We start from the raw sequence: 72,089 nt of genomic DNA, 5'->3' as shown, positions 1-72,089 counted from the left end.
GCCGGGATGTAATCCCAGAATCTAGTAAGATTCTTGGATGGATGAAAGATTAATGCTTATTGGAAGCTTGATAAAATCCAGGAGACTCAGTAGTCTAAGGAAAACAAAATAAGATGAATAAATATAGTCAGATGAGATAAATTAAAGGAATGATGTAAATGCACTTAGAGGGCTGGGTGTCACTGACTGTGCTATTCACCTACTAAATATGTTGGGAAAACCTATTACGATGAATACTTACATAGTGAATTACAAAGTACCTACAACTCCATATTGCATTTCCATATTTTTTGTCCTTCAGTTCTAGCGGATTAGAAGACGTCTTTCTCCCTGTTATGTGTGTGTCCAAATGAGTGTGAACTAATTGGAAAAATGGACATTTTTTTCAGAACATCGAATACAAATACTAATAGTAGGAATAATTGGTAGTGCTGCTTCTGAGGTCCTCTTGGAAAATCTGCTTTTAAAACAAATCCAAGACCAAATTTAAAGCGTTTTCCACCACGTTTTACTGAAAGAATAGTATTAGTTTAAAAGATGGCTGAAAATAAGGGCAGCTTGGAAGGTATAGTGCTAGGACACATAAGAACCAAAACTATCTGATTTTAATATTTCCAGCTCTTTATTACTAATAATATTTGGGGAGGCAAATGAAGAAAAATGACTGTGGTGAAAGGGAAGCAGAAACTTTTTTGTGTAAATAACTAATATTAAAGCTAAGACTTATGCTCAGAAATCTAAGAATAACTCTGGCCCTATATTATGTAGGACATCATTCAGAGAAACTTTTCTTATCCAATCCCTGCTGAGATTCATAAGAATTTAACTCCTTACATCAGAATTAGAGAAAAAGACAGTTTTATCAGAACCTGGCTTGTTTGGAAATAAATATTTCAAATCAGGACTTTCATTAAATACACGTTAGCCTATTAAGGCACAGTTTGGCTGTAGGTATGTTATTTTATTGATAGGTCAGCTGGGCACTGCTGTCATGTTTCTTCTCCATTACTTGTACCACTACTTATAGTAAACTGGAATATAAACCTGCTCATGAAAGTTAAGAGTTTCTGTGTGTTCAGCACTGTCATCATCGTCCACATTCATTCCCATGCTCTAACAGAGACATACCAGGTGCTGGAAATGTCACATGCTGTGTTTGCCCCAGACCCTAATATAATAATTTGAAATACAGAAACAAAGGTTGGCATAGGGAGTTGGCGGTCTAGGAATTAGACATCAAAGGAGAAGAGGTGACAGAAATTATTACAGGGCTAGAGAGATGAGATTTTATTTCCATTTACTAACCCTAAATGTGTGATTGCATAAAAGAGTGAGACTAGGCCCTTTCGAAATTAAAAAAAAAAAAAAAACTTGCTTGTATGAAAGTGTAAAATCAAATGGGTTTATTGTTTAGGACTTGATCTCACCAAACATGGGCACTGAAAGACTTCATGGAAATTAGAATTTGACTCATTTCATAGTCTAACCTGCCTGTTACACTATAAATACATTCTTGACAGGTTTATTCCTTCAGCTGTTTTGAGTTTAATTGGGGTCTTCTGTATAAACCATGGACAGCTTTGGGAAATGTGGCTGTTATTTATAGAACACCACAAGCCTACACTGTACTTTCAATAGAAACTTAAATTGGACTGAATCTCTAATGCTATCAGCTTGGGTTCTTTTCACCAAAAGGAAAAAAAACTCACTGCATTTTCCCCTTGTGTTTGGAATATTAGAAAATGAAAAGAAGCTCTAAAATGCTTTTTGATTTAATGAAAGGGGTGGGGAAAAGAAAGGAAACAAAGTAGAATAATGGATTTTTGAGCTTTTTCTAAGAAAATGTAGTATGTTTAAATTACACAGAATAAAATTGCTATGACAGACTCCTGTGGAGATGTTCACAGGGAAAACCGAAGATTAGAGAACAGCTAGACACCCAGTTAGAAGAGTGTTACCTTTTAGAGAGTCTAGAAGGCCAGGGAAAAAGAGTGAGTTATGGAAATGTAAGATTTATTTGTGGGGGTAGAGTATGGGAGGGCTATGAAGAATAAGTACACAGCATTAGGCGGTGAGAATGTCAGGAAATAAGACACAGCAGAGTCACAAATGAGCAAAGAGAAAAAGAAGTGTAAAAAGGAAAGTACCAAGGGAAGAGTAGGGTGGAGAGGAGGAGGTAACGATGAAGCTTACCTACAGAGTACATTTGTGAATATAAAAACATTTTAATGATTTGTACAGGGGAACATTCTCTGTGGGGTCAGAGATAAGATACTATTCTTCACTAATGCAAGTAGGCCTTTGATCGGAACAGGTCTCTAACTGGAAGATTCTAATTGAATATCTTTCTGTACACCTGGATGGGACTCTCCAGGCTGGGCTGGCGTAAACTGAAGAGAGTAGGGGGACTAAAACCACAAGGCCTAAAACCTCAGCCCTGTCAGGACAAAGACTTTCCTTGATCTCCATTACTAAAATTTTTACAAAACTCTATTTCCAAGAACATCTGGGAAGTGCTAATACATCTGATAAAAGTTTCCAGAGAAACCTCAACAAATATCTATTTGGCAGAGAATGAAGATTAAAACCTATTTTCAGGGTTTTAATTATATGTCAATTTTATGAATTCTGGGTTTTAAATATGAAACCACTGGACTTGTAATAACTGACTTGGGAAAAAGCAAGCAGAATGATTATCATTACCCCATTCCTTCATCCAAGTAGGAATGCTTGTTATATACAGGTTTGTATGTGAACAAACTTTCAGACCAGGTTTTGGAGGAGGAAATTTCATAAGCTTGACCCATACTTTATTACTAAAAAAGGGGTCTGGAGTTTATCATAATTAGTTCACTTTCTCTCCCTTTTATCCTTTCTCTCCTTCATCCCTTGCTTCCTCCCTTTCTTCCTTTTTGGACCCCAATTTCCAGACCAACAAAATTAGAATCTCTTAGGGGTGCATTCTAGGGATTTGGATTTTGTTAACAACCTCATGATTCTAGTGTGGTTAGATCAGTCCTGGTCTTGGGAACATTCTTAGAGTATATGAACAACCTCATTCTCATAGAAATTCCAGAAATTTCTAAACAGGTCTTACCTTTTGTGTTGGTGGCTGAATAATCATAGGTGATTTCAAGGACAGTAGGAAGAGGACTCTGCCTTCAAATATCACTGATATTCTTGGGTTGATTTTTAAAATGTGTTTGGCATTGCACAAGACTTTTCAATTTACATCAAGGAAAGTGATTTCTTTTTTTTTAAGTATAGTACATCTTAGGTGCAAATGATTCACACAAGATGATATAGTAAGGAACAGGTGAGTAGGGAAAGAGTAAGAACTTGCCTGATCTACCATGATGGAGACAAGGGGCATCATAACCAAGAAAGAATGGGCAAATCTCATTCCATTCCTCACAATTCCTACAAGGGTTGAGCTTACTTAAAAGCCAAAAGTTTATCTATTTTTAAATAGAAAAAGGATGTTAGAATAAGCCTAAAAGACACACACTTGGGAAAAGGTAATGCTAAGCACACTTCGCTGTTACATGAAATAAGTCCAGCAATTTTACAGGACTTTAACAGAAAGCCAGGAAAGCAAATGGCGAAACATATAAATTTTTAAGATGTCCCTTTCCAAAATGACTATCTTGGACATGGCACAAAATGCCCAGTACACAGCCATAAGATGAATAAAAGATGAATTCTTGAATTCTTTGCAAAACGCTTAAAGATGGATAGATGGTATTTACATAATGATGTAAATTTGTACATAATGATGGAGAATGGTTCTTTTTGTGAAATCTGATAATGCCCTCACTTATGAAATAGTTTTATGTTAATTTTGAATTCTTCAAATTTGAACTTTTTTTTCAAAGGAAAAAGGCACATTTTCTACTCTTAGAATGATGATGGATTTAGACAGCAATCACATTTCTTCTCCCAGCCCCAGAATCTGGGTGCTTTTCATCATTGCCAAACCCTAAAATTAAAAATTCCATAAGATGAATTTTAATATTTTACTGAAAATTGCTATGCCATAGATGAGTTCCAATTAGCCTTCATTTTCTACCTTATAATTAGGAAGTAGAGTTGTGGGGGACATAATATAAATCTGGGTGGAGGCCAGGGGAAAAAAGTGCAAAAAATTACATTCAGTGCAGATTTACATAGTTTTACCATCTGTCTTTGATGATTAGATCTATCCTTGCTTCAAGAAAGGGAACTAAATCAGATAACTCTCAGAAGTCATTTTCTTTTCTTTTCTTTCTTTCATTTTTTTTTTTTTCTATAAGAGGAAAGGCTTTTTTTACTGGCCAGGAGCTTACAGCATAGAAAAATCTGAAATGACCATGCTCCCCAATTGGCTTGGTCTTTCCCTTTTATCTCCAGGCAAAAAGTTCCAACCCATAGCTATCTTTTTCATTGGCCAGTTTGAATCAAGCGGGAGATACCGTTCCAGCCCCCACAGAACTACAGGATTTCACAGAATTGGAAATTTCCAAGTTCCAGGAAGTTAAGTATACAAATTTCCAAGAGCTGAGTCACCATGGAGAGGACCCTGCAGGTGTACCCTTGTGCTCTCCTTGAGCAGACCTGTTCTCCTAGACCTCACCCTTCTCGGATATCCTCTCTCATTCTCCCCTTTGAGACTCCACATTAAAATAGCTAGACCTCACATTACCAACCCCACTGGTTATTCCTTCCCTAGGCTCTGACTCCTGGACTCCTTCCCTTGCTGTGTTGTACAAGGCAGTTGAATGGGTGCCTCCCCACCAACCATTTCCCAACAAGATGAGGTTAAATTGGCCTCCAGAGACACAAAAACTTCCTAGAATCCACATCCGCGTCTTACCTCTGCTCACCTTACCCTACATCCTTTCTTTCTGGCCCAGCCACCTACCTATCCACTGCTCCTTCTCTGTCCCTGCCCCTTCATGGTGGTCAACTCTCAACCTGAGAATTCAGAAGTCATTTTCATAGTTTTTGGTATCCTCTTAAATCAGATGCTCAAACATTTAAATATTGAAACACAATTAAACATTGAAAATACTGCAATTTCTCTCCTCAGACATGCAAAAGTGGAAAAGGACATACCCTTACAGTAGCTCTAGAGGACTGAGCTACAATGAAGTTTCACAAAAGAGTAGCTCTATCTAATATAAGTAAGAACTAGCTCATACCTAGCACTGTCCTTAGTTGATAGAGGTTGTTATGCTAATACTCAGCACTATCTTCCTGGAATTGTATAAGCTGAGCATGATGGTTGTCTGTCAATGATGTTGTGGAAAACTACAGTGGATGGGAGATTGAACGGGTGACCTTTCAGATTACTTCTGAACAAAGGCTGAAAGGGAAGGTGAAGGAATGTGGTATTATCTTAGGCTGGGTTACAACAGAAATGTGCTCCCAGGCAAGGATTTAAATGCAAGTGATTTATTGGGAAGGTGATCCTGGAAAGTATACAGTAGGAGGGTGGGGGTGTGAGTCTTGTTGGAGACCTCTGGAACACACCTCAGAATTTTCCTACCCAAGGAGTAAGGAATTAGAGGTATCTGGTCTGTGTTTTCATCTCTCAATGTCTGTGGAAAGAGAGCTGTGACATTAAACCCCCAGCATTCCTGGCCTGCCCGTGCAGGTGGAGAATCATGGGTGATTGCAGTAGAATTCTACTGGCGTGCATGGAATAGTTGGTAAGTGCTAAAAGGATATGCCTGGGGGCATGACAGTGTCTGTCATTGTTGTGGAGTACTGGCTGTGAAGTTAGGTTGATCTGGATTTGGCACTTACTTGTCCCACTATAAGTATTCTATGACTTCAGACAACTTAAGTAGCCTCTCTGGTCTGTTTCCTTATCTGTAAGTCAGAGATGACATAGATAACTTACATGGTGGTTGCTGAAATTAAAGAAGATAATAAATTTAAAGCACCTAACATGTAAGAGGACCTAAAAAAAGGTAGCTTTTATAATTATAATTATAAAAATAAACCTGGCTTTTCAGATCTAAAATGAACCCAATCTAAAAATAATAAGACATTAAACTTTTAAATGTTGATAAAAGTCTTTACAGGTAATACATATTCTAAGGGGAAAAATGTAAGCTGCCAGAGAATTTAGGCAAAAGTTATTTTTCATTTTTCATATAGCAATTAATATATTGAATATTTATTACCTATACTAAATGTCTGGCACTACTAAATTTACAGTAAATATAAATGCTTGTTTTTCTTCCTTTCTTTCTTTCTTTTTTTTTTTTTTGAGACAGTCTCACTTTATCGCCCTCGGTTGAGTGCTGTAGTATCATAGCTCACAGCAACCTGGGCTTAGGAGATTTTCTTAATGAATTTTTTTTTCTTTTTCTTTTTTTTATTGTTGGGGATTCATTGAGGGTACAATAAGCCAGGTTACACTGATTGCAATTGTTAGGTAAAGTCCCTCTTGCAATCATGTCTTGCCCCCATAAAGTGTGACACACACCAAGGCCCCACCCCCCTCCCTCCGTCCCTCTTTCTGCTTCCCCACCATAACCTTAATTGTCATTAATTGTCCTCATATCAAAATTGAGTACATAGGATTCAAGCTTCTCCATTCTTGTGATGCTTTACTAAGAATAATGTCTTCCACTTCCATCCAGGTTAATACAAAGTATGTAAAGTCTCCATTTTTTTTAATAGCTGAATAGTATTCCATGGTATACATATACCACAGCTTGTTAATCCATTCCTGGGTTGGTGGGCATTTAGGCTGTTTCCACATTTTGACGATTGTAAATTGAGCTGCAATAAACCATCTAGTACAAGTGTCCTTATGATAAAAGGATTTTTTTCCTTCTGGGTAGATGCCCAGTAATGGGATTGCAGGATCAAATGGGAGGTCTAGCTTGAGTGCTTTGAGGTTTCTCCATATTTCCTTCCAGAAAGGTTGTACTAGTTTGCAGTCCCACCAGCAGTGTAAAAGTGTTCCCTTCTCTCCACATCCATGCCAGCATCTGCAGTTTTGAGATTTTCTTGCCTCAGCCTCCTGAGTAGCTGGGACTACAGGTGCCCCCCACAACACCTGGCTATTTTTTATTGCAGTTTGGCCATGGCTGGGTTAGAACCCACCACCCTCAGTATATGGGGCCTGTGCCCTACCTACTGAGCCACAGACACCACCCTAATGCTTATTTTTTTCAAGACTTGGTTCAAGAAATATTTTTTTCTAGGATACTAGCTTTGTATCTGTTTATGATAGAATTAATTTACAACTATATTGGCACATACCTCTGCTTGTGTACAGAGTTGCCTGGATGTCTGACACTGACTCTTGACTAAAGGCAGCGGGATAACTAATGAAATATAACATGAGGTTTAAAGTTTGAATTTTCCCCGATGGCACCAAGGGCTAGTGTATTGATACCTTACATCTATTATATACAGGCAATCTGGCTCTGTAACATAATAAGAAAGTCGTGGAAGGCTCTGAAGGAAACTTATAGGGAGCTCTTCCAAAACCAAGATACACTGCACAAATTTTGTGCATCCTTGAGTGAATAAGAATGACCTTGGAAAAGATGGTTGACTAGAGGCATCTGAAAGTCACCTCCTCCACAAGAAGGAGCAAAATAGCAAGTGATCAAGTAGATAATTAAATATCAAATATAGAGTATCCAATAGAGACCACTAGAATCCAGCAGGAAAGTGACAAGGAAGCTCTGGGGTTGAGAAGAAAAAACAGAAGCAGAGATTGGCTTGGAGCCAAGAGAAACTCCCTAGTGTGAGGAAAAGGTAAACAAGAAATCTTCAGTGGTCCACATTCCAACTGTGAACTCCACAATACAAGCCATGGAAAAGCCCCTCAGCCCTAGTGGACCCAGAGACTAGTCTTGGGAGCTGCCGAGAGTCCACATGTTGGCATTATTTCGTAAAAGGAGTTCACACTGAGTCCTAGATACCACTGGAGATCCAAGAGGCTGTACCATTTTGAGAGCACAGCCCCTGTCAGACTGAAGCCTTTCCTGGGACCCAAAAGACCCTGAATTTCCCCATCCCAGGAGCCCAACTGACATCTCTTTTATGTCTACCCAGAGGGCTGTATGCTTCAATGTTAGGTGTACCCATCAGCACATTGGATCCCTAGCACTCTATCCCATGCCGTGTCCCACATGCTGGGCAACAGACAGTATAGCACACTAGAGAGGCTGTTCCTGGGACAAAGGTAATCAAAATGTGAGTTCCCCAGATCCTGAGAGCCACCTGCCTGTGGCTGTTGTCACTTTAGCAACCCAACTCCTGCCAGAAGCAGGGTCACTTGATACTGGTACATACTTTCAGGGGGCCTGGGAATTGGACTACTCAGGTGCTACCCTAAGGCCTGAGGACAGTCCTGCCCTATCCATTGCTAGTCCCCAAGTGTGCTCTCTGGGAACCTGGGGATCAGACTTCCCTACCTGCCATAGCTGTCACTTTTCTGCACCATTGAGAGGCCTGAGAAAAGGCCGCCTTTGTCTGACACCACACCCACCAGCGCCTGTATGAATCATATGGGGACCTGGTAATTGACCTTCTCTGCTTCCTGTCACTGACATTTACGCACATCACCAAGAGATCTAACAATAGGCCTTGTCTACCTGCTACTGGCACCTGAGCATGCCATCTGGGGGCCTAAGGATTGACCTGCACCATCCACCACTGCCAGTGTTCATGCACTATTCTGGAGGCCTTATAATGGACCTGTCAAGTCTTCCAGTGCCCACGTACATCATCCAGGGCCTAGGGATCATCTCACACCATTCATCACTGCCAGCATCTATGATCTCCTCTTGGGGGCCAATGGACAGATATCCTAACCCTACCACTACTGCTGCTGTTGGCAACCCTCTGTACGTACCAGCTAAGGTCTTGGAACTGGCTTGTCTGTTCTACTACCAACACCTCTGATGCCTGTATGTGCTGATTGGAGACACAAGTGTTGGCCTGTTACTACTACTGGAGTAACTGTTGTTACATATGTCACCCAGAGGCCCTAGGTTAATTCCCTGTTCAGCCTACTGCTGCCACTATCCACATCTGAGGAAGCCACCTGGAGATCCAGTGATCAATCTGCATTGAACTATTACCTTCAGTGCCCACATATGCCGCCTAGGGGTTCCAAGGACCAGCACACTACACCTGCTGCCACCACTGCAGCCCAAGGACAAGTCCACTGGTGCCCCTGTCCCCAGCAAAGCCTCCACTAACAACTTTAGACTAAAGCCACTAAGGACCCTACAACCACCATTAATGCTGATTATAGACAACAAATTATATGAAAACTACACTACTGTACATAACCAGAATTAAAACAAAAACAGACCCAAGAGGTTGCTGTGAGCTGTGACGCCACAGCACTCTACCAAGGGCAACATAGTGAGACTCTGTCTCAAACAAACAAAAAAAAAGTAGAACTACCTCACAATCTGGCAATCTCACTCTGGGGTATTCACCCAAAAGCAAAGAAATTGGTATTATCAAAAGGGTTACTTGCACTATATGTTAATGGTAGCACTATTCACAATATCCAAGCTATGGAATTAAATTAAGTGTTCATTTCAGATGAAGGCATAAAGCAAGTATGTTATATATACACAGTGGAATACTATTCAAGCATACAAAATAACGAAGTCCTTTCCTGTGCAGTAACATGAATGGAACTGGAAGTCATTATGTTAAGTGAAATGTCAGGAAAAGAATAATAAATATCACTTGTTCTTACTCATATTTGGGAACTAAAAAAATTGATCTTAGTAGTAGAAAGAAAAATGATATTGAGGTCTGTGAAGGGTGAGTGTGGAGTATGAAGAGAGGTTGGTTAATGGGTACAAACATGTAGTTAGATGGAAGGAATAAGTTTTATTGGTCAATAGTTATATCTTTCAAAACAACCAGAAGAGAAGATCTGAAATATTCGTATCACAAAGAAATTACAAATGTTTGATGCGATGGATATCTTAAATATCCTGATTTGATTATTACACATTTATACATGTAACACAGTATCATATGTATCCCATAATTATGCGTAAACATATATATTTTTGTTGTTGTTGAGACAGGGTCCCACCCTATGCCCCTGAGCAGAGTGCAGTAGCTCACCACAACCTCAGACTCGGGCTGCGGGCACCCCGCTGCCTCAGCCTCCAGAAGCCGCTGGGATTACAGGCGCTCGCCGCAGCACCCAGCTGGGTTTTTCCATTTTTTTCATGAGTCGGGGTCTCACTGTGGCTCAGGCGAGTCTCGAACTCCTGAGCTCAAGTGATTCTCCCTCCTCAGCCTCCCACAGCGCTGGGATTACAGGCGTGAGCCACCGTGCCCAGCATTATGTGTAAATATTTTATATAAATACAATTTTTTCAAAAAGAAAAATAAATGCAATGTAGCATCTGAACTTTAAAAAATGTTATTACCTATAGGGTAGAAAAATGTCAATTTAACTTGTAAGATTATTGGGAGAATTCAAAGAGGTAATGTATGAGAAAGCCATTTAGCTAAATGTATAGTGCAATACAAAATAAGTCGTTATCATGAAGGTGGTATGAGAAGGCTTCATAAAGGAAACATAACTTGAACTAGTCCTGGAAGGGTAGGGAATAACATTTATTGAGGTCCTACAGTGTTCCCGTCTCAGTTTATGTTCCCATCTCAAACATAGTAAATGTCTGAAAATATTATCTGCATTAAATTGTGCTGGGAAAATTTGATAGCCATATGCAGGAGAATGAAACAAGACCTTTATCTCTCACCATATAAAAAAATTAATTCAAGACTTCACTGTAAGGCATAAATCTATAAAAATTCTAGAAGAAAATGTAGGGCAAACTCTTCTAGATATTGGCCTAGGCAAATAATTTATGAGTAAGACTCAAAAGGCAAATACATGAGTAAGAAAAATAAGTAAATGGGACTTAAGTAAATTAAGTCCTGCAGAACAAAGGAAATAATAGAGTAAATAGAAGAATGAGAATATATTTGAAAACTGTACATCTGACAAAGGGCTAATATTCAGAATCTACAAAGAACTCAAAAATATCAGGAAGAAAAAAATAAACAATCTCATTAGAAAATGGGCAAAAGACATGAAAAAAATGCACATCATCATTAATCATCAGGGAAATGCAAATTAACCCTCCATCAGAATAATGGCCCCTTTCGGAATGACCATTAAAAAGTCAAAAAGAGGGTGGCGCCTGTGGCTCAAGGAGTAGGGCACCAGTCCCATATGCCAGAGGTGGCAGGTTCACACCCAGCCCTGGCCAAAAACCACAAAAAAAAAAAAAAAAAAAGTCAATAAGAAAACAAAAAACAATAGATTCTGGCATGAATACAGAGAAAAATGAATGCATGTACAGTGTGAGTGGGACTACAAATTAGTACAACTTCTGTGGAAAACAGTATGGACTTTCCTCAAAGAACTAAAAGTAGACCTACCATTTGATCCTGCAGTGCCATTACTAGGCATCTACCCAGAAGAAAAAACATCCTTTTATCATGAGGACATTTGCACTAGACTGTTTATCGCAGCTCAATTTACAATCGCCAAAATGTGGAAACAGCCTAAATGCCCACCAACCCTGGAATGGATTAACAAGCTGTGGTATATATATACATCACAGAGTACTATTCAGCCACTAAAAACGATGGAGACTTTACATCTTTTGTATTAACCTGGATGGAGGTGCAACACGTCCTTCTTAGTAAAGCACCACAAGAATGGAGAAGCAAGAATGCAGTGTATTCAATTCTGATATGAAGGCAGCAGATGAACTAATACAAGGTTGGGTAGGGGAATGAGCCATTGGGGAGAGGGGAGGAGGGAAGGTTATGGGAGGGTCACGTTGTGTGGCACACCTCTTGGCGATGGGACACAATTATAAGAAGGACTTTATCTAACAAATGCAATCAGTGGAACTTAATTCTTTTTACCCTTAATGAATCCCAAACAATAAAAAAAAAATTTATAGGAACTAATGAATTCATCCGTCATCTTACCACTCCTCCTTTTGCTTCACCTCTCTTCCTTTCATGTATTTATTTTACATAAGAGTTCATACATTCTTCTGTGTGAGTATTCATAATATAAATATGGACTATTAAGGTAAAACTTAATACATTTCCTATTGTGGTTTCTTTTATTTAAAAACATGTCTGTTTTCTAAGCAAGACCTTTGAAAAGTCAATTAGTATTGGACAAGGTTATTGACATGATACAGTGTTATCTGAATATATGAGTACTTATTAAGCATTTGTTGCAAATGAAGGTAATTTAATGACCAAAAAGATAATATAAAATTATTCCTTTCAATGAATCAGAAGCACAGAAGTTCTGTAAAAGGACCAGTTACAGCTTCATTTTTATAATAGTTACTATTCTTCTCTCACATATATTTTTTATCCTTTTTTCTAAACTACTCTATAAAATCCTCTTAAAGATAATTTTATTTAAGCCCTGAAATAATTATATTTACATTCAATTTATGAGTCCCTTAAAATTCATATGTTTTATGAATAGTTTAGTTATAAGTAAAGTGAAATCATTTCGGCCATATTCGACCTTGAAATAATCATTTTTATACTTTCTAAAACTGGTTGTGCTTGTTAAGAGAAAATATGGGTAAATATTCACTTACTCTCTGAATTGGGACAGAGTATAAGAATAAAAGCAATGTGAAAATAAATTAGAAAGGAAAGGTAGATAAATTTGACTCCAAAAAAATTCTAAATTTTTATACCATGATAATAAAAATCCACCATAGATCGAAATAAACAGCAATATAAAAGGCGACAAACTATAACAAGGAACTACTTTATTTTAATTTATAAAGATTCTAGGGAGTGGAGAGACAAGATGGCGGACTGAAGCCAGCTTTCAACAAAGGCTCCCGTCCAGAAGGAGAGTTAAGGGACAGGAATTTAGTAAGTATCCTGGTGGACTTGAGCCTCACCAAGAGAGAAGGCTGAAGAACGCACATCAACACCGCTGAGGCAAGTTGTGATCACAAGGACGCAAACAAAAGGTACAAAATCCACCACCAAGCGGACGGGAGTCCCCCTCCCCCATGAGACCGGCTCTGTAGCCCCACAATTGAACAAGTGGGCAGAAATTAAAGCCCCTCCCACTACACTCCACGGGAGAGACCTTCTAAAAACTGGACCTACCTCCCCTACTGGGGTGCCGTGGCGTTCTCCTGCCGGACATAGGGCTGAATAAAACTTTGGGAATCCTTTGCCGGCAACCCTGAATCCCCGGCGCTCCCCTCCCGCCCACTGAGGTCTGGAGGCCTGTCCCCCAGGACTTCGGATCCTTGGGTGATTTCTCAAGGGGAGTGGACAGTCCCCGAGTTGCGTCTGGTCAGCATTGACTCTGAGGCGCGCCGAGTGAGGAGAGGGCACCGGGCTGAGGGGGAGTCACGCCTCGCGGCACTTCCCTGCGGTGCAGTGCACCAACCCTCCCCGGGCATACGGGGCCCAAGACTGAATCAGACTCTGGCCTCCCCGCTGAGAGCTGAGAACCCCTACTCTCACTCGGGGTCTGAGGGCCTATCCCCCAGGAGTTCGGCTCCTTGGGTGATTTCTCGAGGGGAGTGCACAGTGCCTGAGCTGCGTCAGGTCAGCGCTGACTCTGGGACACGTGAGCGAGGAGAGGGCACTCCGCTGAGGGGAAATCAAGCCTTGGCGGCACTTCCCTGCGGTGCAGTGCACCAACCCTCCCCGGGCATACGGGGCCCAAGACTGAATCAGACTCTGGCCTCCCCGCTGAGAGCTGAGAACCCCTACTCTCACTCGGGGTCTGAGGGCCTATCCCCCAGGAGTTCGGCTCCTTGGGTGATTTCTCGAGGGGAGTGCACAGTGCCTGAGCTGCGTCAGGTCAGCGCTGACTCTGGGATACGTGAGCGAGGAGAGGGCACTCCGCTGAGGGGAAATCAAGCCTTGGCGGCACTTCCCTGCAGTGCAGTGCAGGAGCCCTCCCCGGGCACAAGACTGAATAAGACTCTGGCCTCCCCGCTGAGAGCTGAGAGCCCCTACTCTCACTCGGGGTCTGAGGGCCTATCCCTCCGGAGTTCGGCTCCTTGGGTGATTTCTCGAGGGGAGTGCACAGTGCCGGAGCTGCGTCAGGTCAGCGCTGACTCTGGGATACGTGAGCGAGGAGAGGGCACTCCGCTGAGGGGAAATCAAGCCTTGGCGGCACTTCCCTGCGGTGCAGTGCAGGAGCCCTCCCCGGACCGTAGTATTGCGTGAAACTGAATGAAACTCTAGCTTCCCCCCGCCCCACTCCCAATCCGGGTCTGGGCGCCCATCCCCCAAGAGTTCTGATTCTTGGGGGATCTCTTAAGGGGTGTGGACCCAGCACAAACTGCGGCCGCTCAGTGCTGACTCTGGGGCGCGGGACAGAGGAGAAAAGGGTTGCCTGAGTGCCCACACCAGAGCAGCAGTTCCCTGGAGGTAGATCAACAGCCGTTTTTTCTTTAACGGCAGAACGCTCACTTCTGGATATTCTGAGGCCACACCCCCTGTCTCCCTGGGCAACCAGAGGAGGCCACCTGTGTCACGACTCACAAACCCAGAAGCCTCCAGGGCGGGGCCGACCCAGAGAGGTGTTCAGACGCAATTCTCCAGCAGCAAAGACGTTTGAACTCAAAACAGCCCGTCTCCTGTAGGCGACGACAGGAACAGAGACAGAACCTCACAAAGTTGTCTGTTCTGTTCTGTTCTGTTAGCAGCATCCATCAGGGACGGGGCTAAGCCTGAGTGAACACCTCCTTCCCATCACCTGCATCAAACACTCAAAGATGTCAGGCCCCATCTCCTCCTGCTAGATAGCGGCAGTCTGCGGGGGCCTGGCAGACTTCCTCGCGATTCAGGCAGGTGCAAACCCCTGGAGTGTCTGTTCACTGCAGGCAACTGGGTTAGCCATCTGCAGAGATACCAGTGACTGGGTCCGACGGAGGGGCAAAGTGGGGAAGGAGACGTTAACCTTCCCAGACTGCTCTGTTTGCGGGGTGGCTCCTCCTGACTCCACGCTGCACTGGAGTGAGCTGTCTCAGAGGAGTCACCAGGCCCCTGTGATCCAGTTCCCAGAGACCTCTTGAACCCTTCCACCTGAGACAAGTGCCGATTGAGACAGTTGATTCGGACCTTTTGAACTGGGCTAATAGACTGAGGACTTTTCAGGTGGTGCCCTGGGTGTGCGATTGTAGGAAGGTTTGATTCTCCTTTTCCAACTGGGGCCAGAGGTGGGCAGGCGGGGTGACTTAATTGCTGATTTTTCCACACAGCTGAGACTTCAAGCCAGAGTAGAAGTTGCAATAGGATCGAACAGAAACCAGCTGAAAACAAGACTGAACTACTTTGCTCCACCACACCAGACAGGGCCCCAGTTTCTCAGGCCACAACACTGTACGGGCCCTCGATAAAACCCCAGGGGAAAAACCAAAGGGAGTAAACCATGGGGCGGAATCAGCGGAAAAACTCTGGTAACATGAATAACCAGAATAGATCAACCCCCCCAAGAAAAGATACGGCAGATGTGATTGAAGATCCCATTCATAAACAACTGGCTGAGATGTCAGAAGTCGAATTCAGAATTTGGTTTGCAGACAAGATTAATAAAATGGAATTAGGAATTCGTGGAGAAATTCAAAAACTGTCTCAAGAATTTAACGAATTTAAAGACAAAACCACCAAAGACTTAGACACACTGAAACAAGAACTTACAGCCCTCAAAGATATGAAAAATACAGTAGAATCCCTCAGTAACAGAATGGAGCAAGCAGAAGAAAGGATTTCTGACATTGAAGATAAAGTCTTCGAACGCTCCCAATCTCTCAAAGAGGAAGAGAAATGGAGAGCAAAAACGGATCACTCACTCAGAGAGCTCTCAGATAATTCGAAAAAACATAACATAAGGGTTATAGGAATTTCGGAGGCTGATGACGTGGCAGCCAAGGGCACAGAGGCCCTTCTACATGAAATTATGAAAGAAAATTTTCCAGACATGCCTAGAGAATCTGAAATTCAGATAGCAGACAGCTTCAGAACCCCAGCACGATTCAACCCCAAAAAGCCATCTCCCAGACATATCATAATTAGCTTCACTAAAGTTAACATGAAAGAGAAGATTCTCAAAGCAGCCCGGCGAAAGAAAACTATAACGTACAAAGGTAAGAATATTAGAATAACTGCAGATCTCTCTGCTGAAACTTTTCAAGCAAGAAGAGGCTGGTCATCAACTTTTAATCTCCTAAAGCAAAAAAACTTTCAACCCAGGATCTTGTATCCAGCTAAACTGAGTTTCATCTATGATGGAGAAATTAAATACTTCAATGACATTCATATGTTGAAAAAATTTGCCATAAGTAAACCAGCTCTTCAGGATGTTCTCAGACCTATCCTCCACAATGACCAACCCAATCCTATACCACAAAAGTAAACTCACTCAGAAACTTCGGATCAAACTCCAACTTCCACACTGGCGAAAGGATTAAAAATGTCCATTGGACCTTTGAAAAACTCGATACCCAAAATTCCACCAGACTTATCCTTACTCTCCATCAATGTGAATGGCTTAAACTGTCCTCTAAAGAGGCATAGGTTAGCTGACTGGATACAAAAACTTAAGCCAGATATTTGTTGCATACAAGAGTCACATCTCAACTTAAAAGACAAATACAGACTCAGGGTGAAAGGATGGTCATCCATATTTCAGGCAAATGGTAATCAGAAAAAAGCAGGTGTTGCAATTTTATTTGCAGATACAGTAGGCTTTAAACCATCAAAAGTAAGGAAGGACAAGAATGGTCACTTCATATTTGTTAAGGGTAATACTCAATATGACGAGATCTCAATTATTAATATCTATGCACCCAACCAGAATGCACCTCAATTTATAAGAGAAACTCTAACAGACATGAGTAACTTGATTTCCTCCAGCTCCATAATCGTTGGAGATTTCAACACTCCCTTGGCAGTGTTGGATCGATCCTCCAGAAAGAAGCTGAGCAAAGAAATCTTAGATTTAAACCTAACCATCCAATATTTAGATTTAGCAGACATCTACAGAACATTTCATCCCAACAAAACTGAATACACATACTTCTCATCAGCCCACGGAACTTACTCCAAAATTGATCACATTTTAGGTCACAAGTCTAACTTCAGTAAATTTAAAGGAATAGAAATTATTCCGTGCATCTTCTCGGACCATCATGGAATAAAACTTGAATTGAGTAACAACAGGAATCTGCATACCCATACAAAAACATGGAAGTTAAATAACCTTATGCTGAATGATAGCTGGGTCAGAGATGAGATTAAGAAAGAAATCACCAATTTTTTGGAACAAAATGACAATGAAGACACAAGCTATCAGAACCTCTGGGACACCGCAAAGGCAGTTCTAAGAGGGAAATTTATAGCACTGCAAGCCTTCCTCAAGAGAACGGAAAGAGAGGAAGTTAACAACTTAATGGGACATCTCACGCAACTGGAAAAGGAAGAACATTCCAACCCCAAACCCAGTAGAAGAAAAGAAATAACCAAAATTAGAGCAGAATTAAATGAAATTGAAAACAAAAGAATAATACAACAGATCAATAAATCAAAAAGCTGGTTTTTTGAAAAGGTCAATAAAATAGATAAACCTCTGGCCAACCTAATCAGGAAAAAAAGAGTAAAATCTCTAATATCATCAATCAGAAACAACAAAGACAAAATAACCACAGACTCATCAGAAATCCAAAAAATCCTTAATGAATATTACAAGAAACTTTATTCTCAGAAATATGAAAATCTGAAGGAAATAGACCGATACTTGGAAGCACGCCACCTTCCAAGACTTAACCAGAATCAAGTGGAAATGTTGAACAGACCCATATCAAGTTCAGAAATAGCATCAACTATACAAAACCTCCCTAAAAAGAAAAGCCCGGGACCAGATGGTTTCACGTCAGAATTCTACCAAACCTTTAAAGAGGAATTAGTACCTATATTACTCAACCTGTTCCAAAATGTAGAAAAAGAAGGAAGACTACCCAACACGTTCTATGAAGCAAATATCACCCTGATCCCCAAACCAGGAAAAGACCCAACAAGAAAAGAAAATTATAGACCAATATCACTAATGAATATAGATGCAAAAATATTCAACAAGATCCTAACAAACAGAATCCAGCAACACATCAAACAAATTATACATCATGACCAAGTTGGTTTTATCCCAGGGTCTCAAGGCTGGTTCAATATACGTAAATCTATAAATGTAATTCAGCACATAAACAAATTAAAAAACAAAGACCATATGATTCTCTCAATTGATGCAGAAAAAGCTTTTGATAATATCCAGCATCCCTTCATGATCAGAACACTCAAGAAAATTGGTCTAGAAGGGACTTTTCTTAAACTGATAGAGGCCATCTACAGCAAACCCACAGCCAATATCATATTGAATGGAGTTAAATTGGAATCATTTCCACTCAGATCAGGAACCAGACAAGGCTGCCCATTGTCTCCATTGCTTTTCAACATTGTAATGGAAGTTTTAGCCACCGCAATTAGGGAAGAAAAGGCGATCAAGGGTATCCATATAGGGTCAGAAGAGATCAAACTCTCGCTCTTTGCAGATGATATGATTGTGTATCTGGAAAACACTAGGGACTCTACTACAAAACTCCTAGAAGTGATCAAGGAATACAGCAGCGTCTCAGGTTACAAAATCAACATTCATAAATCGGTAGCCTTTATATACACCAACAACAGTCAAATTGAAAAAGCAGTTAAGGACTCTATCCCATTCACAGTAGTGCCAAAGAAGATGAAATATTTGGGAATTTACCTAACAAAAGACGTGAAAGATCTCTATAAAGAGAACTATGAAACTCTAAGAAAAGAAATAGCTGAAAATGTTAACAAATGGAAAAACATACCATGCTCATGGCTAGGAAGAATCAACATTATCAAAATGTCCATACTACCCAAAGCAATATATACTTTCAACGCACTCCCTATTAAAGCTCCACTGTCATATTTTAAAGATCTTGAAAAAACATTACTTCGTTTTATATGGAATCAGAAAAAACCTCGAATAGCCAAGACATTACTCAGAAATAAAAACAAAACAGGAGGAATCACACTACCAGACCTCAGACTTTACTACAAATCGATAGTGATCAAAACAGCATGGTATTGGCACAAAAACAGAGAAGTAGATATCTGGAATAGAATAGAGAACCAAGAGATGAATCCAGCTACTTACCGCTATTTGATTTTTGACAAGCCAATTAAAAACATTCAGTGGGGAAAAGATTCCCTATTTAACAAATGGTGCTGGGTGAACTGGCTGGCAACCTGCAGAAGACTGAAATTAGACCCACACCTTTCACCATTAACTAAGATAGACTCTCATTGGATTAAAGATTTAAACTTAAGACATGAAACTATAAAAATACTAGAGGAGAATGCAGGGAAAACCCTTGAAGAAATTGGTCTGGGTGAGTATTTCATGAGGAGAACCCCCCGGGCAATTGAAGCAGCTTCAAAAATACACTACTGGGACTTGATCAAACTAAAAAGCTTCTGCACAGCTAAGAACACAGTAAGCAGAGCAAGCAGACAGCCCTCAGAATGGGAGAAGATATTTGCAGGGTATAACTCTGACAAAGGTTTAATAACCAGAATCCACAGAGAACTCAAACGCATCAGCAAGAAAAAAACAAGGGATCCCATCGCAGGCTGGGCAAGGGATTTGAAGAGAAACTTCTCTGAAGAAGACAGGCGCACGGCCTTCAGACATATGAAAAAATGCTCATCATCTTTAATCATCAGAGAAATGCAAATCAAAACTACTTTGAGATATCATCTAACTCCAATGAGACTAGCCTATATCACAAAATCTCAAGACCAGAGATGTTGGCGTGGATGCGGAGAAAAGGGAACACTTCTGCACTGCTGGTGGGAATGCAAATTAATACATTCCTTTTGGAGGGATATATGGAGAACACTCAGAGATCTAAAAATAGATCTGCCATTCAATCCTGTAATTCCTCTGCTGGGCATATACCCAGAAGACCAAAAATCACAACATAACAAAGATATTTGTACCAGAATGTTTATTGCAGCCCAATTCATAATTGCTAAGTCATGGAAAAAGCCGAAGTGCCCATCGATCCACGAATGGATTAATAAATTGTGGTATATGTATACCATGGAATACTATGCAGCCTTAAAGAAAGATGGAGACTTTACCTCTTTCATGTTTACATGGATGGAGCTGGAACATATTCTTCTTAGTAAAGTATCCCAAGAATGGAAGAAAAAATATCCAATGTACACAGCCCTACTATGAAACTAATTTGGGACTCTCACATGAAAGCTATAACCCAGCTACAACTTAACAATAGGGGGAAGTGGGAAAGGGGGGGGTGGGTAGAGGGAGGGGAATCGGTGGGATCACACCTGTGGTGCATATTACAGGGGTATTTGCGAAACTTGGTAAATGTAGAATATAAATGTTTTGGCACAGTAACTGAGATAACGCCGGAAAGGCTATGTTAACCACTGGGATAAAAATGTGTCAAATGGTTTATGAAGTGAGTGTATGATGCCCCATAATCATATCATTGTATACACTTATGATTTAATAAAAAAATTAAAAAAAAAAAAAAAAAAAAAAAAAAAGATTCTAATAAAAAATATAACATAAAACTGTCTAGTAGGATAAAACAGTCTCTGGTTAATAACAAAGAACAAAAGAAAACTCCCACAAATGATCAATATATTTATGTGTTAAATGATAAACTGCATCAAATAAAAGCATGTAAAATAATGAGATGGGGATTTTAACCATAAAATCAGAGAAGGACCAAAGACAACACTTTGAGCAATCACTGGTGCTCTCAGAAGGTCATATTCATACACTGCTCATGGGAGGATACTTTGGATCTTTTTGGAAAACAATTTGGCAAATGTACTAAAAATCCAAAATATGTTTCTACCCTTTGATTGAAGCATTCTACTTCTAAATATCTATCTTAAGGAAACATTTGAACATCCAGGCAAAGTTTAATAAAGTTTCTTTGATGTTTAGTACTAATTACACATGAAATAATATTTCAGAAAGGCTGTGGAAGCTCATCCAAAGAAATGTCATTGGTCACAATTTATTAACTAACTCAGGTTACTGAAGTCTCCAAAATCCTTATTATGTTCTATTTCAGGATGTTCCATGGGCATATACTCCAAGTTTCCATGTGTCCACTCCATTCTATTTCCAAATTGTTCTGCATTGCCAGAAATGGTTGATAAAGAATTAGTTTAAGTTTATCCTTTCAGTACTCTGCAGCAAAGGGTACCAATGCATTAGTCTCCAGAGCACTAGCAACTGAATGACAAATAATTCAGGTATAGGGAAAAGACTTGCTAGGATGGTATCTTCTGTTTCTCCTTGGGGAACTCATTAAAAGCCTGAAAATGGCTGAGAGTCTCTCAGAGCCTGGGTACATGTCAACATCACTGAAATTCGTTCTTCCAATACTCAGTCATCTAGGAAGTGACCTTATATGGAAATCTACTAAGTCATCTCATCTTTCCTTTGGTGTGTCATGATAATAACTCTAATTCTTCCAACCAAACTTGTGATAGATTTAGTCAGAGGCTGAATAGAGCCCCCAAATCAGTGGTGAGTCCAAGAAAATAGGCTGGAATCAGAAATGCAAAATACAAAATTCTAGGGAAAACAGATGTGACAAGTATAATATTACAACAACAGCAGCTTATTTTTAAATGTTTTATAATTTTTTTCATTACAGAATATTATAGAGCTACACATGTTTTGGTTACATGATTTGGTTTTGTACATTTTAGATCAAGATTATGTGTGCTTTTTACCTAGAATGTGTATACTGTACTCATAAGGTGTGAATTAACCCAACTCCCTGTCCCCCCACCTATTTGATTCCCATTGAGTTGTATTTCCACATGTGCACATAAGTGTTGACTGAGTAGTTCCAGTTTAGTATTGAGTACATGTGGTGTTTGTTTTTCTATCTTGTGATACTTAGAAGAATAGTCTCTAGTTCCATCCAGCTTGATACAAAAGATACTAGATCACCATATTTTTTATGACTGAGTAGTATTCTATGGTAAACATATACTACATTTTATTAATCCATTCATGTATTGATGGGCACTTGGGTGGTTTCCACATCTTTGTGATTGTGAATTGTGCTGCTATAAATATTCAAGTGTGAGTGTCTTTTTTATAAAATGTGTTTTTTCTTTCCCTTTGGTTAAATACCTAGTTGAGGGATTGCTGGATCAAATGGTAGGTCTGCTTTTAGTTCTTTGAGATATCTCCATACTATTTTCCATAGAGGTTGTACTATCTTGCAGTCCCACCATTTGTTGAGTGCTCACTATGAGTCAGGTACTGTGCTAAGTTCTTTACAAAGATTATCTCATTCCATTCTCCTAACCACCATTAGAGGGAGGAGCTATAATGATCCCTATTTCATAAATAATGAAATTTTAACTCTCGTGACATGGCTCCTGAGTCCCTGCTCTTAGCCATGAGATTAATGTGAAGTGAGTTTGAGATGTAGAACTTGTGGTTGCCAATCCAAGTTCAACAACTTTAGAATTCAGTCTTCAGTTTCTGGGAGGACTATATTCAGATTCACAGACCTAAACAAAGCTGGTCATCTCACTGTCAGGAAAAATGATGTCTAAAAGACTCAAGTGCTTGACTAGACCTGCTGTTACCTATTCTACATGCCATAGCCAACTGGTCACCTCTGTGTGTAGTATGAATGAATCTTACCCAGCAGAGTAGTGGAACCTCAGAGAGGTACAAAAGAAAATCCTTTCCAGTACAAAATAGACTTAACCATTTTTTCCCTGTATATATTTAAAATAATATAGATGTATGAATATATTGAAGTAGGTCAAGTTCTTTGCCCTTGGGGGCTTAAAATTACATGTTTCAAAAGCCCAGAGATAGTTCTGAGTGTAGTTATAGCCACAATTCATCTAGCACATGTTATTTGCCCAGCGGACATATCAATAACTGCTTAAAATATTTTCACATTTTAATCCTCGCAACAAGCCTACTAAATACATGATTATCTGACATTTTATACATTATGGACCTGAGAATCAGCAAAATTAAGTAACTTGACGCATCAAGGTTTCATAAGTAGTAAACTGGAACTAGGGTCTCCTTGATTTCAAGACCCCTAATTTGAACCACTATACCTACTGCAAGGCTTTTCAAACTTTAATGTGTATGGAAATCACCTGAGAACCTTGCCAAAATACCTACTTCTGCCTTAGAAGGTCTAGAGTGGAGCTTGAGATTCTGCACTTCTAACAAGCTCCTGGCTATGGCTGATGCTTCTGGCCCATGGACCACTGTTTGAATGGCAAGGTTTTGTAGCTTCCACATAAATAGAAAAACCTGATTTAATACTTCAGGTTAAAGACACAGAAGGAAATTTGTCTTAATTTGTCTTTATGAGTAAAAATTAAGATTAATATAAAAATAGCAATATGCCGGGTGTGGTGCCTCATGGGAGGTTGAGGTGGGAAGATCACTTTGGCCCAGGAGTTTAATGCTAGCCTGGGCAACATAGTGAAACCCCATATTTGCAAAAGATAGAAAAATCAGCTGAGCATAGTGGTGCATGCTTGTAGTCCCAGCTACTCAGGAGACTGAGGTGGGAGGATTGCTTAAGCCCAATAGTGTGAGGTTGCAGTGAGCTATGATGATGCTTCTGTACCCTTTCTCAAACAAAAGCAATAGATAACTCCAACACTGTTCTAAGCACTTTACATGTCCTTCCCATTTAGTCTACACAATAACCTTCAAGAGTAGATAATACTACTAGTTCTTTTTACAGATGGGGAGAATGAAGCACAGAGGAATTAATGCATAGATCTTCCCTAGCCTCTTTCTGTTCTTCCCATACTTTTTTCTTCACACACTTTTTTAATGTGTAAAATTCCATAATTGGAGACTCATTACTTTGATTCTATTTAAAAATCCATCCCCTTGGGGGAGTTGATATACTGTTTTTATTATTTATTTATACTTTAGTCTCAGTTTTATAATAAAGGAATGGGGAGGAGACAGAGTACAAAACATAGGAGGACTTTGGGTTCCTAAAGAAGGAAAAAAAGAAACGGAAAAGAGAGATTGAGCCTCTGATAAAGCTTGGCACTGTTTCACAAGTTGTTGTATGAGCCCTAATGGCTTCTCTCACACATCACTAAAGACAGAGTGACAATTTCAAGACAAGAAATAAAATTAAGTTGTGGATTTATTAACTATGCAAAGATCAACCAAAGAACTCTTACCATGGAGACCTCCATTTAGTCCTTTCTACGTGAAATTATCAGCACATCATATAAACAGATACAGAAATAAATTTTGGGAGGAAGACTACAAAGTAATGAGGGAAGAGACCCAGAAGGACTGGTCACAGGGTGATTTAACAATCCAGAGAGAATTTCCGAGCTTAGTCTTCCAAAGCCACATGTTTCTGGAAGTCACATGGTTTCTCCAGGGATGAAGAGGTAGTTCCAGATCTTAGCTCAAGTCAGCATGATTGGAGGAAAGTCAACTTGGTAACCACTTCACCAACTCTAACTCCATTGTACAAGGAAAAACTCTCAAATGATGTTCTTTTTTACTACAGGGGAATCACCATGGCGATGTAACTACCAGCCCACTCCCCTGCACCATAAGCACAAGGATGAAATAAAAAAGTATCAGGAAGCAGTAACCTTGACAACATGGATTTTTGTCAAGCAGCTCTGACCTAGCGTAAGTGTCCTTTGAAAGAGTAGATACCATAGGTGTGGTTCCACCAATCACCCTCCCTCCACCTATCCTCCCCCTGCATTTTACAAGGGTATGTGTTAAATCTACTAAGTGTAGAATATAAATGTCTTAACATAATAACTAAGAAAATGTGGTGAAGGCTATGTTTACCAGTTGTATGAAGGTATTTCAAATTGTATATAAAACCAGCACATTGTACCTCATAATTACATTAATGTACACAGCTATGATTTAATAAAAAAAAAGAGTAGACACCACAAAATGTAGTAATTTGTCCTCATTGGATACTTATAAACATTTTCTTTATTTTGTATAAAAATTACATGAAAATAATGTTATCATAGGTTGAGCTCTCCAAGAAGTAGGCTTTGAGATGAAGTTTAATATGCAAACTATTTATTAGGGAGTGCTCTTGGGGCATTAGGAGAAGGAAGCAAGGCTTAGAGAGAGGGAGGAGTTGAGGTACAAGGCAGGCCCAACAATAGCCATGGCTGACCCTAGAGAGAATGCCCTTTCAGAGTTATTCCAAGTAGAATCAAGATGGCGAGGTCATTTTACCCTTGCATCAATTGGTCATTAGATGTGGGTTGTCGGGTAAGGGATGTGACATTGAACCAGATGGCTCTTTCTAGCTGAGGCAACAAGGAAGGGTCTGACAGCCGAAGGTTGCCTGCCAACAGTACTATTAGCAGATGAGGCAAAAAGCCCTTTTGTGAAGGTAGTCAGGCTGGTACATCACTGTGTCTACCACAAATAATAATGGCTTTAGATTACCAAAAGTTCTGAGGTTAGATAAGTAAGATTTGATTTTGATTTTTAAATTAGAAAAGGTATTTCTGGTTGAACAACCACTTTGGCAAATATTTAAGAGATTGTTGTAAATATGTGAAATCATTTCACTGGTCTTGGTATTCAGAAAATTAACAAAAGTAATGCATCTTTATCCCTTACTCTGAATAAAAACCAAATAGATTACTCATTCCAGTTTTACAGTATACATAAGTATTTAAATGTCAATGTGTATTTTTTCCATTTTCTTAGTGAATCAGGAAAAAGTGAAAAAGGGTTTAAATAATAAATTACCATACATGTGATATACTCATTCATTCATTTAGCAAATATTATTGAACATCCATTGTGTCATGGCACTGTACTAGTTATTGGGTCTATAAAAATAAGTAATAACATAGAATCTAAACAAATAATTATGCTGAAACAAACTCTTAAAGAATAAAAGATAAGTAGGAGGAATAGCAGCAGTAAAAACATAGGTAGGAAGAAGCATTTACTTTTAGTAATTTTCCTTTTATACCTTCCATTTGATAAAGAAGATATGGGCACAAGCAGCCTGAGCAGTATAAGGGTGAATGAAAAAAATACATCAACTCTTCTATCATTTTGGTTACTTTTTTGTTAAGTGGCTGTCCTTCCCTCTGGGATTAATAGACTTCACTAGTTTCTTCCATTGTCTGTGAATGCACTTCTATAATTCAGAAGCTTCGGTCTACCTAGGAAATGATCAATGGTTACCAATGCATTAAATAGAAGTATCTGTGAAACTGGCATCTAAAAACATCAATAGCAGAGGCTAGAGAAGAGTACATCTCTTCTTTCAGTGTGGATGTAACAATTTTTAAAGACTACATACTCTCATCTTTGGCAATCTGAGAATGTTACTGAAAGAGATTCCAAAATTGGGAGGTAGAAGCAAGACAGATTCTTGGATTAAAAAGATTAAGGGCACTATTGTCTGTTTAGGTTTACATTATTGAGAAGGCAACCAAATTCAGTAGGAAACAAAACATCTTGAGTGGAGGATATTTCTTGATATCCTGGGAAGAAGACTTCATCCAGAGTTCATACCAAGTAAAAAATGAATAGATCTTTACAAAACAACTTATAATAATTTATTTACTTGACTTCTGAATGACACACAAAATAGATTTGTTTTCTTTCTTTGAATCTCATATACCTTTGACCCATTCTTACCGGGATATCTTTTATTTTTATTTTATGTTCAAAGTTACTTTAAATAAATCTCCTTACTTATGTGAAGAGTTCTGAAAAACTGGTTTAACTTGTTCTCTCTCAAAGATCTGCTAAGACACAGGAGGAAGCTATGATGTTGGGCAGTGAAAAGATTAAAGTTGACTACAAATTTAGAGCCTTGGATCAGCAGCATCAACATCACCCAGAAATTTGTTAGAAATGTAAAATCTCAGGCCCCATTTAAGAACTCCTGAGTCATAATCTCAGGATCTTTTAACAGGATCCAAAGGTAAATCATATGCACATTGAAGTCTAGTTGGCACTGAATTCCAGCTTTGTGAAAAGGTTCCCTCTCTATAGTTAAATTAAAAACACAGAAAGAACAGTGATATACTTGATTTTCTTCCCCAAATGAATCTCGATTATTGAGCTAGCCTGGAATGCAAAGGCAATTACGAAACAAAGTACCAATGAAAAGATGAGACAAAAATACAATAACAAGATGGTAGCCTTAAATCAAACCACACCAATGATTACATTAAATGTAAAAGGACAAAACACTCCAACTAAAAGACAAATTTTCAGAGTGAATAAAAAAGCAACACCTAACTTAAGCCATTTGCTAATATGTCCTATAAATACAAAGATACAGGTAGGTTAAAACTTAAAGGATGGGGAAGATACAGTATATACTATGTAAACATTAAGCATAAGAAGTTTGGTGTGGCTACATTAGTATGAAGCAAAGTAGACTTTAAGATAAGAAGTAATACCAGAGATAAAGAGGTTGATTTCATAATGATAAAAGGGTCAGTCAACAAGAAGATATAATGGTCCTAAATATGTACATATCTAATAACAGAGTTTCAAAAACAAATGAAGCATTCATAATTGCAAAGGTATAGAAACAACCCAAATACCCATCAACTCATGAAAGAATTAATAAAATATGGTATACGTATACCATGGAATACTATTCAGCCATTAAAAGGTAGAGATTTTTGCCTCTTTTCTATTTACCCAAGTGGATGTGGAGAACATTCCCCTAAGTAAAGCATCTCAAGAGTGGAAAAGCAAGCATTCATGTAGTCAATACTGTGTTGAAACTAGTAGATAAACAACTGTAAGTCCACATGAGAGAAAACCACACTTAAATTCAAGAAGGGAGGAGGGAGGGAATTTGGTAAGTTCCTACCTAACAGGTACAAAGCAGGAGTATATGGCACACTTTCTGGGTGAAAGATTCAACTGCAGCTCTTGCACTTTACCTTATACAGGCAAACAATGAGGGCCAGGTGGGGTGGTTCATGCCTGTAATCCTAGCACTCTGAGAGGCCAAGGCAGGAGGATTGCCTGAGCTCACGAGTTAGAGACTAGCCTGAGACAGAGTGAGACCCGATCTCTAAAAATAGCCAGGTGTTGTGGCAGGCACCTGTAGTCTCAGCTACTTCGGAGGCTGAGACAAAAGAATCACTTGAAGCCAAGAATTTGAGGTTCCTGTGAGCTAAGATGCCATGGCACTCTACCAAGGGTGACAAAGTCTCATAAAAACAGAAACAGGGCGGTGCCTGTGGCTCATTGGGTGGGGTGCCGGCTCCATACACCAAGGGTGGCAGGTTTGAACCTGGCCCTGGCCAAACCGCAACAACAACAACAAAATAGCTGGGCCTTGTGGCGGGTACCTGTAGTCCCAGCTACTTGGGAGGCTGAGGCAAGAGAATTGCCTAAGCCCAGGACTTGGAGGTTGCTGTGAGCTATGACACCATGGCATTCTACTAAGGGTGATAAAGTGAGACTCTGTCTCAAAACAAAAACAGAAACAAAAAAAAAAATGCAAACAATGTAACCTAATTGTATTTAACCTCATATTAGTTCAAAATAAAAAGAGGGAAAAACCCCAAAGTATATGAAGCAAAACTGATAGAACTAATGGGAAAAAGACAAATTCAAAAGCATAGTTGGAGATGTTAACCTTGCTTGACAAAAGAAGTGTACAATACATATAATGATAGAAGATTATAAATTAGAAGAATTGAAGCAATATTATTTTACTTTCTAAATCCTAAAATTCCAAGAGAAAACACTGTTCAAAATCTGGTAATTTGATCGATGTTCATCTATGTCAAATACCAATCTAGTTTTCACTATGCATGACATTCTATGCTAAGTCATCAGTACAAAAAAGTATAAGGCATAGTTCCTGTTTATAAATGATTTTTAGACAAGGTTAGGAAGCTTTATTTGCTTCCAATTTAATTGAGAATTTCCACCTCTAACATGAGATTCCTCTAATTCCCTGGTTTGAAGACAATGTTGTAAATAGGTCAGGCTGTCAAACCTCTTATAAATGCAGCTCACAGAGGTTGAAGGGGTTATCTGAAACAGTCAAACTTTTAGAAAAGCTGAAATGGAACTTTTCATTCATATCTTTTTCAAAGAGCCTAATTGGAGAAAAATATTTAAGAAATATATTACACATGCAAAAGTCTTCAAAACTAAACCACTGGAAAACATTTTGAAAATGGCTTTAAAATGAGTCTGAGAAAATATATAAAACTGAACTGTTGTCTCCATGGAAAGAATACAGCTGGAGACAGCATTTACAGCTGGCAGGCAAGAAGATTGGCTAGTCAGGGCAAACTTACTCAATTTCACATCAATGATTATTATATTATGGCATTTAGAAAAACATTAAGTATTTCTCTTTGTAACTTTTCTTTGCATCTTTTCAGATATAAGAATATTTAGTATGTCTATCATGACATGGAACAATGCTCATGAAATGTAATCTCCAAGTTGATTATCCTCAGCTGGCCAAATAAATCCTACTGAAAGCATTGTAGACTCCTGTCTCCATCATGAACTCAAGTAGGTGGCAGGTCAACACCAAGGGTGACAACTGACTACTAAAGTGGACGTAAGTCCAAAGTGGAAAACTCCAATCACATTCCCTGCTGTGAAGGACCAGAGTCCTATTGTGATTTTCTAACACAATCAAAGCCAGTTTTCTGGGTTTTGCACCCATGTGGAATGAGGGACTCTTAGGTGAACCATCAGGAGCTTCAAAAATCCTGATTACATGTAGAAAGAAAACAAGCAATGGAAGTAAAGTTGAATTGGAACATAAGTTTCTAGCATAGACTATTCTAAACTATCATGCTTTCTAATTCAAAATCAATCCTTTCTTACTCTATTCCCTAATAAATTGGACAGAATTTTTATCCTCATTCTATAAAAGGAGAAAGGAGGCTAAATGACTTGCCCACATTTGCACAGCTTATCAACAGGAAAGGAAGTTGAATTTTAGCTTTTTGATTGCCTGTCCAGTGAGCTGATATGCTTCTAACAGGCATAAATTACACATTTGAGGCAATTCACTCAACAACTTTTTATTGGAGAATTTAATGACCCCTTTATATTGCTTCCTAATTGTTTCAAATGTGTTGTTTCACAAGCACTCCCCTCAACTAGATGGCAGGCACCTTGTGGACAGGGCTGGGCAGATTTGAGGTGCTCTATAAATGCTGAGTGATTAATTAACAAGGAAAGATGAAATATTTGGAAAGGAAACAAAGGGAGTAGAACATAATGAAGCTGAGGAGAAAGATATAACTATCAGAGGCTACATCCCAATCATTTAAATGTAGGACGTAATATAGAATATTATATTTGGAAGGTTTCCCAGAGGTGATCTTACCTAATTTTCTATTTATTGAGGAATACTATCTATAGAACTCTTCATTGGCAACCATTTAGTTTTGCTAAAATCCTCTCCACTATTACGGAGTTTGTTATTTCTAATCATGTCTACTGTAAGACTGATCCATTCCTTAAAAAGGTTTTCTATATGAGCTTAGCAATTATTTATTGAGCAACTGTGTCTCAGATAGCATACTAGATGACAGGGATACCAAGAAGAACAACTCAAGCTCTCTCTCAAGTAAAGCCCAAATGTGTGTTGCTATTTACCAGGAAACTCTCTTCCATGGGTTGCTTTATGTTGCTTCCATCTTGCAGCTATCCTATGATCAACTTAAATCCTCCAGGTTTACCATCCTCATCTGCCACAAGCCAGAAGTGATGGAAAAGGAATGATGAAGGATATATGTGAGAGTCATTAGATGTCAGACCTGAAAATGGTACACATCACCTCTTCTCAGATTCTTTGGCTAAATCACAGATCCGCACTTACAGGGGCCAGTTGTATAGTTGGTAGGCTCAGAAAGAAGAGAATGAAGTTTGTAGGCTCAGAAAGTTGTATAGTTTGTAGGCTCAGAAGAGAATGAAGGTTTGGTCATTGGCTAGCAGTTTCTGCCACAATGCTCTCATTATACAAATTTTCTAGATGAGATGTTGATGGCATTCTGCAATGATTATTCAGGTTTAAATAGTGAGCCAGGATTCAGACATGGGTGGTCTGGCACTAGAGCCCACACTCTCCAGTGGGTCTTAACATGTGGCCTCCAGACCATCAGCATCAGCATCAGCATCTCCTGGGAGCTTGTTAGAAATGCATATTATTGGACCTCACCCCAAGTCTACTGAACCAGAAACTATGAGGTGGAGTACAGCAAATTGTGTTTTCATAAACCCTCTCTGATTCTGACACACATTCATGTTTGATAACCATTACATTGCACTATGCTACCTTCTATTTAAGGGTTTCCAGAGTATTTTTTCTAGTTGATCATTAATATCATTAGTCATCAAATGTTGGACAGTATTAGTAGCCAACCAGAAAAATAAACATTTAAAGTTATTTTTGCTTCAAATACAGTAATAGTATTCAAACTTCTTTAATTTTAAAACCATCACATTTCTATTATAGCATCACCTTGTTTTAAGTGTTATTTAGGCAATGGACTGTTGTTTCACAGTAATTTCCAAGCATCTAGAATCCTCTTCTATCTCCCATCACCCTTAGTAATTTGCTTCCCAAATAGTAGGCATTCAACAGCCATTGGTTTAATTGAATGGGAAAAATGTTGTATAAAATGTCTCTCATTAAATTGAAAATATATGAAGAGCAGCTTTAGATGCTAAAACTTCAATTATATTTTCCATGTCTGTTAAAAATTTCACAGAAAGGAAAATTTAATATCGTCATTGTAAATAGATAGGAAGACTTAAAAACTTGTTTTCAGATATGAAAATTGATGAGACATTTAAAAATTATTAGTTACTAAAAATACATATAGCATACTATTTTCCTCCTGAAATAATTTTCTCAATTAGATAACATATAATGTGTACACCGAAAGGCATTAAAATGGTAATACAACTTTCATTATTAGATATTTCACAGATTCTTAAGAAATTTTAAAATACATCTGTGATTTTGTGAAATTTATATTTACCCTTAGTCCTGTCTTTTGACATACAAATCCTAAAATCCTTGGAATCTCCAAAGTGATATATTGTCTTTTGGTCTGCTAATGAATTGAGTGGTGGCTGGCAGCCATAGATAGCTACAGGATGAGCAAGCTAGTCACAAGAAAGACCAAGGCAGGATTAGAGGGTTGGGACTTTTCAGGCCCACCCCAACCTCCAGGGAGGTGAGAGGAGTTGGAGATGATGCTGACCACCAATGCCCAGTGATTTAATCAGTCATGCCTACTAATGAAGCCTCTGCAAACCCCCCAAGGGAGAGAGTTCAGGTGAACTTCTGGATAGCTGAACACATGGAGGTTCCCGGAGGGTAGCACACCTGAAAAGGACATGGAAGCTCCGTACCCCTTCTCCCTACTCCACCCTGTGCATCGCTTCATGTGTCTTTTGTGATGTTCTTTATACTAAACCTTTAAATGTAAGTAAAGTATTTCCCTGAGTTCTGTGAGTTGCTCTAGCAAATTAGATCCCAGAAGGGTGTAGTGGGAACCCAAATTTATAACCAATCAGTCAGAAGTATAGGTGAAAACCTATTACTTTTGACGGGCATCTGAGGTGAGAGCAGTCTTCTGGGGCTATGCCCTTAACATGTGGGATCACTATCTCCAGGTAGATAGTGTCAGAATTGAGTTAGAGGACACCCAGCTGGTGTCCACAGAAGAACTGATTACTTGCATGTGTGTGATAACTGCCCCCACCCCATACACACATATCTGGTATCAGGAGTGTTCTGTGTTGTGAGAATATAGGAGGAGAAACTGAGTTTCCTATATCCTCAGAATATCAAAAATAATTTTTGGTGCTTCAGGTAATTATTCATGGGGCATAGGCAAAGTATCCTGCAGGAGACTATTCTTAAAGAGCAATGTTTCAGAATGTCATTTACATGGCAGTGTCTTATGTAAATTTGGCTGTTAGAGGCGACTATTTTCTTGTATATTTCACCACCTTCCTTCTTCTCTTACTCCCATAAAGCAGAATATTGTGAAAATAATCAGAACACAGTACCCCACATGTATGTGACAGTAAATAATCTTATCAGATTTTTTTTCATATTTCTATCTTCAACTTGAAAATCATGTTGAAACATTTATCAATATAGTGTGGATTTCACTGGTGCAGATAAGCATTTCTTCGTGATATAATTTGGCATTATTGAATGAAAAGGGATGACTCGTGTACTTACTATTGACCGAGTTCTAATGATTAATTAATTAACAGCAGTACATTATAGTCCCCACCCGCTCCCAGTCACTATTGCAGCTAAAGGAATTTTAGTTAGCTGTGTGAAACTTGGTCAAATATACCTATGAGCCAGTTCTCTTTTATTTTTTTAAAGCTTTCCTAAGCTTTTGCTTTAGATTTTCTATTATGCAAAGGTAAGTGATTATGACTTCTTTGAGCTTTTACCACTTTCCTTTCTTTTGCTGCCACTTCTCTCCCCACATTATCCTTTGTAGACTCTGAGATTGATCACAACAAATCTGATAATGAAACTTACGGCTTTCAGTCTCTGAAAGATAACCATACCAACCTGGCCCCACGCAAATCTACTCAAATTTCCCACTGGTTTGCCCTTATTTCCAGTGAGGTTGCTAGAAAGGATCATTGTGGATGTTGACTTGGATTTCCAGTCAGTATGCTATTCACTCAGTGCAATTCTGACTTCAAGGTAAGTTTCTAATGTTTTCAAAGCACTTACACGTGGCTCAGAACAATGCATTTGGAATGACATGAGGAGAATGGAATAGGAGTGATGAGAGAAGACCTTATCCTTCAGCTTATATTTCTGACTGTTCAGAAATATACCTAAGCTGGAATGGATACGTTTGTGGGTGAATAATAAAATTAAAATATTAAAAATAGAATGAGGTCTGGCTTGAGCTTAAGGTGAGTGAGTGAATCATGTGCCCGATTAAATTAGTATTGCACAGAAGTGGAACCAGAAGGGGGGTAGAGTGTAACAGCTCTCTTCCCTCTGGGGTGACTTTTCCATCTGTACACTGCAGGCCTGCTACCAGATAATGAATAGTGAGAGATCCCAAGATGACAGGTGGCAGAAGAATACAGAAGAATCCTATTAGCCAACTTCTACAATATATATTCTGGGAGCTGCTAGTTGAGCATTTTTTCCCTTAAAGAATACCTGTTAGCAGAAATTAAATATAGAAATAATCTTTTCTACCTCATGATACTCATGAAGGGGTAGGGGTGAATTAAAAATATTCATGGGAAAGTATAAAGAAGCGAGAGTGCAGGTTTTACTTTTTCGTAGTCAGGTTTTTTATACTATATGTAAAGGTCTTCTGGAAATCTCCAATCTCCTACTTACAGCCCATGAATTTAAGGGTGGCACTGGGGTAGAGAACATAGCTAAGATTAAGCCAATTATTACATTGAGTTTCCCAGCACACAGTAATTGGTTCAGTGATGGCTTCGTGATCTCATGAGTTTATGAGCCACACTAAGGCTTTTCCTGAGGCCTCTGGGGAAAAGACACTCTTTCCTCCTTTACTTGAACATAAGGGGCTGTAGGAGCGGTATTACTGCCCTTGCACTGCAAATGAAAAATGGTGCTAGAAGTAGTGAGACAGAGAGAAACCAAGTCTTGACACCTTTAGAGGACTGAATTTATGTTATATAAACTGATAAGTTTCTTTAGCTCTTTTTTTGCTTATACCAGTTTGGCTCAGGTATTCTTTTATGTGCAACCAAAATTGTTCAAACTCATAGAATGTATAACACCAAGAGTAAATACTAATGTAAACTATGGACTCTGGATCATTATAACATGTCAATGCAGGTTAATGAATTATAACAAATGTACCATTCTTATGGGGGGTATTGATAATGCCAGAGGCTGTGCATGTTTGGGGATAGGGGAAAATCCCTATACTTCCTTTTCAACATTGCTGTAACCCTAAAACTTATTTAAAAAATTGTCTTTAAAAAGTCAGTGGGAAATGAGGCTTTGGTATTTAACAATTTCATTGGCAGAAATTATTTATTAAACAACTTAGAACTCCTCTAAAATTTTCTTGTTCTTAAGTTATTTCAACTTTAGCAAATATTACTCTCATGTAGTTTTTGATATACAGGATGTACAAATGTAAGTTATAACCATTGAAGTCACAGTGCTTTTAAAGAAATAAATGTTTATTTGATAAATACAGTTATTCCTGAATAGACTAGTGGTTTTTAATTTTTTTTGTCAGTCCCATTGTTAAAAGATTAACTTTCGGTAAATGCGTATTTAAGAAACTAGGTGCTATGCTTAAAAAGTAAGAAAAAGCTAATTTGCCCTTTCCAAGAGAATAATAAATAACCATGTCAAGAAGATAGACCTCAAAGTGTAAATATTGGGAAACTCTAACAGCTCAATAACTTTCCAAGATGTCTTTTGAAGTAACTGAACTAAAAGGCCAGACTTCAATATACAAAGGCCTTTTTTCTCAACCTGGTAGTTAAAGGAGAGGTTTCCTCCCAACTTTTTGAGTAGTACCTCAAAGTTGATGAGAAAATGAGTGGATTTGTCAAATAAATGAAAACACTCCTCTCCAAATGGACCTGTTACATACACAAATGGGAATGTATGATTTATGCAACTCAGTTGAGTTTAGATCTGCAAAGACAGTAGAGCCAGCAGTAAGTTGCTGTAAGCTAACAATACAAAGAAGTTTTGTTATGTGTCCTGGAATCAAATGATCTAGTTGGGAATATCAGCTCCACTGCTTCATGGCTGCATGGCCTTGGACAGTTTATTTACATTTTTCAAATTGATTTATGGATTTGTGATCTAGAAAACAGATCCAATAAGTGATAGTCTTTCATGTTATAATGTTTGTCACTTGTAAAGTTTTCCTCTGTGTCATGTGTTGCACTAAGTATAAACATACGCACATACAAAAATTCATGCCCCAAAAAAGTTGAAAAATTTGTAATCCCCATTTTATAGATATGGAAAATGAGACTCCCAGATAAATAAAAATTAAAATCTACTACTCAGAATTACATGGCTTAGATGTGGCAAAACCTGAATTGAACAAAAGTCTGTCTGATTCCATAGACAAGGATAAGGATTCTAGCCCACAAAAATAATCTATATGCTGTAATAAGAAAAACAAACTTGAACCTACAGTTTTCCCTAAATCACAATTAATACATAGTGTGGGGAGCTTACTATTTTTGCCATTTTTTTTAGATGGTTCATGAATGTCTGAAAAGGAACTTTATGCAAAAACTATAAACCACATATTGGCTTTAGGATGTAACTGAGATAGATCCTATAGTTGTGAAACTTGAGGCAGAATAGAGCAGCTTGTGAGGTGCAAAGGCAGAACATAGAGCCAACAGGTATTGCGAGATGTTGCCATAGCCACTCAGCAGACAACAGAAAAAATTTCTACTCACTGTAGAAAAAGTCAAAGTCAGAGAATACACCAAAGTCTATTGTGACGTTAGAATCCTCCTCACCTCAGAACTCTAGGCAATCACCACTGACACTGACTTGAGAGTGGCAGATACTTTGAAACTGGAGTTCATGAATCCACATAGGACATGAACTCTCACTCATCTGGCAAATCTTAACTCTAGTGCGAAACTGAGCTGGCTCTATCAGTTCTAAAATTTTAGAAGTGGTGATGTCTAGGTGAGTCCTAAGGTGATGCTGAATAATGGGAGTGGGAATAGAATTTAAGACAGGAAAGAATCTGTGATTTCTGGCAATAGGCCATACCTTTTGAGCTAGATATTCTGGTTTCATATTACTTTATGTTTATTTGTCCTTTGTGATCCTTCACTTCAAGTTAAATTTGTTTTAAAGAACTTGTTTCATTATTCTATGATATTTGTAAGGAGACAGCCAAGTATCCAGGGAACTCAACTCAGTAGCCCACGTGATTGTGTCAGGGAAAGTTACCAGATTCTCTAAAATAAAAGTTGACAAGTGGACCAAAGGTAATAATGATCAAACCTCGAGAGACAGTTGTTCCTTCTCATGTTTAGAAATTCTGTAAATCAAATAGCACTTTCTTTATGCCAGTTACCTCCTAATTACCAAACGAATAGGTTTTTAAATCTAATTCAAATCCTGTTTAACATTTGACTCTGATTAATGATTTTTCCTTCTTAAAATGTTCTTGATTGAATTACTTCTCTCCTAGTTTTCTACCAAATCTTTTTCAGACTCTTTCATTAGCTCCTCTTCCGCTGCTTGATGTTTAAATTCTGATTTTCTCCTATGCTGCTCTATTCCATGGCCACTTTGGGCTTTATATGTACATATTATGCATTATGCATACCAAATCTGGGTGATTCCATTGGCTTAACCATGTAAGTACCCAAAGGCTGCATATTACCATAAGGAAGACATACAACATTGGACCTTTACATAATGAACACAGTTTGATCCCATTGTCATACAAGAGCAAAAGAATAGAACTCCTACCTAAAAATGGTTTGGCTATTGAGACTGATGGTACCACACATATACCAAGTGAGTATGATGAAATTTATTACTCATATAATGAAATTTTCCGTGGAGAGCATGGTGGGGTCCCAAACACATCTAAAAATGGCTTGAGAGAGAAGAAAAGAGTGACTGGTTTTAGATCCTATTGTTATTAGGTGGTGGGGCTGCAATGAGGACTCCCTTGTATGGCCTGAGAATTGCATAACTTGAATTTCCCCCAACATCAAAGTAGGGAAAAATTCAGGCTTTTTAAATTGACTTTCTCATGTGTATGGGAAGAAGTAGTACTTCTTGAAAGCTACCAGCAGGCAGACATCAAAAATGGAGTCAGGTGGATTGCTTGCACTCTGGGAGGCCAAGGCAGGTGCATTGCTTGAGCTCAGGAGAAAGCCCTGTCTCTACTAAAAATAGAAAAATTAGCCAGGCATGGTGGTGGGAACCTGTAGTCCCAGGTACCTGGGAGATGGAGGCAAGAGGATAATTTGAGCCCAAGAATTTGAGGTTGGTGTGTGCTATGATGTCACAGCACTCTACCCAAATAACAGTGTGAGACTCTGTCTCAAAAAAATGGAGTCAGACTGTTACACACCTCTATTATAATTAAGCCATAGTTAATTTAGATTTGAGTGTAACTTATACATGGATCCTCAAATCCACCACTTTAGTCCAATTATCTCTTCTGAGTTGTAGAATTGCCAGGTTAATATTTCTACTTGGATGTCTGAGAGAATGCTCAAGCTAAGTTGTTATTCCCATTTAATCATGTTGAAACTACAAGGGGGTTTTGGTCTAGTTCTAGTTGCTGGTTGCACAAAAATACAATTATTGAGACAGTAAGTATTAACAAAGAAGAAAGGAGTTTTTAATGTGATAGACATCTTGTCAGGAGAACAAGAGAAGCTCCCTCAAATCTATCTCTTTAACTAACATAGATCATGAGCTTTTAAAGAAGGAGCCTTGCGGCAGGTCGTAGTGTGACTAACAAAGGGCTATGTGCATTGGGACAAGTTGTGGGGGATGATGAATCTTGGCTTAGGAAGTCTACCCAGGAGCCTTCAGAATCTAAGCTCTTTTACAGAAAATCCACCATTTCTGGGAAACAACTCAAAAGGTCAAATAGTTAAGGGAGAAGATTTGAGAAAAACATATAGAGGTCTTTAAAATTTGTTCATAGAGCCAATTACAACTCCCTTCCTCTTTTTATTCCATTCCTCAATCTTACAGAATCAGTACATAAATACATCTGGCTTCCTGCTGAAATGGGACATAGTTGGGGTCTGAGGAAGGACAAAAAATGTTAAGCTTTTAACCAAAACTTTTTAGTACATGTTAATATGTCATCTTCTCACCACCAAGGTAGTCAAGCATATAAAAAGAAGTACCCATCTCCATCTGGGTTCCCTCCCAGAAAATATTGGCCCAGTATTTTCCAGATGGAATCTTCATCCTAAAATTTACCTAATAATTTATGAAGTTTTAGGTAGTTAATCCAGAAAATGAGATAGGTTAGTGGAAGAAAGAGACAATAGACTGAGAGATCTTAGCTAAAGACTTTTCTTGCCAGGCAAATGAAAAGCACAAGCTAGACATATAAGGGTACATGGTTTAAGATGTCCAGGAAGTAGGGCTTGTGCCTCAATTACCTTTTGGCCACTAACCGCACATACTCAGCTTTGCATTGTCCCTGTCTCCAAATGCTGTTTCCACCTGCAAAAAGCTCCTCATCTAGGTGCAAAAGGAGCCAATCAGTTAAATCCTGGAGACTAAAAACTACTTGGTCAATAATCTGGATGGAACCACAGAATGGGAAATAAGAGTCCTTAGACATCAAAGTGGCTGGATTTAAGGCGGACACCAGCTTTATAGTTACTTTAGGATTATCTTACAAACTAGCATCATACTCATCAGGCCATTCACTGGTAGCAAAAAGCCTCCCTTTTATTCTCATAAGGGTAATATATAATGCATGGTGTGAAAAGTTGCCAGTTGACCAAGGGTAAAATTTTCACAGTCCTGTAAAATATCATAAGTATCAGCTCCACCACTCTCAGGCAAATGGGCCTGAAGTTAGGATTCTAAATCAGGCAAAACCCAGCCATTACCAAGAATCCTCCCAACTGCTTGTGGGTGGTATAAACTGCTGTTCGATTTACAGCCTCTCTCCAATCTGGAAGGAGGTTCTGAATTTCAAAAGACAATTCAAATCCCAAGTATTTGACAGTGGGAAGTGAGATCTGAGCTTTTCTGAGCTTTTTCTTTATATCCTTTGTCAGCCAGTAAATATTATACAATTACTGCATGTTATCTTGATTCAGCTTCAGTCCAATCTCACTGGCTATCAGTGTCTTAGCTACATAATTTCCTTGCCTAACTCTATTTTTCTCAAATCTCTGGCCAGAATTTTTCCAAAGGTTGTTGGGTAGTTTTATTTAACCCTCTGAAGGACATTCCAGCAGTACTTTAGACTTAAAGTCTTCCCAGTAAAAAGCAAATAGTACTTGGATTCAGAAGCAAAAGGAAGAAAAAAAAGAAAGAAATTTTAAATCTGCTGTTAAAAATCAGGAAAAGTTTCCAGATAAATTTGTAAGGAGGCTATAACTAGTAGGTACCATAGGAAGAATATCCTCTACTATTTGGTTTATTGACCTTAGATCTTGAACAAACTGTTATTCCTAGGCTACAAATTTCTTAAATATTTTGACTGGCATAATGAGGGTATAATGAGGCATAGCTGACCTACCTTCCTTTCACGGCCAGGAACTCACTTTTAAGGGTTCTTTTTTTTTGTGAGGGGAGGTCACCTTGGCCAAGGGGAAGTTCATTTATTTATTCAGCAGGGGGAAATGCCTAAGATTTTATTTTAGTTTACATTTCCCCACTTTTGGCCAAGATTTGCCAGAGGCAGCATTGATGGCCAAACTTTTATTTTGTCCCATCATTACTGAAATGGTTCCATCCTGGCCAAGAGACTTTAAGTCAAAATATTTTTAGCCAGTTAAATGTTCTAGGCCAGATGGAAATGGAAGTAGGCAGGCACTTATCAACAGTCTTTTAAATTTCAGATTAATACGAGGGTAAAGAGGATTAGGTTATATAGTTAGTGTTTGGTAGGTCAAATCCAAGTTGAAGTGCCCCTCACCCAGGAGGTGTGCTATATAGCCCTACATTGTGCCTGTTAGGTGAGAGTTCACCAGTCCTCTTTCCTCCTTCTACTTGAGTTTAAATGTGTTTTTCTCTTGTGTAGGCATCTATTTGTTCTACTAGTTTCATCATACCTTTGAGTACATTGGATACTTACTTCTCCATTCACATGATACTTTACTCTGGAGAATATTCTCCAACTTCAGACTATTCTCCATTCAGCTTAATACAAAAGATGTAAAGTCTTCATCTTTTTACAGCTGAAGAGTATTTCATGGTATACATATATCACAGTTTATTAATCCATTCATGTGTTGATGGGCACTGGAGTTGATTCCACATCTTGGCACTTTTGAATTGAGCTGTAATCAATATTCTAGTGCAAATGTCCTTATGATAAAATGGATTTTTTTCTTCTAAGTACAAAGGATTGCAGGATCACACAGAAGATTTTCTTTAAGCTCTTTAAAGATTCTACATACTTCTTTCCATAGAGGGTGTATTAGTTTGCATTCCCACCAGCAGTGTCAAAGTGTTCCCTTCTTTCCACATCTACACCAGCATCTGCAGCTTGGGACTTTGAGATGTGGGCTAATCTCACTGGAGTTAGGTGATATTTCAAGATGATTTTGATTTGCATTTCTCTAATAATTAGGGATGATAGCACTTTTTTCATGTGTTTTTTTTTTTTTTTTTTTTGCCATTTGTCTATCTTCAGAGAAGGTTCTGTTCATGTCTCTTGCTCAATGATAAATGGGATTGTTTGCTGTGTTTTCTTTTTCTTGATTAATTTGAATTCTCTGTAGATTCTGGATATCAACACTTTTTCAGATTTGTAACATGCAAATGTCTTTTCCCATTCTGAAGGTTGTCTATTTGCTTTAATTGTTGTGTCTTTAGCTATGCAGAAGCTATTCAGTGTAATTAAACCCCATTTTGTTTATTTTTGTTGTTGTTGTGATTACCACTGAAGTCTTCATAAAATCTTTGCCCAGGCTGACATACTTAAGAGTTTTTCCCATACTTTCTTCTAAGGTTTTTATAATTTCATGTCTTACATTTAAATCATTTATCCATAATGAGTCAATTTTTGTCAGTAGTAAGAGATGGGGGTCCAGTTCCACTTTTTCACATGTGCTTATCCAGTTCTCCTAGCACCATTTGTTGTATAGGGATTCTTTACTCCAGTGTATGCTTTTGTTTATTTTATCAAAAATCATATGGTGATATGAAGCTGTTTTCATCTCTAGGTTTTCTATTCTGCCCCCACAGATCCATATCTCTATTTTTGTACCAATGCTGTGCTGTTTTGACACTGTGGACTTGTAGCATAACCTGAAGTCTGGTAAAGTGATGCCTCTGGATTTTTTTTTTTTATTACTAAGAATTGCCTTGGATATTCATGTTTTTATCTGGTTCCATACAAATTGAAGAATTATTTTTTCAAAAATTTTCAAAGTATAATGTTGGCATTTTCATGGCAATTGCATTAAATTTATGGATTGCTTTGGGTAGTATAGACATTTTAACAAATGATAAAACACAACTATAGCCAAAGATGAAGGAGGGAAGAGGTGGGCGATGGGAGGGGAGGGGGGAGGTTGGATGGAGGGAGGATAAATGGTGGGACCACACCTATGGTGCATATTGCAAGGGTACATGTCCAATCTATTAAGTATAGAGTATAAATTTCTTAACATAGTAATTAAGCAAGTGAGGTGAAGGCTATGTTAACCAGTTTGATGTAAGCATTCCAAATTGTATATAAAATCAGCACATTGTACCCCATAAATACATTAATGTATTTATGACTTAATAAAAAATACCAACAAACATATAATTCATATGTTTTTATGCTTTGTGAAGTCCTATAATTCCTAAGAGATTGCTCTGCTTTTACTGTTGTCTTTGTTTCCTCTTTAAATGCCTGAGTTAGCTCAAGACCCTATCCTCTAGGTCCGAGATTCTTTCTTTTCCATAGTCTATCTTTTACTGATATTTTCTATTGCATCTTTAAGTTACCCTAATGACTCCTTTAATTCCTCAAGTGCCGATATATCCTTTCTGATTTCATCATGTCTTTCATTCATTTCTTAGGTCAATTTTTGTATTTCCTTTTGGTGGTTTTCCACTTTACCTTCAATTCCTTCATTGTGTTTGCCATCCATACTCTAAATTTCCTTTCTGTAATTTCCATAAATTCTTTATAGGTGGGGTGCTCTGTGGTAGTTGTTCTAGATCCCTTGGTGGGAGTGATCTGTTCTGTTTTTTCATGTTGCCATTTTTTTTTTTTTGGTTGTTTCCTCCTCGTGTGCTTTTCTCTTCTTCATTTCCTTCCCTATGTTCTCCCTTTGCTTCCTCCTCCTTAATTTTCCTTGTCTCTGTGCTTGAGTGTTGGAGAGGCTGAGAGTGGCTGATGAGGAGATGTCTCTAGTCTTCCATGTCGGAGCCTGCAACATATCACATTTATCACCTTTAAAACCGTTTAAGCAACATAAGAGCAAAAACACCAAATGCCAAAAGCAAGCTTATAAAATTAGCTTATCTATAAGTATCAAGCTACTGTCAGACTTTTGTAGGAATTTGCTATGCAAAAATAAGTCTCTGTTAAAACAACTGAGGTAAGGATTTAAAGACTGTTGTATCCGAATGAACAAATAATCTAAACAAAAAGTCCTGCCTAGTTCTGACAATGACAGAAAAACAGAAGCTTATAAGTAGCTAAATATTCAAATTATCTAGATTTTGTGAACATTTTACAAATATGTTAAAAGGTTCGAAGAATTTGAACAAACAGAATCAAAGGTTATTGCAAAATTGTAACAATTCACATAACTAAGATTGATAATCAGAAGACTTTAAAGGCAGTATGGAACAAAAAAACAAACTTGACTTTCAAAAGCTCAGTTTTCCCAAGTAATCAAAAACCTAAGAAAGGAAACATGGGAATTATCTTAATAAAACATAAAATCTTTGTTTCTTAGGCCAGTTACCAAATGTTAAAGAAAAATCTTTAGTATAATTGGGTTTTTTCTTTTCTTTTTTTTTTTTTTTTCTTTAATGAGAAACACATTTAGACAATTTGGAAATCAAACCTTATGAAAAAGGTACCAACATTTATCAGACATAAGAGACTCTGTCCAGGGTCATGAATGAACATTATTATAAAGGAAATGAGAAACTAGAAAACTAATACCTTGAGAGGGGGAATAATACCTCTTGCTAACAGCATGGAAGATTTTTTTGACCATGGTGAACAATTCTGACATATAAAGAATTTAAGAAAAACATTGCTTTGTAGACTTTTAAGGTAAACATTTCAGAGTTGGATCATAGCAACAGACTTAGAACCAGAGGGGGGAAAAAATTGCAGAAGCCAATGAAAAGGATGAAGGAGAGGGTTATGATCTTAGGCCTTCTCAAAGTGAGGAAATGCTGAAAGCAGTAAGACACAGCAAAAGTTAGACTTCTAAAAAGTAACTCAGAATTCTTAAAAGGTTTTAGAAAACCTCTTGTACTTTTAACATATTTACATCATTTAAATTTGCTTAATTTATTTTAACAGTTTACTTAGCCATTTTCATAGGCTATGAAGATTAGATATACAACCAATGTGCTTAATTGTTCCCTCAGTTATTTACTATCTAGACAAATTTAATGTCTAAATATATTTTTATAAACGAAGTTAAGAGATAGTAAAGAATTTCAAAGCATAGACAAAGAAATAACCACAAAATATAGTTTCAACATTACTTTAAAAACAATCCCTACAAAAATAACAAAGGTAAGTATTCTAGTAAGACTTGCTATTCTGAATAATGTAACTTTTTCAAGTTCTAAAATATAGTAGAAATTTTAGAACACATCCTGATTAAATATGTTAACTAATTTGATCTTTCTAAAATACCAGTACCTCTAAATAAATTTACTGACATGTTATCACCTACCTATAGACCAAATAAACCTCTAACATCACTCCTTAGTATCTCAAATAATGACACAAGTCATTATGTTTTTACATAAAGATCAAGATTGTTAAAAATAATCTAAATGGTCTCAAACTATTTTCCTAACTAAATGTAAATTAAATTACATGTAGTACTTCCAAAGAGTAAGCTTGTTTTGAGATTATCTTTGGGTTCTGAAAATAATTACTGTACAAAAATTACACTGATGGGGTGGCGCCTGTGGCTCAAAGGAGTAGGGTGCCGGCCCCATATGCCAGAGGTGGCAGGTTCGAACCCAGCCCTGGCCAAAAACTGCAAAAAAACAAAACAAAAAAAATTACAACAATGATTTTGAGGACATTTTAATTGCTGTTTTATCAATAATTTTTAAAGCTAGCTTGTTTACCGAAGATTACAAAAGTCACATGAACTTGAAAAGCATTTGGGCTATTTATTTAATTTATGAATTTTATTTATAAGCCAGTTTTGGTACAATGTACATATATAATGCACATACATACACAAATACATATAACACATACACACACACACAGGCACTCTAGGCACAAGATGCTCTGAAATTCCACACAAATATGTATACATTATGTTTCTTTCTTCTGTTCCTGTCCACCGGTAGGTGTCCCTGAATCTTGGCCAGGTTGCCTCCATGGGCAGAATAGTTTTCAGTCTCCTAGATCTTAGACCAGAGATATCTTTGAATCTTTCAGACCTTAGAATGGAGTCAGACATTAGGACCTGTTGCAAGAGAAACTGTCATCAGAGTGTCTTTCAAACTCCCAGACCTTGGACTGCACTTATAATATCATCAACAGCAAGTTTAAAGTAGGCAAGAAGAAATAGAGACAAAGAGCTTAACAGACTCCACATTATATGCCACACACCAATACAGATATACACTCAACATAAGAGACAGTCAAGAGGTTCTAGAGGAACTAATAGCCCTAGGAATATTGAATCAAAACAGTTAGGTTTGTTCCAATTCTCACAATTGACTGGGGGCTTATTTCAACCCCAAACAAATGGGAATTCCTTCAGAATTTCCTGAATTGAGAGGGGTGTTCCCCCTCCCTGTGTAGTAGCTTCAAATAGCATTCACCTATCTGGAAGCAAATGTCAAAATCCAGAGTTTCTTTCTTCAGAGGCAATCAGGAGGTAATCGATCACCAGTGCTTTGGAGGCCAGTCACAGCAGAACTAGAGCAAGGGCAGGGAACTGGCAAGAGAGTCCAAAGCTGTCCTCTGGAAAGTATGGCTAGGCAGCTGCTAAGGGAAATTTTAGTCTCTTCCCATTCCACAGCCGTGGAACCACAAGTGATACCATCCCAGGGGAGCCCCCATAATTGTTGCAGAAACTGCAAGGGGGTTTTGATCTAGTTTAGTTGCTGGTTGCACAAATATCTGATTATTGTGGCAATAAGGATTGCCAAGGTAGAAAGATGTTTTAAATGTAACAGACATCTTTTTGGGAGGATGGGAGAAGCTACCTCAAATGTGGGTTTTTTAAAGAGGGGCCACATGCCTTGAGGCAGGTTGCAGTATAACTCACAAGGGGCTATAGTACATTAAGGGCAGATGGTCAATTTTGGCACAGGAAATCTGCACAGGGGACTTCAGAATCTCAGCTCTTTTGTCTTGCAGAAAATCCATCATTTCTGGGAAACTATTCAAAAGGTCAAGTAGTTGGTTAAGGGTAAGGAGTAACCAAAAACATTTGTGCCCCTGTAATATTTTAAAATTAAAAAATATATAGGTCATTGAAATTTATTCATAGAGCCAATTACAATGACTTCTTAATCCACCCAGTTTTTAACGTTGGAAACAGGAGATACCCTAAATATTTCTCTCCTCTCAGCTCTTTTCTATTAGTCATAACATCCTATTGGGTAATACTGATTTTACCTTTGACGACCTTGCTGGTCCAAACCCTTCTCCTCTTCTAGATCCCTACTGCACTACTTCAATTCAGTCCCTCATAGTCTCTTAACTAGAGTATTACAAAAGCCAGATTCTAATGGCTACTGTTATTCTAGTATTGCCCTTGCTGATATTCACCACATTTATAATCTTGACCCAAATGAAAATATGACCATGTCACTTTCCTTTAAAACTCATGTTATTCTTTAAGAATGGAAAAACATGTATCCAGTTTATATATTACATATATAGTACATATATACTCAATACTACTACTACTACTACTACTACTAATATGTACTCAATACTAATATATAAACAACTACACACCCAAAGGGAAACAAACACAAGTATAGTTTAGCAAGGGGGAGGGGAGAGGAGGGAGGGCGACTGGCAGGATCTCAGCTAATGTGCACAATGTGGGGTGTTCAGCACACTCCCTGGGTGAAGGGCTCAACTACAACTTGAACTTTACCTTAGAAACAAAAACTATGTAAACAAAACATCTCATATTAATCTAAAATTTAATAAATTAAAAATTAAAAAAACTTATGTTATTCTAGATCAGCAATAAGTTAAAGAGTAAATGTCTTAGAATGGCATACAAAGCTTTTGTGTTTGGGCTTTAACCTATTTTCTTTGGCCTTATCTACCTACTCTCCTGTCCTGACTCTCATTCTTTCACATTTACCCTGGGTTTAAGCTATACCAAAGTATGTTCCGTTCCTCAAATGACCTAAAGCCACTTTTTGACCCCACGCCTTTTCATATGTTGTTCTTTTTGCCCAGAAGACCTTTTCTGCCTCTTTCCTCTAGGCAGCCCTGCTTATTTCTCTACTCTTTTTTTTTTTTTTTTGCAGTTTTTGGCTGGGGCTGGGTTTGAACCCACCGCCTCCAGCATATGGGGCTGGTGCCCTACTCCTTTGAGCCACAGGCACCGCCCTATTTCTCTACTCTTAATGCAAAAATTATCTCTTTGGTGAGACTTTTCTGGATTTTCCTAGGCCATGTTACAAATATAGCACTCTGTAATATTGAAGAGAGTAACTACTTACCATTTATGCTATGCCTGACACTGTGCTAATTTCCTTGACATACGATTGTTTTTGGCTATCTCTATAGTAACTTTAGGAACTAAGTATTGATATCCTGATTTCAACGTAAGGTAAAGAGAGCTGCAGAAACTTGCCAAAGATCACACTTCTATCAAGTAGTGATAGAAGTAAACCAAACTTAAATCTCATCTAGACCAATGCTTGTTATAATGATGTTGCTTTAATGACTTATCTCTCCCGGTAGTCATTTTTGTGCTTCCTAATCCACACAATAGGTGATGAGCATGTATATTATATGTTGACGAGACCAGGATCTGTAGAGATGGGACTGAGCAAATGCCAAAGAGCAATATAATGTAAACATAATATTCTATATTAAAGGGTTAAATCATCTCATATTTAAAATACAGGAAAACTAATTAGAAAAAGACTGAGAATAGGTATTCCTTGTTCAAATATAAATGAGAGAAAACAACTATTACTTCTTAAAAACCATCAAGTGATTGAAAGGAAAACAAGATAAGAGGTTTCTAGCAGTCATACATCACAGCACACCCATCCTTCACCTATATCTTAAATGGTCCATAAAGAGAAATGACTTTGGAGTCTGCCACCTGTTCTGTGCATCAAGAATAAGTACTATGAGAAGGACTGAGAATGCATTTTATGCAAGAACTTTCACACGAGGAGCAGACATTAACACTGAAATTTTAGCACTCAAACTGAAGAACTAAGCAATAGCCGAAGATGGGAGAAATACTAACATCTGGCAAGTCAGGAAAAGGAAGATTGGAAAACATATCTCATTGTTTATCTAACTTCCAAAGATGAAGTTGTAAAAACCGTACAACCAAATTACAGCTCTATTTTTATTCCAGGAGTGACTTTTTTGTTTGTCACTGAAATTTACCCATTGGGTTCTATTTTCCCCTATTGAGCCTACTCATCTTTAATGGTATAGTTCAAGTGCTACCTCCTTTGTGAAATAGCCCCTGGTCCCCAGTCTGCACTGATAACTCACCCTTTGTGCTCACAAAGAACCCAATTTTTACTTTAATTTAGCACTTTTTAACTATATATAGGACCAAGTTTAACCTTCTTGAGAGAAGAGAATAATTCTTTCTTATTTTCTGTGCTTGGGACAGATACCTAGTGCAGGGCTGAGCTTACACTAGGCTTGCAATAAAGGTTTGATGAATTGAAATAAATCTGTTCAAGTTAAAGAATTACTTAATTATAAATATCTTTCTTCCCCAAATGACTTATTCCTCTAGGGACAAATTTTAAAGAATCAAGAAGTCTCAAATAGACTAGGAGCAGTGGCTCACACCTATAATCTTAGCACTTGGGAGGCTGAAGTGGAGGATCCCTTGAGCTCAGGATTTCAAGACCAGCCTAAGTAAAGTAAGACCCTATCTCTTCTAATAGTAGAAAAATAAGCTAGGCATAGTGGTGGGTGCCTGTAGCCCCAACTAATCAGAAAGCCGAGGCAGGAGGGATTGCTTGAGCTTCAGGAGTTTGAAGTTGCTGCAAGCTAGGCTGAGGCCATGCCACTGTAGCCTGAGCCACAGAGTGACACTCTTATCAAAAAAATAAAAATCATCTCAAATAGTCTCCTTTGAGCTCTCCTTGTATTTGATAACTTTTTACTGAAATTTTATCTGCTGAATTGCACACATAATTAACAAAATTAACTTCTGCAGAGAGAAGTTTGTATGTTATGTATAACTGTCTGAGTTATGTTTTAGTATCCCATTCAACTTCCCCAACAGTCAGACTTGATTCGTTGTTGGGTCTCCTGGAAAGTTTCTGCAGCAGCTACTACCGCTGTGATCGCTACTCATGTTGGTTAGGTTACATTTCCTGCAGCTGTCACAAGTGTAGGCAAAGAGAGGGCCCTGGCAGATGAAACAGCCAGGAAGTGGACGTAAAATCCTATAGTGTATGGAAAATTAAAAACGAGAGATTTGAGTAGAGATAATGAATGATAAAACTGATGCAAAGAGAGAGAGAACACAAAATTGGTTCTCTCCACCTTGAAAGTCCATAATTTTTATTAAAGTCTGTAAATTTTTATTTGTTTATTGTTCTATTAATTTTAAACCCAAACTCAGATTTTCCTAAGGCCGTTTTGCATAATGGAAGAAAAATGGATTTATTAATATTATTGTGGCATATGGGCACAGATAATTTGACTTAACCAGCATCAGTTTTCAAAGTTATATGCTACATTGTTGCATACACTAGGATGACAGAAAACTGAACTCAAAATGATTTAAGCAATAAGGTGCTTATTATATCTCATGACGAAATGTCTGGAGGTAAGTTGGCTCCATGTTTTATTATTTCAAGTGTTCAATGCTTTTTCTCTTGGACCCAAGTTTTTAATGTTATGTCTGGTAACTTCTGTCAAGGTCATAAAATGTTTGCGGTAGTTCCACCATCACCTTTTGGTATAAGAAAGTTCAGAGGCAGTGTTTCTTTTATTTTTTTGAGACAGAGTCTCACTCTGTCTGTCACCTTGGGTAGAGTGCTATGGCATCATCATAGCTCACATCAACCTCAGTCTCTTGGGCTCAAGTGATCCTCCTTCCTCAGCCTCCTGAGTGGCTGGGTCTATGGGTGTCTGCCATAGTGACTGCTAGTTTTTCTATTTTTAGTGGAGATGGGGTCTCACTCTTGCTCAGGCTGGTATCAAACTCATGAGCTCAAGCAATCCATCTGCCTCAGCTTCCCAGAGAGTTAGGATTTCAGGCATGAGATTCTCCAAGAATTTTCAAAGATATATACATTTCTCCTAGTGCTCTCTTGCTCCAACACCTCTGTCCTCTGAATTCTCTATTCAGCATTGTCTAATAGAAATATAATTAAATGTACACATATAATTTAAAATATTTTAGTAGGTACATTAAGAAAAGTAAAATTAAACAAGTAAAATTAATTTTTAATATTATATCTTGTTTAACCCAGTAGGTACAAAATATTATTGTTTCACCCACCAACCATAATTCAAATGCTCAATACCCACATAGTATCTTACTGTGTTGGACAGTGTGGATGTGTGTCTTCATGTCTCATTTAAAATGATAGATCTCTTCCTGCTCTGCTGCTGAACCCTGAACCTTATTCTCATTTCCCAAAGTAACTGTGAACTATGGATTTTGTCTGTAATACACTTTAAGGCTTGGAAAAATGGAAGGTGCACCCTTTTTAGTTTGTTTATATATTTTTAAAATTTCAGAATATTGCAGGGGTACAAATGTTTTAGTTACATGAATTTATTTGTAAGTTTGGATCAAAACTACAAGTGTGCCCATCACCGAGATAGTGTGCATTGTACCTGTTTGGTGTGAACTTTATCTGTACTGTTTTCCTAATTAGATAATAAACTGAGATTAGAGGGCCAGGTTTGGTGGCTCACACCTGTAATCCTTGCACTCTGGAAGGCTGAGAAGGGTGGACTGTTTGAGCTCAGAACCTCAAGACCAGCCTGGCAAGAGTGATACCCCATCTCTACTAAAAATAGAAATACTAGCCAGGCATCATGGAGGGTGCTTAAAGTCTCAGCTACTTGGGAGGCTGAGGCAAGAGTATGATCATTTGAATCCAGGAGTTAGAGGTAGCTATGAGCTAGGCTGCTGCCATAGCACTGTAGCCTGGGGCTACAGAATGAGACTCTGTCTCCAAAAAATAAATAAATAAATAAAAAGAATAAGACCAAACCGGGAGTTGTGGTGGGCACCTGTAGTCCCAGCTACTTGGGAGGCTGAGGCAAGAGAATCACCTAAGCTCTAGAGCTGGAGATTGCTGTTAGCTGTGATGCCACGGTGCTCTACCAAGGGTGACAAAGTGAGACTCTGTCTCTAAAAATAATAATAATAATGAGACCAGATATTATTTATTGCCCTACCCATCATAGTACCATTCACAAAATGAAATTTCCTAGAAGTTGTCCTTACAAAAGAAGAGGTGTGTGTCTCTGTGGTTATAGTCTTACTCTGCATTCAGATACTGACTGACTCCAAACTAAAGGCTGACGTGGTTAAAAGAGAAACTTACGATAGCCTGAGAGACATATGACACTTTAAGTTCAAGGTATTTTTACTGTTTATCATGATTTATAGGTAGTCTACTACTGCATTTTGAGGATAATTATAATTACACAAGTAACAAATTTTAAATTGTTATACAATGTATATTGATGAATTCAAGCTTTTATCCATACGTGGTGATGTAGTGATTAAAATAACCTCCCCTTTTTGTCTCATAGAACAGAAATCAGCAAACATTTTTATGTAATGAGCCAGATAGTAAATGTTTTGGGCTTTGCAGACCCTATAGTATTGTCAGAATGAATTAACTCTGCCATTGTAGCATGAAAGCAGCCATTGGAAAAGCTGCAGACAGACAGACAAGGCTGAGTTCCAATAAAACTTTGCCAAAAGAGGCAATGGCTAGATGAGGTTGTAGGTTTGCAACCTATGCTATGGACTGATATTAATAGGAAATCCCGGGTTTACTTTCGTTATTATCTTTTTTTTTCTTTTTATATCTTTTTTCTTACAGCCTTTCCATAATCGTCTATTTCAGGTTCACCTCTTAAAACCACACATAGCTAGATTTTTTTCTTATCTACTCTGAGAGTCTTTCTTTTTACTATGTGATTAGTATGTTCAGATAATAAAATTATTTATATATAAGGAATTGCTAACACAATTTTACTTTTCGGTTTCTATTTATTCTAATATAGTAGAGGAAAAATAATGTTTCCTTCTACCCTTCTTTAGATTGTTGGCTGGACCCCTAGAACAAAGGAAAGATTAACAAGAGAAAAGCAAACAGTATTTTTTTTTTTTTTGTTTGTTTGTTTAAGAGACAGAGCCTCACTCTGTCACCCTGGGTAGAGTACTGTGGCATCACAACACACAGCAACCTCCAGCTCCTGGGCTTAGGCGATTCTCTTGCCTCAGCCTCCTGAGTAGCTGGGACTACAGGTGCCCGCCAGAACAGCCACCTATCTTTTTGTTGCAGTTTGGCCAGGGCCAGGTTCAAATCCTCCACCCTCGGTATATGGGGCTGGTGCCCTACCCACTGAGCCACAGGTGCCGCCTAACAGTAGTTTATTAATATGTATATTTCACATATACATGGGAGATGCTCAGAGAATAAGTAATTCTCAGAAAGGATCCTTAGAACTCTAGCTTATATAGCAACTTCAATAAAGAACAGTCAAATTTTTCAAACAGTGATAAGACGAAGGAAAAGGATTTTGAATCTTTAGGAGTGGCAAATTTTCGGAAGTCAAATATATAGTAAATAAAGGCTAGTAATAAAGTTTGCCACGTACATTCCCTTGGTGGCTTTTCTAGGGTGATAAGGGTCTAAAGTTTTCTTTGGTGAGCAACCTTTGTTTTTCCTGGTGGAGAGGAAAAACTGATACTTTGTAAATTTATATCCTGCTTTTAGGCAAATAGGGAGGGAACAGAGAGTTTTCCTGTATCTGCTTCTTCTCAATTGTTTTCAGCTCAAAATAATCCTTCTGCCAAAGTAGCATAGTTTGAAATGGCATATTCTCTTCTCCTATATTACTGTAAAAATAAGTGGCCTCTTTATTTATCTGGCCTGTTTTTGTATAAAACAATACCGGGGGAATTCTTACTGTTCATTTTCTTCTGTCATATTCATACTGTATCTCTTATTCTTTTAGGGGTTACTTTTAAAATTTCCCTATGCATATTGCATTGAAACCTACATTTATATACCAATATTCCTTCCCTGAATTATAAACAGAACTTTAGAAGTTTAATTTCAATCATCCCTCTTCCTAGTTTAATTGCCATTATTGTCTAGTATTCTACTTCTTCACCTTGTTTTAGCACATTAAATTATACAGGATTATGGCTATTCTATAAAGTAATATTTGTTTAAATTTACTTATATATTTACCTTTCCCCCCTTTATTATTTCTCTTTGCATTTCAAACTTTCCTTTTAGGATTATTTTTCTTTTCCCTGAAGTTCATCCTTTAGAAGTGCATTTGGTGTAGGTTTGTTTTGGTAAACTCTCTTAATTTTTGTTTCTGTTGATATTCTCCAAAGGGATATTATTGACACTCTGAGAAAAATAAGCCTTTGTCATTTGAGACTGTCTTCATATTGCAAGATATGAAACATCCCTTACTATCACCAACTAATGCTGGAAGCAAGATCTCTGGGCATTGTAATGACCACGGATGTACCTACATAAATGCTCCCTAGAGGGGCAAGGAAGCACCTGATTGTTGAGAACTTCTATTTGTATACAAATGTTTTTATTTTCACCTTTTTTAAAAATCAGAATTTTATAGTAGACAATTCTAGTTTGGCAGTTTTGACTTCATCAAAAGTAAAAATTTTTGTTCAGTGAAAACTCTATTGAGAGGATGAAAAGAAGAGCCATAGACTGGGAAAAAATATTTTCTTTTTTTTTTTCTTTTGGCCGGGGCTGGGTTTGAACCCGCCACCTCTGGCATATGGGACCAGCGCCCTACTCCTTGAGCCACAGGCACGGCCCGGGAAAAAATATTTTCAAATCAACAAAGGACTCATATCAAGAATACATAAAGAAAACTCTCAAAACTCAAAAGTAAAAAGCCAAATGGTCCAATTAGAAAATGGGCAAAGGCCTTAAAGCACATTTCACTGAAGATGATATACAGATGGCAAATAAGCACATAAAAAATTTCAATATCACTAGCCATTAGGGAAATGTATCCTAAGACCATAGTGAGATACTACAATACAAGTATTAGAGCACCTAAAATAAAAAATAGTGAAAACACCAAATGCTGGAGAGGATGAGCAGAAATTATGGGTATGCAAAATGGTACAGCCACTGTAGAGAATAGTTTAGTGGTTTCTTTTTTAAAAAATAACTAAACATACACTTATCTATGACCCAGAAATCACATTTTTTGGCATTTATTCTAGAGAAATGAAAGCCTATATCCACACAAAAAGAAAAACTTGTACATGATTGTTCATGGCAGTTTATTTGCAATAGTCAAAAACTGAAAACTACTAAATTGTTCTACAAGTGTTAGAAGGTTAAATGAACTACGGTACACCTGTATTATTTAGTGCTACTTAGCACGTGGCAATTGTAAGGCTCTCAAGAGCATTCTGCTGAGTGCAAAAAGCCAAAGTCAAGAGGTCTCATACAGTCTGATTTCATTTTTATAATATTCTCAACATGATAAGAGGAGAAAAGATTAGTAGTTTTCAGAAGTTAGGAATGTTGAAGGGTGAAGGGATTGATAAGATTATAAAAGGGAGATCTTTGTGGTGATGGAATAGTTATGTGTCTTGATTGCCATGGTGGTTATCATTATATATACATGTATTTGATAAAACAACATAGAACTAGAACTATATCCATACCTTATGTGATGTGTCAACTTTCTGATTTTGACATTATATTATAGTTACGTAAGATGTCGCCACTGCATGAAATTGGATAAAGGGTACAGAGGACCACTCTATACTATATTCACAACTTTCTGTGAATTAATCTATAATTATTTAAAATAAAAAGTTAAAAATTCATATTTTTTCACTTCTAGAAGTTGCAGTTGGCTGATTTCATATATTCTTTCATCATGTTTATTTCTATAAATATAAGTATTTTCTAGTTTGTCTCTGATAATTCTAATATCTCAAGATTTATGTGTCTGATTCTATTACTTGTCAGTTTTTCTGGTTTGCAATTATAGTGCTTTGTTTCTGGTATATTTTGAGATTTTTAACTCCAAGATGTTCATTTTCCTTAGAACTTTATTTTTGTTACTTCTTCTATGTCTGAATTAGAGTTCTTCTAGAATAAATTTCTGTTTGTTTTTGTAAAACAAATAGGTACTCCCAGGTACTGCTGGGAGTAGTACCAAACCTGTACTATGTTAAATTTAATTTTCCACTTGAGGATTTTGGACTATACGAATCCATAGGAAATACTTTATATTCTTATCATTGACTAGTAGCATCAAGATAAGCAAATTTTCTTTCTGTCTCCCTTTGTGGTAGGATTTAATTTTTCATTCACTCATATCATGGGTCTGATGGGTACTTCAGAGTTCTATGTCCATGGGAGGATGACTTATGGAAAACTTCATGTGAACTGCTCTCTGGCTTCCAGACCATGTACAGTTATGAAAGGAAGAAGCTCAAAATCTCTGAAGTTCCAAAGTTTGGCAAAATCCCAAGACTGAAAGTTGCCTTTGTCACTCTCTCTACTACCCTCCACTCCTGGTTCTTTGTTTATCATTTTTGAATTTTTAGTTCCTTTATTTATTTATGGCTCCAATATTTATTTATTTATTTTTGAGACAGAGTCTTAATCTGTTGCCCCAGGCTAGAGTGCCATGGCATCAGTTTAGCTCACAGCAACCTCAAACCTGGGCTGAAGAAATCCTCCTGCCTCAGCCTCCTGAGTAGCTGCGACTATGGGTGCCCACCACCATGCCTCCTAATTTTTCTATTTTTAGTAGAGATTGGATTTCACTCCTGCTTTGGCTGGTCTCAAATTCCTGAGCTCAAGCAATCCACCCACCCCAGCTTCCCAGAATACTAGTTTTCAGGAGTGAGCCACTGCGCCCAGCCTGATTCCGTACTTTAATTTGAGCTGAACAATAATGATGTCCTTTCTATTTTATCCAGCATTTTATTGTTTCAATGAAGAGAGTAATTTATGCTATATAGTTTGAAATACAACCTAAATTGGAAGTCTATTAAATTTCCTTTTTTTGTATGTTTTTTAAACTCCTTGTTTTTTATTTCCTTTTTAAAATGGAATCATAAAGAGGTAGATCATGTATACATTAATGCATTTATGGGGTACAATGTGCTGATTTCATATACAATTTGGAATGCTTACATCGTACTGGTTAATATATCCCTCACCTCATTTACTTAAACTCCCTGTTTTGTAATATCTAGCCTTTCAGAAACACCACACCCACAAACACCCTCCAAACACATACACAACCTTATGCATCACAAAGCAGTACTTTTGTTCTATTCTATTAACTTTCTTTGTTCAAATTTTGTGCCCCTAAAAATCTAAACTAGATGATTCTGTTTGAAGAAAAAATGGATATCCACTACTTATATGTAAAATACCTCCATGACAAATTTTAAAAGATTTTAATAAGAGGTTGATAATGAGCCTAAACAGAGATTTGATGGCAGGCAAATCTGAATAGAAAACTCTGGAAGCTTTCAAACAGGCTCGTAGAGCACATTTGCAGTCAACAGAATCAGGTAACCAGGAATATCTAGCTTCACCATGCCTGAGAAGGTAAATGAGGACCAAAGTGCCATCATTTATATCTCTCTGGGAAAATTCTACCTGTGATTTCTCCAGGACACTAATATAGAATTAGATTTCCTACCAGGAGAAGCCAGCAAATTGTTTTGCTTCCCCAAGTCATTATCTAGAATGAGCTTCTCTTTGGCTTTCGGTGAGTACTGTGGTTGGATTTAATTGGAAGTAAAATGAATTCTCATTAAGTGCTTTAAGAGGTAAACAGCTTCTTCTTAAGTGGCTCAAGTTCTTGGTTTCTGTAGATCTTTCTTTTCTTAAAAGAATTAGTGGGACTTTGATTAATGCTTGATTAAAATGGTCTCCCCTAATTGTAAGGAAAGAAATGGGTCTATTCACATTTCAAAACCAAGATTGGATCACCCTCCTTTGGCTTCAGGTACGTGGCTATGGTATGCTATCTATCTGTTGGGAATTTGCTTGATTGATGCTAAATCTTCTCTTTTCAATAAATTTCAGAAATTTCTGGAAAGTTTGCTAAGATTTACCTGATTGGGAAATGAATTTTGACATTACATACGTCTTTCAATGATGTTGCCAGAGCCACAAATCTGCTTTTGCCCTGAATTCCTTTTTTCTCCTTGTAGAAAGAAGTCTTTGATAGCACATATCCAAGGGCCCTATCTGATATTTGTGCATCCCCTTTCCCTCTGAAAAAAATTAGCACTTGTTCAGTAATGGACAATATAAAAACTAATAGTGTTTGGCAAATAATAGTACATAAAGTGGAAAAGCAAGGCATTCTCAAGCATTGAAAGAATAAGTAGATGGTCGTGAAAATGTTATTTTATTTTTATTTTTTGCAGTTTTTGGCTGGGGCCGAGTTTGAACCCACCACCTCCAATATATAGGGCCAGTGCCCTACTCCTTTGAGACACAGGCACCACCCTGTGAAAATGTTATTTTCTAAAATGTTATAGAAATGTTATGTAGTTTTCTCCATACAACTCCAATTTGAATATGAAATGAAACTGAGAGATACTAAAAAAGAATACAGAAAGCTTCATGGGGGTAATTATGTAATGAGAACATAATTGGCAAACCAGAAATAAATCAGAAATACATGATTCAAATACATAAACCATGAATTAAAGCTGGATGATGTTATAATAATAAAATAACTAACTGTAATTTTTACATATTCCAATGGATTTAATCCATATATTAATTTATTCAAATTTATCCAACAGATTAATGTGTTCATGAGATATTTAGAAAAACCTAGAATAAACCAAATAAAAGAAGTAAACAAGGGTTGATAAAGCTAATACATTAAATGATGTTAGAAATCATTAGGAAGAGAAAATATGTTCTCTATTTAAATCACAACTCTGATCAAGTTATTTCAAGGCAAAAAAATAAATGCTCTGAAAGTCTTATATTCTGAACAGGATCAAGTTAAAAGTCCTTGGTGAGGCAGAAGAAGGTATACAATCTGTTTTTCAGCTTACCATTTTATTCTGATTTCTAAACATTCCTCTCATTTCAAGAACTTAACATCAAAGTCACACAACACTCTAATAGATCCCAGAACAGATGATACTTTTTATTTTTTCTTTGCTGATGTTTCTTCTTCTTCTCCTTGTATTTCTCCTCCTCCTCCTCCTCCTCCTTCTTTTTGTTTGTTTGAGACAGATTCTCATCATGTTGCCCTCCGTGGAGTGCTGTGGTATCACAGCTCACAGTACCCTAAAACTCCTGGGCTCAAGTGATTCTCCTGCCTCAGCCTCCCAAGTAGCTGGGACTACAGGTGCCCACCACAACACCCTGTAAATTTTTTGTTGTAGTTGTTATTGTTCTTTAGCAGCCCGGGCTGGGTTTGAACCCTCAAGCCACAGTGTATGTGGCTGGCACCCTAGCTGCTGAACTATAGGTGGGAGCCTATGTTTCCTTTATTATTTCTTTCTTAATTTATTTTTATTTTATTTTATTTTATTTTGCAGTTTTTAGCCAAGGCTGGGTTTGAACACACCAGCTCCAGCATATGGGGCAGGCTCCCTACTCGTTTGAGCCCCAGGTGCCACCCCATTTTTTCTTTATTTTTTTACATGCTTCTTCCCCTACCCCACACTTCTGCCTTGGACTCTACCAACTACTTCTAATGGGTGATTAGTTGTCCCAGTCTCGGGTGGTATCACCCTTCTTCCTTCTCATCAGCTTCTGCCTTGGACTGTACCACCTACTCTTAATGGGTGATTGCTTGTCATAGTCTCAATTGGTATCACCCTTTTTTGCTTCTTCCTTGAACTCTACCAACAAATCCTAATGGGTGATTATTTTTCCTAGTCTCAATTGGTATCCCCATTCTTCCTCCCCCCCCCACCTCAGTGCTGCTTTGGACTCTACCAACTAATCCTAATGGGTAATTGGTTGTCATAGTCTCAGTTGGTATCACCCTTCCTCCCTAACCCCCACCTCTGCCTTAGACTGTACCAACTACTCCTAATGGGTGATTGGTTGTCCTAGTCTCAGTTGGTATCACCCTTCTTCCGTCAGTCCCCTGCTTTTGCCTTGGACTCTACCAACTACTCCTAATGGGTGACTGGTTTAGTCTCTGTTGGTATCACTCTTCTTTGCTTCTGCCTTGAACTATACCAACTAATCCTAATCGGTGATTATGTTTCCTAGTCTCAATTGGTATACCCATTCTTCTCTGCCCCCCTCCCCCTTACTGCCTTGGACTCTACCAACTAATCCTAATGGGTTATTGGTTATCCTAGTCTCAGCTGGTATCACCCTTCTTCCCTCCCACCCATTTCTGCCTTGGACTGTATCACCTATTCTTAATGGGTTATTCCTTGTTCTAGTCTCAGTTGATATCACCCTTCTCATCCTCCCCCCACCTCTGCCTTGGACTCTACCTACTACTCCTAATGGGTGATTGGTTGTCCTTGTCTCAGTTGGTATCACCTTTCATTCCCCCCCTTCTGCCTTGGACTCTACCAACTACTTCTAATTGGTGAGTGGCTTAGTCTCAGTTGGTATCACCCTTCTTTGCTTCTGCCTTGAACTATACCAACTAATCCTGATGGGTGATTGTGTTTCCTAATCTCAATTGCTATCCCCATTCTTCCCTGCTATCCCCCACCCACCTACTGCCTTGGACTCTGCCAAATACTACTAATGGTTTATTGGTTGTCATAGTCTCAGTTGGTATCACCACCACGCCCTGCGGGGGGGCGCATTGGACTGTACCACCTCTCCTAATGGGTTATTGATTGTCCTAGTCTCAATTGGCATCACCCTTCTTTCCCACCCTCCCATCTCTGCCTTTCACTGGACCAGCTACTCCTAATGGGTGATTGGTTGCCCTAGTCTCAGTTTGAATCGCGTTCTTCCCCTCACCCACCTTGGACTGTGCCACCTACTCATAATGGATGATTGGTTCTCCTAGTCTCAGTTGGTATCACCCTTCTTCCCTCCCACCCACTTCTGCCTTGGACTCTACCACCTACTCTTAATGGGTTATTGGTTGTCCTAGTCTCAGTTGGTATCACCATTCATTCCCCACCCTTCTGCCTTTGACTCTACTAACTCTCCTACTGGGTGACTGGTTTAGTCCCAGTTGGTATCACCCTTATTTACTTCTGTCTTGGACTCTACCAACTCTTCCTAATGGGTTATTGTTTTTCCTAATCTCAATTGGTATCTTCATTCTTCCCCACCTCTCCCCCTCCACTACTGCCTTGGACTCTACCAACTACTCCTAATGGGTGATTGGTTGTCCTACTCTCTGTTGCTATCACCCTTCTTTCCCCACCCCACCTCTGCCTTGGACTCTACCAACTACTCCTAATGGGTGATTGGTTGTCATGGTTTCATTTGGTATCCCACTCTGTCCCCCCTCCTACTGCCTAGGACTCAACCAGCAACTCCTAATGGGTTATTAGTTTAGTCTCAGTTTGGTTCAACCTTCTTTCCCTTCACTTGCTTGTGCCTTAGACTCTACCAACTTCTCTTAATGGGTTATTGTTCTTCCTACTCTCGGTTGGTATCACCCTTCTTCCCCTCCTGCGTCTGCCTTGGACTCTATCAACTACTAGTAATGGTTGATTGGTTGTGCTAGTCTCAGTTGATATCACCCTTCTTTTTCTCCCTTGCCTTGGACTCTACCAACTACTCCTAATGTGTGATTGGTTGTCCTAATCTCACTTGGTATCACCATTCCCCCCTTCTGCCTTGTACTCTAACTACTCCTAATGGGTGATTGTTTTAGTCTCACTTGGTATCACCCTTATTCCCACACACCCACTTCTGCCTTGGACTCTACCAACTATTCCTAATGGGTGATTGGTTGTCCTTCTCTCACTTGTTGTAACCTTTCTTTCCCCCACTTCTGCCATGGACTCTAGAAGCTATTCCTAATGGGTGATTTGTTGGCCAAATCTCAGTTGTCATCACTCTTCTTCCCTCCCACACCACGAAGTTTCTTTTTAATATAATGAGAATATAGTCTTTCTGTGAAAAATTCACATTGTATGGAAGAAATATATAATATGAAAACACATCTTCATTCCTCTCCAAATAACTCTACCCAACGTAATTATCGAAAAGTGGTTATTTCTGGCTATCAAAAGGTTGTTGGATGTTTTTCAAAACATTTTCTATGCATACAAATTGTATGCAATAAATAAAATGTACATTAACCCTATCTCTCTATGATACATTAACTATAATATAGTATATAAGGTATATTTCATACACACTTTACAAATAATATGTGGACTTTTTACTGATTTAAACTCATCACATGTCATATTCAACAGAAATCCAAATTTAACTTGCTAAAGTTTGAACTCTAATATATGCTTTTACAGAAACTTTTTGAACAGAGAATGGGGTGTGAGAATATTCCTATATTCTCTTCATGCACAACCAAGTTTTCAAAAATTCCTCTTTAAACAATTCTCTCCCTCAAAGTTACCAAGATGTCTCTCTCTTTTGACTCTAGTTTGTTTATTTTTTCCTCTCTCCAAAAACTCTAGCCCCCCATTTCTTCTTTCCTCAGGTAGCTGCATACTCGGTCTAATTTAAATCAAATTAGAGTCTGTAAGCATATTTTAGCTAGTATTTCCACCCAATTACTTCTAAACAACACTGCAAAGATTCAAGATCTGAGAGACACAAACAATAAAAATCCTCCTTAGAAAAGGAAAGAGATTGTGGGGGCAGGTGAAAAATAATGGATTACATATATAAATGTTTAGTATGTATCAAAATCGTAAGTATATATGAGTTTTGTGTATATGATGCCTTATACAATTATTCTATATTCTGTAACTTTTACCCCATATTCTGTACCTTGATGTTTGTTTTTTTTAGTAGGCTTCCCAAGTTAGTACATATATATATATATCTCCACCTCATTTCCTAAAAGTATTACATACTCAATATACCTTCCTAGTGGGTATTATGGTATTTTCATTGTTTTGAAAATTATAAGCAGTGAAACTGCATTGCACACATATTTTGACCTTATTTTATTTTAGAATGCTGTGCAGTTTGTCCTCCTACTATTTCTATATGCCAAATGATCTATAAAATGATATTCAAAAATTCTTGTCTGAATCTTCCTTAAAGTTCCAAAACTGAGGATAACATGAGTTAATTATCCCCATTATCTAATGCCAGGGCCAAGATACTGCCAGGCATCTTCTCAGGGTTTACTAGGAAGTAGATTCTCGTTCCAATTACCTTATACAATCCACAAAGAAGGAGAGTCCACTAAACAATGGTGTTCTATGAAGGAGGGGATTAATAAGAGTTTAGTGAACTGTTCACCTAAAGGAGTACAGAGTACATTTTGGATGTTTTTCTCTCATCTCAACTACCAATATTTGCTACTCTTCATCTGAATGCTGTTTCTGAAGTTGCAGATGCACAAGAAAAAGTGAAAATGTTGGAGAATGAATGCCCAAGGAATAACCTCAACCAATGACACCATCATTTGTGCATAAATACTTTAGCTCCCTTGCACCTCAGGTGTAAGAATTCTGATGTTTCCCCAGCCCTACTTGCCCACTGAAGTAGATATCTTAATAACATACCATTTTATTGACTTCCTTTGTTCCCTTTCTCACTTTCACGCTCCGCACCAATACTTCCCAAGATCACCTCCCAAATAAACTACTTGCACTTGAGTCTTCATCTCAGGGTTGAGAGAATATTACTTAAAAGACATTAAAGTCATCAGGAAGAAATGGAGATTGACATCCCACTCCTAACTGTGTGTGTGTATGTGTATGTATGAGTATGCTTGTACTTGTGTGCCATACAAAAGCTTTATTTACAACTGAATCAGAATATGGCAATTAGGCAGTGTTACAGATCTTTCTTAGGTATTTTGACATATAACACAATATAATCATTTTGGAAAATTCTACTAGAGCTATACACGTATGTGTCCTATAACACAGCAATTCTGCTCTTTGGTATACCCAAATAATGAGTTCATATCTCCACAAAAAGACAAATATGAAGATATTCATAAGAGCTTTATTTGTAATAGCCGAAAGATAGAGATAATCCAAATGTTCATCAAAAAGTGAGGTGAATAAATAAGTAGGAGTGTATTCATACAATGGAAAATTACACAGCAATAAAAAGAACAGGCTACTGGTACACATAAAAACATGAAGGAATTCCACACACATTAGTTTGAGTAAAAGAAGTCAGATAGAAAAGAACATATGTATAATTTCATTCATATCAAATTCAAGAAGAGGCTAACTAAATGATGAAGATAGGAGACAGAATATTATTGATTCTTGGGAGTGAGTGAGATAGAAGTATAGACTAGGCAAGGGAAAGGAAAGAACTTTGGAAAGTAATGAAAATATTCTATGTCTTTATCTGACTGATGGTTATAGTAATGGGAGAAGGAAGGTTGGGAGAATATGGCCTTATACAGTAAAAATTACCAATCTTAAGATTAGCATACTTAACATAGAGTATATCTATTATATCTCAAAGAAAATAAACTCCAACATAGGCTGTCATAAAAACATTGAAGCAATTTATCTTAATTATATGCAATATGGCTAAAGCCAGATGTGTTTCAGTGTCCAACACATGAGTGTATCTAAAATGATCAAAAGTCAATAGATCTGATTGGTTGGAATAACAAAAGTGGTTGGCAATTATACAGTCACTCTTTTGCTTAAAGGCTTTATAAACTGATCTCACTATATCAGCATTATGAGCAAAGTAAGTCTAATCAAAAGAACACTTATATTGCATCCCAAAAGGGTTAGTTTTATGAAAAAAATATTTTAAGACCTCAAATCTGAATACATACCCTTGTTTTTACTTATTATTCAATACAGGGGAAGTGCCATTAGGATTATCATAGGCCTGAAAAAAAATTTGAGAGGCAATGTAGCCTAGTGATTAAAAGACATCTCCATTTCTTAGAAGTGTGACTTTGGGCAATGGCTAAGTTTGGGAATAATAACTCTGAACAGATCTTAGAATAGTGCCTGGCACATAGTGTGTGCTACTACATTTTAGCTGCCTTTATCGTTTAAAAGAAATCAGATGGCAAGTACAGAAGAAATTTGACTAGCATGATGTCTCCTTTCCAATTCAGAAAAGTCTCAACTTTTGTGACTTGCCTTTGTAAATAATAATATATTTTCCAAAAATGATTTATTCTCATGTGTCCATATTCCTTTAACAGACTCTAGAGCAGTGATTCTCAACCTGTGGGTCGTGACCCCCTTGTAACAATGCAAATACATCCCTCATATCAGATATTTACATTATGATTCATAACAGTAGCAAAATTACAGTTATGAAGTAGCAACGAAAATAATTTTATGGTTGGGCGTCACCACAACATGAGGAACTGTATTAAAGGGTCGCAGCATTAGGAGGCATTAGGAAGATTAAGAACCACTTCTCTAGAGTTCTGTTACACTGCAGGATGGTTATAGTAAACAATAATGTATTATATACTTCAAAATAGCTAGAAGAGAGGATTTTGAATGTCCTTACCACAAAAAAAATGACAAGTGTTTGAGGTGATGGATATGCTAGTTACCCTGATTTGATCATTACATGATCTGTGTATGTATTGAAACATCACGTTATACCTTATACATATGTACGATTGTTAAACATCAATTAAAAACAAATAAAACATATACAAAACAGAGACCCTGTAGGTATAATAATCTTAGGATACACATGTATTTTGTCAGGCTGAGAAGTAAGCAGAGCTCCCCTGGCTGATCTGGCAATCTGTGAGTAGGGGAAGAAATGCGTATTATTGAATTCCACTGAATTTTGGAGTTGTTTGTTAAGTAACATTATATGTCAATAACTGACTAATACACTAGGGAGCTTACAGTCTAGAGCAGAGGTTGGCAAACTATGACCTGTGAGCCGATTCTGGTCCATGGCCTATTTTTAGATGGTTCATGAGCTTAGAAATCATTTTTACATTTTAAAAGGGTTGTTTAAACATAGGAAAGAGCACAAAGTGTATCCATGGAGGCAGAGATTGGGGTGATTTGGCCAGAGGACAGGGAATGCCAGTGGCTGGAAGAGGCACAGGTTGGATTCTCCCGTAGGGCCTCCAGAAGTGTCGCCCTGTGGCCTCTGGAGGGAGTTCTGGATTTTTGGCTTCCAGAACTGCAAAACAATAAACTGTTGTTGGAAACCAAAAAAAAAAAAAAAAAAAAAGGGTTGTTTAAAAACAACAAAGAAAGAAGAACATACAACAGAGACCCTATAGGGCCTGCCAAGTCTGAAATATTTATTGTCTGGTCCTTTACAGAAAAAGTTTGCCAATTCTGGTCTAGAGGAAAAGGTAAGAAAGAAAAGGGAAATTCTCACCATGGCAAAGGAGGGGATATTCTTATGGACTACATCCCTGCCTGGATGGCTGTCCCTAAATGGACTTTGACTATGTGTTGCTGAGTGAATAAGAGGCCAGTGCACTTTGGGGGAGGTTGTGTTTGTATGTGTGTGGAAACACAAGAGATGGGAGGGATTTATGCCATCGACATAAGCAACTGATGGCTGTGAAAGTATTCCCAGGAGGCAACCCTGTTCACACGGATAACCAGGGAAGAGACTGGCAAAAGCCTTATAAACTGGAAGTAATTTCTGCAGGTCTAAAAGTAATTCATGGCCTCTCCGTTTCTCTACATCTGGTTAAGAACAATTCCTAAGCCCCTCCTGTTTTTTTCCCTCCCGCAGAACCTTTGTTGTTCCCAACCCCTCCCCCCACCATTTGCTGTTCTTTGATCTACATTGGTAGTGCTGGCTCTCATTGTACAGTGAGCTTTTAGAAAATACGATGAAAAAGTATCTCTTAGCAGACTGAACATGTGCTAGTACATGTTGCTTCTGCATGTGTCTGGACAGATGCTGTTGAGTGAGTAGGTAAAGGTGGTGAGAAGTGAAGCAGAGGTACTCAATAAGTAGCATCACATTAACAGAACCATCCAATAGCTGGTAATGAAAAGGAGACATTGCTTATAACCAGATGTTCATATTAGGAGACAAAAGAGTTCTCTGTACACTGCCCCTTTATTGGTGGAGAAAGATCCTAGAGGAACATGGATCATTATCTGTAATACTTACATTATATAGACCACGATTATTTTGGCAGAAAAAAATTTTTACTCCACTCTACCTTTGGTACTTCCTCCTACCAAAATATTGTGTACAGGGGTGCAAGCAAGTGTTGCAGAACAAGGTTGTTGCTTTATTAAAAGATACAACTTGTATTGATTCTGTTTTATCATATATATATTTTATTTTTAATGTAATTTGAAAAGAGTCTGAAAATTGAATCGCTAATAGGGAAAGATTTGGTGTTGGTTGCATATATATGTTATGCCTAAAACCAATGTCCCTTTTAGAAAAGCCCAAGAGCAGAGTTTAGGTCGTAAATATAGGTCTCTCATTGCTGTTATTTTATCCCTTATTCTAGCATTTGCTGACACTTCAATGTTGCCAATATAGCATTGGAGCCTTACATTTGCTCTGATTTTTAAAAATCTGGAGCTATACTCCTGGTATTTGGAATTTCTTTGTACTTTTATTTGTAAGGACAGGAGAAAACTGCAAAATAGTTATTGACCTGAAAACAACATATATTTTTTAAAACAGGGACTATGTGGATGTAATAATCTTAGGACAGCAGTGTGCATTTTGTCAGGTTGATGTTGATGAAATTTATGGAAAGCTAGTCCTAGGCTCATCTTCGCAGCTCTTGTTGCCTCAGTTAAATCAGTTCATCTATATTTTTCCATAGTTCTAATTCAGGCCTTTGTGAGGGGGTATGAGGGCTACCAAAATACCTTTTCACCCGAAATATTTTATCACCTGGGTGCTTGAAGTGAAGGTGGTATTTGAGGAAAAGGAGAAAACCTTTTTGGAGGCATTAAGACACCCCAAAGATAAACTTCAGTTTCTTAATTTTGACTGGAGTTTGTTTTGGGGGTGTGAGAAGTTGATATAAAAACTTTCCTTTATACCTACCTCTTGGAGAATAGGCATTATTTGTGATGTGGCTTGAATTCTCTGGAGAAAAATCCATGTTAGGGCAGGAGGCTTATTGTCAGTACCTGAACACCTTAGAGATCAGGATGGAGAGTTTCTTACTCTGGGAGGATAGAATGCTGTCTTCTCTAAATGCAAGGAATTAGGCTTGGTAAATTTCACACAGCCATTCTGCTTCTACGACTTCTGGGGAATGCCGGTGAAGGCATGATGTTTAGATTCCTAAAGGACACTGTGACATCACAGTTTCAATGACTATGCAATCACATTTTCATAATAAAACATTCAGCATAGGCTTGGTTTTCAACCTTTTCTTGTGTTAACCTAGGTTCCCATCTCCAGTCTCCATATAATTTCATCTCATCCTATCCCATCCTATTATATTTCATTCTTTTCCATTTGATTCCAACACGTTGTCAACCAACCTTCTCCATAGCTACCTGCTGAGTATCTACTCTGTATAAAGCATTGTTGGGTGCCAGGAGATAGAAGGTGAAGTAGTCATTGTAAAACCTTCAAGGAACATAGGATCCAATTGGAGAGATCAGATAATACATATGAAAATTTTAAATAACATAAAGCCACATGCAACTAAGTGATTATTTATAAACACACATTAAGCATTTAAGAGAAGAAAAATATAGTTTTAGATGGTGGAGATGGCTTCAGGGCAAAGATAAGTTTGAACACAGACCTGATGAGTAGTTTTTATAGAGACAGGGAATAAGGAGGGCATTCAGGATAATGGAAATAATCAATGAAGAAATGTACACTTGATCTTAGCCAAAAGGCCAAGAAGCAAAGAAATGTATTTTTATCTTTCTTCATGTGCTTACCACAGCCCATAAGTTTCTACTATGCTGGGAGTATTGAAGAGAATGTGTTCATTTTTATTGATCTCTCTCACATTTTGTTCTCCGTGGGGACAGAAATTACTTACCTGAGTGGTAGAATGGTTAGCCTGTGACAACCCTGGGTCCATTATTTTCTACAGAACTGCACTGATAGAATGGAGATCACTATGTTTGTGTGCCCCCCCCCCTTTTTCTTGCCCATCTGTGCTTGATAAGCTGTGGGGCAAGCCACATTTCCTTAAGTGTCTGGATCCTGTCTGTATGTAGATCTACTTCCCTTTGTGTGAGTCTCAAGGTCTACACTTAGGATAGAGAAGTAGGAAGTAGATTCAGCTTCAGATCTGAGTCACATCCTTTAAGACATCTTTAGTAGAAATAAAGCTGGTATTTTGACTCCCATCCCATCCCTATATCCTTTTACCAATTATTTCAAAATTCAGAGGAACAAAGTATGAATAATTATCACTTTATCACTTATGGGTCATAGCATTATGCATTCATGAACATAGAATGTTTGAGATGGGTGGAAATGAAGAGGAAAAAGAAAGGAGAAGACTAGTCAGCCAGAGGGCCTTTGGCAGGAAACAACCAAATAGGCAATGAGATGGGGTAAGAAGAAAGGGCAGACTGCAGAAGGCCTTGGTTGCCAAAATATGGATGGTAATGTTCACAGTCTAGCTGCTGCAAGTGAGGTGTAAAATTCATTTCAACACAATGAGTTAAATACTTAATGCTATTATAAAGATGCTTTGAGAGAATGGGAGAGGTGAATTCTTCTTGAAAAGTGTGTGAGGAGATGCAAGAGGAGCATTGCAAAGTTGAGGATGGTCCAGTGTGTTAGCAGCATCTCCTCCCATCTTCATCCCAGAAGTTGCTTGGGAGGCAGCAAGAGATGAGGCTGACCAAGTAGGCAGAAGAGAGTGTTAAAGAGTTGTTTTAGGGGCTGAAGGCAGTAGGAACCCCCTGGAGTTTGTTTCATTGTACAAACTCATACATTGTGGCACAGAGGATTTAGGAGCCATGAGAATGTGTCCCCCAGCACTAGGAACACAGGGTGCCACCCATCATGTGAAATCTGACGTGAACTTAGTTGGCAAGAGTTCTTCGGAGAGAAAGAGGGGCTGTTTTGCCATGGGTTCTAGGTGCGTGAGGATTTCTCCGCTTGCTGAGGCATTCCTCAGAGGTGCCTGCTTGTTATGTTTTCAGCGGGCATCTACTTCGGCTGGTGCTGAGAGAAGCTTTGGAATGAGCATAGTATCTATGGCGAGGTTGCAGTGGAGACCTGATTTTTGGCTACACAGAATGGAGGTGGATGGGGAGGACTCGCTTGCCAGCTTCTTAACTCAGTCACAGTGGGCTTCCCCTTTCTCTTTCTAGTGTTTTCCTAGCTGTCTCTATCTCACAACTTAAGTGGGAAACATTGCTTATAGTTCTTGAATATTAACAAAATCCCTTTCCTATGGAATGTGGGATCTGGAATTGATTTAAATACCCTTCAAACCTGGTAATTATCTTAAAACATTTTTAAGGGGAGACTGAAGGGTAAAAGAAAAGCCCTGACTTCTGCTCACAAATCACTTTTCCAGTGCTAAATAAGCAGAGGACTCCCCAGCTTTAGTTCACTCCTAATTCCAGCACTCAGCCCCTTCCAATAGACTCTGTAATTTATTTATGTTGTTTACAATTTCTCTCCCACCTGAATATAAATTACTTGAGACCAGGGATTTTTGTGTTTTATGAACAACTCTATCCTCAGTGCCTACAACACTGGTATATAGAAAAAACCTCCATTATATTTACCTGTCAGGAGAGATACCGTGATCACAAAGGTGGTTTTCCCAGGGACAGGTTCATCCATTGCAGTCTGGGTGTGCTGACCCCAGCGATTTCCTCAAGTGTGGGTAATTGGACTGTATAATTTGTGGTAGTGGGGGACAAAGCCTCAATTAATATTAATAGTTATATTTGCTTTATTTTGTATGAACATCCAGTTAGGGAAGGTAGCAGACACAGTCCGCCCCCACCCTACCCCTCTCCCTCACCACCTATCCCATGAGAGCCCACCAGCCTGACTTCCAACTGCCAGCACTATCACTTCTTTACCTAAGGGATTTCTTTACCATCACAATCACAGCCTGTTCTGCTCTACAGCACATGACAGGCCAGAAGGGCAAAGAATTTACACCTTCTAGGAGAGGCCTTAAACTGGTGGCTAACTGAAGGGAGCTGGTGAATTAAGACCTCAGCTGCCCTGCCTGACCTCATTTGGCATAATTCTGACATGTACAATTCTGAGGCACATGTTCTACACTAACTTCCTCTGGGGAATTAAGTTCTAGTTGTCCACAGTGCTACTTTCTTGAAACACATATCTTGTATTAGTTGCCTTCCTTTCTCTATCTCACTTCCCCACTCCCCTGTTAGTGTTTTGATGAGATCACCTCCCCAATAAACCATTTGAGCTTTAAATCTTGTTCTATTCCTATGGGAACCCAAACTGAGATCCAAAGCATTAAAAAAATATTTAACTTAGGTGCTGGGAGAACTGGATAACCACATGTAAAAGACTGAAACTGGACCCACACCTTTCACCACTTACAACAATTGACTCAAGATAGATAAAATATTGAAATCTAAGACATGAAATGATAAAAATCTTAGAAGAAAGTGTGGGAAAAACTCTTGATGATGTTGGACTGGAAAAAGATTTTATGACAAAGACTTTAGCAGCCATTGTAACAATAACAAAAATTAACAAATGGGACTTAATTAAGTTGAAAAGCTTCTGCACAGCTCAGGACACCACAAGTAAAGCAAACAGACAACCCTCAGAATGGGAAAAGATATTTACAGGGTATGAATCTGGCAAAGGGTTGATGACTAGAATCTACAGACAACTCAAATTAATCAACAAAAAAAGAGCGAATAATCCCATCTATCACGGGGCAAGAGATATGAACAGAACCTTCTTGGAAGAAGACTGAAAAATGGCTAACAAACTTTTGAAAAACTGCTCAGCATTCCTGATTGTCCAAGAAATCAAAACCACCCTGAGATATCACCTAACCCCAGTGAGAAGAGCCCACATCACAAAGTCTCAAAACCATAGATGCTGGCGTGGATGTGGAGAGAAGGAAACACTTTTACAGTGCTTGTAGGACTGCAAACTAATACAACCTTTTTGGAAGGAAGTATGGAAAATCCTCAAAGAACTCAAATGAGACTTCCCATTTGATCCTGCAATGCCATTACTAGGCATCTATCCAGAAGAAAAAAGAAATCCTTTTATCATAAGGACATTTGCACTAGACTGTTTATGCCCCTCAATTTACAATTACCAAAATGTGGAAACAGCCTAAATGCCCACCAACTCAGGAATGGATTAACAAGCTAGGGTATAGGTAGACCATGGAATACTATTCAGCCATTAAAAAGATGAAGACTTTACATCTTTTGTATTAACCTGGATTGAATTGGAACACATTTTTCTTAATAAAGTATCGCAAGAATGGAGAAGCAAGAATCCAATGTATTCAATTCTAGTATGAAGCTAGTAGACGATCTACTATGTATCCACATAAGACAAAAACTCAAATCA

At 38.1% G+C, this 72,089-nt stretch overlaps 1 pseudogene; it reads left to right on the top strand.

Moving 5' to 3' along the window:
• The first annotated feature begins 70,283 nt into the window (after positions 1 to 70,283).
• LOC128578918 (uncharacterized) lies at positions 70,284 to 70,437 on the top strand (annotated as a pseudogene).
• The last annotated feature ends 1,652 nt before the right edge of the window (positions 70,438 to 72,089 follow it).

This window comes from Nycticebus coucang, chromosome X (assembly GCF_027406575.1).
Source record: "Nycticebus coucang isolate mNycCou1 chromosome X, mNycCou1.pri, whole genome shotgun sequence".
Lineage (NCBI taxonomy): Eukaryota > Metazoa > Chordata > Mammalia > Primates > Lorisidae > Nycticebus > Nycticebus coucang.
This window is presented reverse-complemented; position numbering and strand designations above follow the sequence as displayed.